General features: G+C 42.5%; 3 protein-coding genes across 8 annotated transcripts; 1 reads left to right on the top strand and 2 right to left on the bottom strand.

Moving 5' to 3' along the window:
• Window positions 1-19,459: 19,459 nt before the first annotated feature.
• Window positions 19,460-28,317, bottom strand: LOC109898745 (inward rectifier potassium channel 2-like). The gene is made up of 2 exons (XM_031814237.1): window positions 28,152-28,317; window positions 19,460-24,498 (listed from the first exon to the last, which is right to left on the bottom strand). Exon 2 carries the CDS (start codon window positions 24,209-24,211, stop codon window positions 22,832-22,834), a length of 1,380 nt encoding a protein of 459 aa, XP_031670097.1. The 5' UTR covers window positions 24,212-24,498; window positions 28,152-28,317; the 3' UTR covers window positions 19,460-22,831.
• Window positions 28,318-28,899: 582 nt separating this feature from the next.
• Window positions 28,900-38,041, bottom strand: LOC109898748 (inward rectifier potassium channel 16). 3 transcript variants are annotated; one of them, XM_031814484.1, is made up of 2 exons: window positions 37,912-38,041; window positions 28,900-30,498 (listed from the first exon to the last, which is right to left on the bottom strand). In XM_031814484.1, exon 2 carries the CDS (start codon window positions 30,453-30,455, stop codon window positions 29,304-29,306), a length of 1,152 nt encoding a protein of 383 aa, XP_031670344.1. In that variant the 5' UTR covers window positions 30,456-30,498; window positions 37,912-38,041; the 3' UTR covers window positions 28,900-29,303. The 3 variants fall into 3 exon arrangements, with proteins under 3 accessions (XP_031670344.1, XP_020349436.1, XP_020349437.1); XM_020493847.2 differs by lacking the exon at window positions 37,912-38,041 and adding an exon at window positions 32,796-32,925; XM_020493848.2 differs by lacking the exon at window positions 37,912-38,041 and adding an exon at window positions 32,672-32,783.
• A 22,160-nt stretch (window positions 38,042-60,201) lies between these two features.
• Window positions 60,202-71,518, top strand: LOC109898747 (5-hydroxytryptamine receptor 3A-like). 4 transcript variants are annotated; one of them, XM_031814478.1, is made up of 10 exons: window positions 60,202-60,271; window positions 60,414-60,468; window positions 60,786-61,027; window positions 61,129-61,173; window positions 61,475-61,581; window positions 61,799-61,968; window positions 63,175-63,296; window positions 65,346-65,556; window positions 67,926-68,075; window positions 69,247-71,518. In XM_031814478.1, exons 3-10 carry the CDS (start codon window positions 60,932-60,934, stop codon window positions 69,489-69,491), a joined length of 1,146 nt encoding a protein of 381 aa, XP_031670338.1. In that variant the 5' UTR covers window positions 60,202-60,271; window positions 60,414-60,468; window positions 60,786-60,931; the 3' UTR covers window positions 69,492-71,518. The 4 variants fall into 4 exon arrangements, with proteins under 4 accessions (XP_031670338.1, XP_031670336.1, XP_031670339.1 ...); XM_031814476.1 differs by having other exon boundaries at window positions 60,414-60,669; XM_031814479.1 differs by lacking the exon at window positions 60,202-60,271 and having other exon boundaries at window positions 60,285-60,468.
• The last annotated feature ends 571 nt before the right edge of the window (window positions 71,519-72,089 follow it).

Genomic DNA, 72,089 nt, shown 5'->3' with positions numbered 1-72,089 from the left:
TCAAGTCTACCGAATGCCTCTTTCAGGAGTGTTCAAGTCTACAGAATGCCTCTTTAAGGAGTGTTTCAGGTCTGTAGAATGCCTCTTTCAGGAGTGTTCAAGTCTACAGAATGCCTCTTTCAGGAGTGTTCAAGTCTACAGAATGCCTCTTCCAGGAGTGTTTCAGGTCTGTAGAATGCCTCTTTCAGGAGTGTTCAAGTCTACAGAATGCCTCTTTCAGGAGTGTTCAAGTCTACAGAATGCCTCTTTCAGGAGTGTTCAAGTCTACAGAATTCCTCTTTCAGGAGTGTTTCAGGTCTGTAGAATGCCTCTGAGGAGTGTTCAAGGTCTGTAGAATGCCTCTTTGAGGAGTGTTTCAGGTCTGTAGAATGCCTCTTTCAGGAGTGTTCAAGTCTACAGAATGCTTCTTTCAGGAGTGTTCAAGTCTACAGAATGCCTCTTTCAGGAGTGTTTCAGGTCTGTAGAATGCCTCTTTCAGGAGTGTTCAAGTCTACCGAATGCCTCTTTCAGGAGTGTTCAAGTCTACAGAATGCCTCTTTCAGGAGTGTTTCAGGTCTGTAGAATGCCTCTTTCAGGAGTGTTCAAGTCTACAGAATGCCTCTTTCAGGAGTGTTCAAGTCTACAGAATGCCTCTTCCAGGAGTGTTTCAGGTCTGTAGAATGCCTCTTTCAGGAGTGTTCAAGTCTACAGAATGCCTCTTTCAGGAGTGTTCAAGTCTACAGAATGCCTCTTTCAGGAGTGTTTCAGGTCTGTAGAATGCCTCTTTCAGGAGTGTTCAAGTCTACAGAATGCTTCTTTCAGGAGTGTTCAAGTCTACAGAATGCCTCTTTCAGGAGTGTTTCAGGTCTGTAGAATGCCTCTTTCAGGAGTGTTCAAGTCTACCGAATGCCTCTTTCAGGAGTGTTCAAGTCTACAGAATGCCTCTTTCAGGAGTGTTTCAGGTCTGTAGAATGCCTCTTTCAGGAGTGTTCAAGTCTACAGAATGCCTCTTTCAGGAGTGTTCAAGTCTACAGAATGCCTCTTCCAGGAGTGTTTCAGGTCTGTAGAATGCCTCTTTCAGGAGTGTTCAAGTCTACAGAATGCCTCTTTCAGGAGTGTTCAAGTCTACAGAATTCCTCTTTCAGGAGTGTTTCAGGTCTGTAGAATGCCTCTGAGGAGTGTTCAAGGTCTGTAGAATGCCTCTTTGAGGAGTGTTTCAGGTCTGTAGAATGCCTCTTTGAGGAGTGTTTCAGGTCTGTAGAATGCCTCTTTGAGAAGTCTGTCAGGTCTGTAGAATGCCTCTTTGAGGGGTGTTTCAGGTCTGTAGAATGCCTCTTTGAGGAGTGTTTCAGGTCTGTAGAATGCCTCTTTGAGAAGTCTGTCAGGTCTGTAGAATGCCTCTTTGAGGAGTGTTTCAGGTCTGTAGAATGCCTCTTTGAGGAGTATTTCAGGTCTGTAGAATGCCTCTTTGAGGAGTGCTTCAGGTCTACACAATGTCTCATTGAGGAGTGTTTCAGGTCTATAGAATGTCTCTTTGAGGAGTGTTTCAGGTCTACAGAATGTCTCTTTGAGGAGTGTTCAGGTCTTTAAAATGCCACTTTGAGGAGTGTTTCAGGTTAAAACAAATATGACTACGTGTCCTCACTATACACTTAATGCTATTTGCTGCTGGTGCTGCTCTAACCGGTATTTCAGCAGGCCCAGTGAATGGAAACAGCCTGATGTGTCCAACACACTGTAGCTGTCATTGGATTCTCTTTTTACTCCCCAGAGTCATGATACCCTCAGCAGGCAAAGACTGGGCCAATGTAAGTGTTGACAGGTGTGTGTGTGTGTGTGTGTGTGTGTGTGTGTGTGTGTGTGTGTGTGTGTGTGTGTGTGTGTGTGTGTGTGTGTGTGTGTGTGTGTGTGTGTGTGTGTGTGTGTGTGTGGGGTTGTGTTTCAGACTTGTCAGACCTCTTTCCTATATCCAATATCAAAATGTTCCAGTGTAAGTGAAAGCCTCTGTAAATAGCTTCCTCCCCCCTCTCTGTAGCTCTGGCACAAGCAAACAAACACACACACACACTCAGCTCCTATGCTGTGTGCTGGGTCATCCCATCAACTCAGTGATATTGACACATGCCAAGATGTCTGCCTTCCATTAGAGCCCTCTTTTAGCATCTTCTTTTAATCCTCCACTGAAACCACACTAGCCTCTATCCACACTAGCCTCTATCCACACTAGCCTCTATCCACACTAGCCTCTATCCACACTAGCCTCTATCCACACTAGCCTCTATCCACACTAGCCTCTATCCACACTAGCTTCTATCCACACTAGCTTCTATCCACACTAGCCTCTATCCACACTAGCCTCTATCCACACTAGCCTCTATCCACCCCTCTTCATCTCTCACCCTGGCATGGAGGAGCCCAGTGGGTCAAGTCCCAGAATGTTGTTTTTACAAGGCCTAACTACAGATATTTGTTGCTGCTGTGTTCCCCTAGGTACCTGAACCCCAGCGGACAAAACTGGCTGAAATTATGTAATTTGAACCAGATTCCAACCAGTTCTGGTTGGCAACTTGTTGTTATTGACTGGTTGTGTAATCTGATTATAATGAAGTCATCACAGCCAGCTCTGACCTCTGGGACCTGACCTCTGTGTTCTACTGTATAGCGACCAGAAAACAGTTGGTGAATCTGAGTTAGCTTGTATCTCTTTGCAACGCTACTTACTGCAGGGCGAATGCAACTGAAAGGTGAGCGGCAACTTGATCAGACTCGAAGATGACAGCTGAGGACACCATCAGCACACGGCGACGTTGAGCGGTTCCCAATCAGTCAAAATGTCAGTCCACAACTATCAGCAGCACATGGAAGGTGCTCACACACACACACGCACACACACACACACACACACACACACACACACACACACACACACACACACACACACACACACACACACACACACACACACACACACACACACACACACACACACACACACACACACACACACTCTGGAGGTCACCATGAAGAAGACACTACACATTGTAAAACAAAAGGAGGACCAAGGCACTCTTCATATAATTAATTAAAATGCCTTTATTTGTACGGCATGTTCAATGGAAACTAAGTTTAAACATTCTGACGTGTTTCAGCTGCATGGCCTTCATCAGGGAGTACTCTTTTGAACAGCTTTTTTTTTGGCTAGTGTGGATAGAAGCTAGTGTGGATAGAAGCTAGTGTGGATAGAAGCTAGTGTGGATAGAGGCTAGTGTGGAGGAGGGAGTGGTTACATAATTCATTGAACAACACCTAGTAAGTTATACTATAGACATTAAAAAGTGAAATATTGTAGATAAGTTATAAAAAATGCAAATCAAGGCTAGAAGCATCACAACCCCTAGAAAGGTAGTTCTAACCTTGAATAGGATTGGGCAAAGTGGTCAGAATAGGAGAGCTGTCTATTTTATAGTACACTAGAACACAGTAAACATGGACCACAACAGGCTAAACATAGCTGTGGGAAATAGAGCAATATGTCCATTACACAGAGTGTCTTGTATCATCAAATGTATTTATACAGCCCTTCGTACATCAGCTGATATCTCAAAGTGCTGTACAGAAACCCAGCCTAAAACCCCAAACAGCAAGCAATGCAGGTGTAGAAGCACGGTGGCTAGGAAAAACTCCCTAGAAAGGCCAAAACCTAGAGAGGAACCAGGCTATGTGGGGTGGCCAGTCCTCTTCTGGCTGTGCCGGGTGGAGATTATAACAGAACATGGCCAAGATGTTCAAATGTACATAAATGACCAGCATGGTCGTATAATAATAAGGCAGAACAGTTGAAACTGGAGCAGCATCACAGTCAGATGGACTGGGGACAGCAAGGAGTCATCATGTCAGGTAGTCCTGGGGCATGGTCCTAGGGCTCAGGTCCTCCGAGAGAGAGAAAAAAAGAGAGAATTAGAGAGAGCATATGTGGGGTGGCCAGTCCTCTTCTGGCTGTGCCGGGTGGAGATTATAACAGAACATGGCCAAGATGTTCAAATGTTCATAAATGACCAGCATGGTCGTATAATAATAAGGCAGAACAGTTGAAACTGGAGCAGCAGCACGGCCAGGTGGACTGGGGACAGCAAGGAGTCATCATGTCAGGTAATCCTGGGGCATGGTCCTAGGGCTCAGGTCCTCCGAGAGAGAGAAGGAGAGAATTAGAGAACGCACACTTAGATTCACACAGGACACCGAATAGGACAGGAGAAGTACTCCAGATATAACAAACTGACCCTAGCCCCCCGACACATAAACTACTGCAGCATAAATACTGGAGGCTGAGACAGGAGGGGTCAGGAGACACTGTGGACCCATCCGAGGACACCCCCGGACAGGGCCAAACAGGAAGGATATAACCCCACCCACTTTGCCAAAGCACAGCCCCCACACCACTAGAGGGATATCTTCAACCACCAACTTACCATCCTGAGACAGGGCCGAGTATAGCCCACAAAGATCTCCGCCATGGCACAACCCAAGGGGGGGCGCCAACCCAGACAGGATGACCACATCAGTGAATCAACCCACTCAGGTGACGCACCCCTTCCAGGGACGGCATGAGAGAGCCCCAGTAAGCCAGTGACTCAGCCCCTGTAATAGGGTTAGAGGCAGAGAATCCCAGTGGAAAGAGGGGAACCAGCCAGGCAGAGACAGCAAGGGCGGTTCGTTGCTCCAGAGCCTTTCCGTTCACCTTCCCACTCCTGGGCCAGACTACACTCAATCATATGACCCACTGAAGAGATGAGTCTTCAGTAAAGACTTAAAGGTTGAGACCGAGTTTGCGTCTCTGACATGGGTAGTCAGACCGTTCCATAAAAATGGAGCTCTATAGGAGAAAGCCCTGCCTCCAGCTGTTTGCTTAGAAATTCTAGGGACAATTAGGAGGCCTGCGTCTTGTGACCGTAGCGTACGTGTAGGTATGTACGGCAGGACCAAATCAGAGAGATAGGTAGGAGCAAGCCCATGTAATGCTTTGTAGGTTAGCAGTAAAACCTTGAAATCAGCCCTTGCTTTGACAGGAAGCCAGTGTAGAGAGGCTAGCACTGGAGTAATATGATCAAATTTTTTGGTTCTAGTCAGGATTCTAGCAGCCGTATTTAGCACCAACTGAAGTTTATTTAGTGCTTTATATGAGTATGAGTTGTGACCTGGTCATCAGCAGGGCCATCAAGTGGCTCCCTTACAGAAGTGTTGTCTTTCATCTGTCGGGAGAGGAAAGTCGAGAGAGGAAAGTCGAGAGAGGAAAGTCGAGAGAGGAAAGTCGAGAGAAGAAAGTCGAGAGAGGAAAGTCGAGAGAGGAAAGTCGGGAGAGGAAAGTCAAGAGAAGAAAGTCGAGAGAGGAAAGTCGAGAGAGGAAAGACGAGAGAGGAAAGACGAGAGAGGAAAGTCGAGAGAGGAAATTGCTGCCTGCAGGTCTGGTGATACGGAGGTAGGTTGGCCTTCTGTAAAATATCTGTTGGGATCACCATTTGTTCATCATTCCACGACTAAGATTCCATGTATCATTCTGAAAGGTTGAAAGTTCAATTCCCACAAGGATCACATACAAAACATGCATGAACTCCCTGTACGGTGTGTCGCGTCCAATAAGAGCGCCTGCTAAGTGGCATATATTCCCTTCTGGGAATTTGCTGAGAAAGCACAGCGCCTTCAGGAAGTATTCATACCCCTTGTTTACAGCCTGAATTCAAAATTGATAAAATGATTTTTTTCTCTCACCCATCTACACACAATACCCCATAATGACAAAGTGAAAACATGTTCTTAGGAATTGTTGCTAATTTATTGAAAATTAAAAACAGAAATATTTAATTTACAGAAGTACTCACACCCCTGAGTTAATACTTGGTAGAAGCACATTTGGCAGTGATTACAGCTGTGAGTCTTTCTGGGTAAGTTTCTAAGAGATTTCCACACCTGGATTGTGCAACATTTGCCCATTATTCTTTTCAGAATTCTTCAAGCTCTGTCAACTTGGTTGTTGATCATTGCTTGACAACCATTTTCAGGTCTTAGATTTTCAAGTACATTTATGTCAAAACTGTAACTTGGCCACTCAGGAACATTCACTGTCTTCTTAGTAAGCAACTCTAGTGTAGATTTGGCCTTATTTTTAGGTTATTGTCCTGCTGAAAGGTGAATTCATCTCCCAGTGTCTGGTGGAAAGCAAACTGAACCAGGTTTTCCTTTAGGATTTTGCCTGTGCTGATCTCCATTCCGTTTATTTTTATCCTGAAAAACTCCACAGTCCTTAAAGTTTACAAACATACACATAACATGATGCAGCCACCACTATGCTTGAAAATTTGTAGAGTGGTACTCTGTAATGTGCTGTATTGGATTTGCCCCAAACGTAACACTTTGTATTCAGGACAAAAAGTTTTTAAAAAAGAAGCTTTGCAGCAAGTGATTTGATGCAAACAGATGCATTTGATTCTGTTCAGGCTTCCTTCTTTTCACTCTGTCAATTAGGTTAGTATTGCAAAGTAATTACAATGTTGTTGATCCATCCTCAGTCTTCTCCAATCACAGCCATGTAAATGTTTTAAAGTCACCATTGGCCATATTGTTGAAATCCCTGAGCGGTTTCCTTCCTTTCCAGCAACTGAGTTAGGAAGGATGCCTGTATCTTTGTATTGACGGGGTGTATTGATACACCATCCAAAGTGTAATGAATAATTTCACCATGCACAAAGGGATATTAAATGTCTGCTTTTTCATTTCTAAAAACATAGGTCCACTTTGATATTATGGGGTGTTGTATGTAGGCCAGAGACGACAAAAGTATACATTTAACCCATTTTAAATTCAGCCTGTAACACAACAAAATGTTGAAAAAGTCCAATGGTGTGAATACTTCCTGAAGGCCCTGTCAGTAAGTGAAATTTTAGCCCAGATTTCAAATCTGTCACATGTTGTTATTTATATCCTCTGACCAAGTGTATTTGGTCTGATTTAAGATTTTAACTGGAACGCAAGATCAGACATTCTAATTTGGTGGTTGGGTGACATGGGTAAGATCTCTGAAGAAGGATCCTTATCACTGATGCTGTTGAATCATTTTTCCTTTTGCACTTCTCCCTGATGCCTCATCTGGGTCAGTATCAGTCAATATGAGAACAGAGTCCAGGTGCAGACAAAATCCAACATTCACATGGGAGGGAAACAGGCACAGCTCTCCTTTATCTGGAGTAGATAAAAAATCATTGACATCTGTCGTCATTGTCTGTCTCTTCACAGAGATCAACAGCTCTGCTGCTATCAGAATAGAAAAAGCTCAAGTCTGAAAGTTTAAGGGATGGATTCAATGCGGAACAAACAGGATCCACATTATAGCATGATTGAAGATTAAAGGTCATTTCTGATTGAGCCGATATATGCAGTGTTACCATAAATGCAGTCTCTGCGAATGAGGGAGCATTGCCTTTAAATTTCAATCATGCTGTAGCGCGGATCATCTGCAGTCCGGTTTGAATCTAGGCCTAAATCAACAGCAGCACGAGGCCACACATGAAGACAGAAACAAGGTACAACAGCACTGTTGGACTGATTCTTGCATTGCCCAGTTCCGTGTCTGTCAGTCCCTCGGGCCGTCTTCAATACACCTGCTGTAGAAAGGATGATCCGTCTGTAATCCATGGAGCGTTGCCCCTGTAGCACAGCTTTACTCCGGCCCAGCAAATCTGAATCAGACAGGCCCAGAGGTCATGACACCAATAAACCTGGTTCATAAGCAATGGTTTATTATGTAAAAAGCCAAATACTTCGCACTTTGCAGAGGGCAAAACTGTGAAAAACAGGATGAAATGACCTCACAACCCAGCATCTGCCCGCTGGGTTAGTACTGAAGATGTTCAACCATCTGCCCGCTGGGTTAGTACTGAAGATGTTCAACCATCTGCCCGCTGGGTTAGTACTGAAGATGATCAACCATCAACGTTTCATGTCCTTCATACTGACATATTTATTAGTGTCTGTATCAGCAGTATTAGTTTATCAGACACCTTTATTAGTGTCTGTATCAGCAGTATTCGTCTATCAGACACCTTTATTAGTGTCTGTATCAGCAGTATTAGTTTATCAGACACCTTTATTAGTGTCTGTATCAGCAGTATTAGTTTATCAGACACCTTTATACATGTCTGTATCAGCAGTATTAGTTTATCAGACACCCGAATTAGTACCTGTATCAGCAGAATCAGATCAGTGTATCAGACACCTGAATTAGTACCTGTATCAGCAGAATCAGTGTATCAGACACCTGAATTAGTACCTGTATCAGCAGAATCAGTGTATCAGACAACGGTATATTATACTGGGATATGTACAGTGTCTGTATCAGCAGTATTCGTTTATCAGACACCTTTATTAGTGTCTGTATCAGTAGAATCAGTGTATCAGACACCTTTATTAGTGTCTGTATCAGCAGTATTAGTTTATCAGACACCTTTATAAGTGTCTGTATCAGCAGTATTAGTTTATCAGACACCTTTATAAGTGTCTGTATCAGCAGTATTAGTTTATCAGACACCTTTATAAGTGTCTGTATCAGCAGTATTAGTTTATCAGACACCTTTATTAGTGTCTGTATCAGCAGTATTAGTTTATCAGACACCTTTATAAGTGTATGTATCAGCAGTATTAGTGTATCAGACACCTGAATTAGTACCTGTATATTATATTGGGATATGTACAGTGTCTGTATCAGCAGTATTAGTGTATCAGACACCTGAATTAGTACCTGTATATTATACTGGGATATGTACAGTGCATTTGGAAACTATTCAGACCCCTTCCCTTTTCCACATGTTGTTACATTACAGTCTTTTTCTAACCTTGATGTCATCCTTTGGTTATGTACCAATACAGTCCTGTGCTCAGAAACTATGACACAAATAAATACTTGTACATTTCATGGAGCAAACTGTATGTTTTGAAAGGGGCAACCCGAGCTTGGCGACCTGATATCTCAACTCCACACACACACATTGATTGATCTTCGTTAGAGCTGGTGTCTGGTGAGCAGGTCTAGAACAGGGAATTCTCTGACCTTAAAATTCCTGGTAAAGAGTTCAAGGTCCCCTCTTGAATGACACATTTAATTCAATCTAAATATGTCGAGACAAGAAATTGTCCAGATATCTGTCTCTTCCTGCGTAATAAATGTGTCTGTGATTTCAACACTGTGTATAAATATGTCAAAACGAAATGAGCCAGATGTATTCACAACTTTTACATAGAAGTAAAAGTGGAGCAGGAAAGAAACATGATTTATTGAGATGCTTCTATGGCATTTTGGGTCACAGCATTTTTTTTTTCAAGACGACCCTGGCGGGCCACGTCATATCGGTTCCAGAGGGGCCAAATCTGGCCCATAGGCCGCCAGTTAAAGAACCTTGTTCTATGGAAAATCAGGTGTCGCCTTTTCCTGATTGAAATTGAGTTTGTCTTTAGCTTACAAATTGCAAGTCAGATCAATGTAGTTACATTTCACTTGACAAAGACCATGACGCAACTGATTGATCAAGACATGAAAGATGAACAGTGTCTATATGAACTCAGCAATGGTTCATTAAACAAGCATGGGAAACAGTGTCTATATAAACTCAGCAAAAAAAGAAACGTCCCTTTTTCAGGACCCTGTCTTTCAAAGATAAAAATCCAAATAACAAACTCAATTTCAATCAGGAAAAGGCGACACCTGATTTGCTTAATGAACATGCACCTGTGGAACGGTCATTACGACACTAACAGCTTACAGATGGTAGGCAATTAAGGTCACAGTTATGAAAACTTAGGACACTAAAGAGGCCTTAAGAGGCCTTTCTAAACACCAAAAGAAAGATGCCCAGGGTCCCTGCTCATCTGCGTGAACATGCCTTAGGCATTTGTCTCACCAAGGGTGATGGTCAGATTCGCGTTTATCGTAGAAGGAATGAGCGTTACACCGAGGCCTGTACTCTGAAGCGGGGTTGATTTGGAGGTGGAGGGTCCGTCATGGTCTGGGGCGGTGTGTCACAGCATCATCGGACTGAGCTTGTTGTCATTGCAACGCTGTGCGTTACAGGGAAGACATCCTCCTCCCTCATGTGGAAGCCTTCCTGCAGGCTCATCCTGACATGACCCTCCAGCATGACAATGCCACCAGCCATACTGCTTGTTCTGTGCATGATTTCCTGCAAGACATGAATGTCAGTGTTCTGCCATGGCCAGCGACGAGCCCGGATCTCAATCCCATTGAGCACGTCTCGGACCTGTGTGATCAGAGGGTGAGGGCTAGGGCCAAACCCCCCAGAAATGTCCAGGAACTTGCAGGTGCCTTGGTGGAAGAGAGGGGTAACATCTCACTGAAAGAACTGGCAAATATGCAGTCCATGCAGTCCATGAAGAGGAGATGCACTGCAGTACTTAATGCAGCTGGTGGCCACACCAGATACTGGCTGTTACTTTTGTTCAGGGACAAATTATTTCATTTTTGTTAGTCACACGTCTGTGGAACTTGTTCAGTTTATGTTGTTGTTGAATCTTATGTTCATACAAATATTTACACGTTTGCTGATTTTGCTGAAAATAAACGCGGTTGCTCAGTTTAGATACAATGGGGCAAAAAAGTATTTAGTCAGCCACCAATTGTGCAAGTTCTCCCACTTAAAAAGATGAGAGAGGCCTGTAATTTTCATCATAGGTACACTTCAACTATGACAGACAAAATGAGAAAAAAAATCCTGAAAATCACATTGTAGGATTTTTTATTAATTTATTAGCAAATTATGGTGGAAAATAAGTATTTGGTCAATAACAAAAGTTTATCTCAATACTTTGTTATATTTATATACCCTTTGTTGGCAATGACAGAGGTCAAACGTTTTCTGTTTTTTTCATACTACATACTCTGTAGTATGTGTCCCGAAGGTTCGAATCTTAACCTTAGATTTGCACACATGTAAGCTCAAGTTGTCTAGTGACATTGATGCATGCATTCGGCCAGGGTTTCCCTAACTCGGTCCTGGGGCCGCCCCCTGGGTGCACATTTAGTTTTTTGTATTAAGCGATGAGATCAGCAACTTAAATGTGTGCATGTCAAGTTGGGATTCTTCCCGTCTTTCTGCCACATTTACTATGTGTATGATCTATGGGCAGGGATCATTAACAGAGCGACTGAAGGGGAAACAACTTCTCTGTTAGAAAACAGCCTATGTGGCATCAGTATGTGCCAGAAACATTTACTCTGTCAAAATTGAGTACAAAATGTAAATAGGATTATTTTGGTTATAAAGTCAGTATTGTCCAAAAATGGAGATTAGTGAGATGTAAGGAATCTAGTGTACGTCACAGTTGAGATGTAAGGAATCTAGTGTACGTAACAGTTGAGATGTAAGGAATCTAGTGTACGTCACAGTTGAGATGTAAGGAATCTAGTGTACGTAACAGTTGAGATGTAAGGAATCCAGTGTATGTAACAGTTGAGATGTAAGGAATCTAGTGTACGTAACAGTTGAGATGTAAGGAATCTAGTGTACGTCACAGTTGAGATGTAAGGAATCTAGTGTACGTCACAGTTGAGATGTAAGGAATCTAGTGTACGTCACAGTTGAGATGTAAGGAATCTAGTGTACGTCACAGTTGTCCTTGAGTTGGGTTTATTTTCATTTCCATCATGCCCACAGCTGGCAGCACTGAAGTCATCATCAATTCAGACCGCAGCCCCCCATGACCCGATCATAATGCCTTTGGGTACAGAACTCTTCCCACGTGTCGAACACACACACAAGAGCATGCAGGACCCAAATCTCGTTCTCAGGCACATTTCCTAATGTGGAGGTTTGAAACGGAGGCTAAATCAAGGCAGTTCAGCTCCTCTATAAAGTCTGTGGGCAATTGGCAGCCGTATTGATCCCACCCTCATCATGCTGTGTTGAGAGGTGAAGAGGTTAGTCATTGACACAGGAAGTCTGCCAGTCACACACACACAAGCACACACACACACACACACACACACACACACACACACACACACACACACACACACACACACACACACACACACACACACACACACACACACACACACACACACACACACACACACACACACACACACACACACACACACACACACACACACACACACACACTCAAATCGTCAAATCGTCTTTCAACGATGGGAAGTAGTAAGCTAAACTTGGCAATGATGTCACAAATTAATTTACAACATGTTTGTGTGGCTAGAGGCAGGGTAGCCTACACTGCTAAATAAGGTGATTTCTAGATCTAGAACCTATATTTATAGAACCGTTTCTTCTAATATATTTTCATATTACAGTAATATTCTGCCACAGACAGGCCATCTTTCCTTTTCGGACCAGTGACCAGGCTGAAAAGGTCCTTAAACACCTGTTCTGTAGGGATCAAGTCAGAGGGAGGTACAGTAGTGGTATGACCCAGGACACTCCCTGTTCTGTAGGGATCAAGTCAGAGGGAGGTACAGTAGTGGTATGACCCAGGACACTCCCTGTTCTGTAGGGATCAAGTCAGAGGGAGACACAGTAGTGGTATGACCCAGGACACTCCCTGTTCTGTAGGGATCAAGTTAGAGGGAGACACAGTAGTGGTATGACCCAGGACACTCCCTGATCTGTAGGGATCAAGTCAGAGGGAGACACAGTAGTGGTATGACCCAGGACACTCCCTGTTCTGTAGGGATCAAGTTAGAGGGAGACACAGTAGTGGTATGACCCAGGACACTCCCTGTTCTGTAGGGATCAAGTCAGAGGGAGACACAGTAGTGGTATGACCCAGGACACTCCCTGTTCTGTAGGGATCAAGTTAGAGGGAGACACAGTAGTGGTATGACCCAGGACACTCCCTGTTCTGTAGGGATCAAGTCAGAGGGAGACACAGTAGTGGTATGACCCAAGACACTCCCTGTTCTGTAGGGATCAAGTCAGAGGGAGGTACAGTAGTGGTATGACCCAGGACACTCCCTGTTCTGTAGGGATCAAGTCAGAGGGAGACACAGTAGTGGTATGACCCAGGACACTCCCTGTTCTGTAGGGATCAAGTCATAGAGAGGCACAGTAGTGGTATGACCCAGGACACTCCCTGTTCTGTAGGGATCAAGTCAGAGGGAGACACAGTAGTGGTATGACCCAGGACACTCCCTGTTCTGTAGGGATCAAGTCATAGAGAGGCACAGTAGTGGTATGACCCAGGACACTCCCTGTACTGTAGGGATCAAGTCATAGAGAGGCACAGTAGTGGTATGACCCAGGACACTCCCTGTTCTGTAGGGATCAAGTCAGAGGGAGACACAGTAGTGGTATGACCCAGGACACTCCCTGTTCTGTAGGGATCAAGTCATAGAGAGGCACAGTAGTGGTATGACCCAGGACACTCCCTGTTCTGTAGGGATCAAGTCAGAGGGAGGTACAGTAGTGGTATGACCCAGGACACTCCCTGTTCTGTAGGGATCAAGTCATAGAGAGGCACAGTAGTGGTATGACCCAGGACACTCCCTGTTCTGTAGGGATCAAGTCAGAGGGAGACACAGTAGTGGTATGACCCAGGACACTCCCTGTTCTGTAGGGATCAAGTCAGAGGGAGACACAGTAGTGGTATGATCCAGGACACTCCCTATTCTGTAGGGATCAAGTCATAGAGAGGCACAGTAGTGGTATGACCCAGGACACTCCCTGTTCTGTAGGGATCAAGTCATAGAGAGGCACAGTAGTGGTATGACCCAGGACACTCCCTGTTCTGTAGGGATCAAGTCAGAGGGAGACACAGTAGTGGTATGACCCAGGACACTCCCTGTTCTGTAGGGATCAAGTCATAGAGAGGCACAGTAGTGGTATGACCCAGGACACTCCCTGTTCTGTAGGGATCAAGTCATAGAGAGGCACAGTAGTGGTATGACCCAGGACACTCCCTGTACTGTAGGGATCAAGTCAGAGGGAGACACAGTAGTGGTATGACCCAGGACACTCCCTGTTCTGTAGGGATCAAGTCAGAGGGAGACACAGTAGTGGTATGATCCAGGACACTCCCTATTCTGTAGGGATCAAGTCAGAGGGAGACACAGTAGTGGTATGACCCAGGAGTAAGCAGACAACTATTTCTTAGGAGAGTTCTCTATGTCAGCTTTTCTCTTTCACAGTGAAAGAGAAGCAGAGCAGAAGGCTGTGTGTCAGGGTTGTCGCTTTCAGTTTATTGAGAAGTAATTTTTTCAATCATTGAATTTTCATTTCAGTTTACTTCCTGAATTGCCTGCCTTCCATTCGAATTGACCCCAACCCTGCTGTGTGTGCAATCCGGCCTCATTCTCCTGCTTAGACTTCCACCTGATTCATACATAGGGCTACAGCCTCTGTCAGCATGCACAGCACAGAGCCAGGGGCCTTGTTCAAAACTATGCCTGAGGGACAAACTGAAATACCACATAGTCAATGTTTTACGGTGACATCAAAGGTCATGAAGAGGCTGTGGGTTGTTTGTCTTCTAGGCAAACAGAGTGTTAGTGTTCCTACTCCTGAACGCAGAGGTTGAAACTGAATCCCTCTAACATGACAGTTAACACTCACTCACAACTAACAAAGTGCTCAGAGAGATGTAAGCACTGGAATTGACCCAGGGCCTTACTCACATACCCTGCTGTGGCACGATCACATGTCAATATCAATGAGTTGTTGTGGTGACCCAGCACACAGGACCTAGGACCTGGGACCTCCCCTCATCGTTGTGACAATCCTGACAATCCTGATCCTGGATATTTTGGGGAAACTAGTATAAGTCTAGTAACACATGGCAGGAAGTCTAGCAATGTGAGGTTATTGATCCATGTGAGGGCAATGTGAGGTTCTTGATCCATGTGAGGGCAATGTGAGGTTCTTGATCCATGTGAGGGCAATGTGAGGTTCTTGATCCATGTGAGGGCAATGTGAGGTTCTTGATCCATGTGAGGGCAATGTGAGATTCTTGATCCATGTGAGGGCAATGTGAGATTCTTGATCCATGTGAGGGCAATGTGAGATTCTTGATCCATGTGAGGGTGGTCTAACGGAGGATTTTTCTTAGAGGATCTGTAAAAGTAAAAAAGTAAAACAAAAGGTAATGTAACACGATTACCTTCATCATTCAGAGCGTGATCTCTGGTGATGTTTTATTAGATAATGTGGAAAAAGCCCCAGGGCTGTACCCACTCCATAAGTAGAACCAAATCAAATGGACTCACTGCCTCCCTGGCTGTCTGATCGATCTTCTGACTTCCCCTCATGCTGTCAGACTCCTGCCCACAGTTGGAAAGGCATTTGAATTTTGTTGACTAAATGTGTTTCCATGGAAGATAGGAACACTCTCATTTCCAGGTGTACTGATGATGAATCAATATATTTGGAATGTCTTCCTGAGTCGATGTAGGGGTTGTCTCTTTCTACTGTGACTCTAACAACCACTCAGTAGCCTTTCTATCCCCTCTGGAGTTGTGGACTCTGGGGAGGTGGTTACCTAATATGTGCTTGCCTGTAGTGCAGAGGATAAAACGGCATCAGAGCCCACAGCTGCTTTTATCAACACAATCTATGAATTAAGCAAATGACCTGTGAATTTAATATGAACCTTGAATGAAGAGTCCACATAAAAAAGGTTTGGGACTGTTCTCTTTCGGAGTCTCTCTGTCCCCTCTCTCTTTTAGATGTTGACTATATGTTAACAGGTTAAGGTTCATATCGACATGCTTGTGTACCAATCAATACAATTTACAAATGAGCGCAATATAACTCCAAAGAAAGCTTTGAGTACAACTGAATTCATTGTAAAAGCATGACATTGTCCCCTGTCAGTAGTCTGCAGTTCAGGACCACATTATAGCTGTCCTCTTTCCATAGTTTACCAAAGTGAAGCGTTCCTTCCATGCCTGCTGTTCAAAATGACATCCAACAGAGGAGGGGGATTAAAATAGCTCGGTGTCTCTGTGGGCTTCGCTAAACTTTTCAGTCAGTCAAGTTTGGTGAATAAATGGATGGTGTGAGCTCTGACAGCGAATGGCTTGGAATCTGGGCCATTGGTCTAAATTTGAGGGAGCCTCCAACACAACCAGCCCCCGTCCAGTTCATTCTATCAGGGCTCCTCTCTCTCTCTCTCTCTCTCTCTCTCTCTCTGTCTCTCTCTCTCTCTCTCTCTCTCTCTCTCTCTCTCTCTCTCTCTCTCTCTCTCTCTCTCTCTCATGTATTATGTAGGTCATAAACTGACATCTTTGGAAAAATCAACCCCCTTAGAAATCCGATATTTTCCACACCTTATGTAAACATAGATACCGTTCAACAAACACCAATCATTCAGAACGGATGTATTTGAGGATTTATGTTACTTTTTATTGAAAAAGACTCAACAAAATTGTCACAGACATAATAATAATATTATTATCAACAACTGCAATATTAATACGTATCTACAATATAATTCACAAAATAAAAAACATCTGTACAACTTCTGGTTTGTGCAGGACATTATAGGAAGACTCTGATAGAAAAATAGACTCAAAAGAAGAAGATGAAAGGAACAGAGAAGGGAAGAATGAAACGGGACGTTCCAGTGGCTGACCTGGCATCCCCGTATGACAACCCAATACACACTAACCTGGCATCCCCGTATGACAACCCAATACACACTAACCTGGCATCCCCGTATGACAACCCAATACACACTAACCTGGCATCCCCGTATGACAACCCAATACACACTAACCTGGCATCCCCGTATGACAACCCAATACACACTAACCTGGCATCCCCGTATGACAACCCAATACACACTAACCTGGCATCCCCGTATGACAACCCAATACACACTAACCTGGCATCCCCGTATGACAACCCAATACACACTAACCTGGCATCCCCGTATGACAACCCAATACACACTAACCTGGCATCCCCGTATGACAACCCAATACACACAAACTCTGGCATCCCCGTATGACAACCCAATACACACTAACTCAGTGTATCAGACCTCCATGGACATTCTCTTATATATCATCTGATACACATTTTCTTATGAAGAATTTGCTAACAATAAAAAATACAACATTTGTATTTGTCTATGTTAACAACATAGGCAATAAAAAGTGACACTTTTGAGTAAGTTGCAAACAATTTCAACAATAAACGTACATTCGGAGTAGAATTTGTGCATGTCTACGGTAACATATTGTGAAGATTCGTTAGGCCTACTGTATATAGCCAGAATAAAAAGCTCCATATTTTTGTACGACTATAGCTCTTTAGTGCGTGTGCATTAGTGTGTACGTTTGTGTGCCTGTATGTGTGTCTGTCTGTTCAGCTTTTGTGTGCCGCACTGTCTGTGTCTGAAAGATAAGAGAACTTGTCCTCCTCGTTCTCTATGCACCCTGCCTTAAAGCAATGTGACAACACAAAGTGCTGGTCCTTTCAGAAGTGACAAAACAACAGCTTTGCTCCCTCTTCACAAGACCCAGCACACACTATTCTTCCCAGACCTCGGGCAACAGCACTGAACATTGTGGGAGGTAAACCCGTCTGCCTAAGGAGACTAATTACACACAGCAAAGTAACAAGGTTTGTAATGTCCCCAGTCAGACAAGGCCAAAACCCTGATCTAAATACACAGTAGTAGTCGACATTATATGATAACAGATGGTTTCAAATCAACAACAAAAAAAGAACGGACGAAGGTTTTATGTACATTTGGCTTTATGCAAAAACTGAATAAATAAAAGGTTTCTCGTGTCAGTGTCATGGAATTGGAGGAGGGGGGGGGTTCTCTTGAAGAGGAAAGTGCACTGTAGCTTTGGATAACTGATAACACTGATAGAATCAGGTCTTTCTACATGGTTTTCAATGAAATAAAAACCTCCACGTTTTTACTGTTATTCATAATGGATACTTTTAATAGACAAACAATACATTTTGACTCCTACGTTTCATTCTAAACCGTATGTACACATGTAACTTAGCAGCACTTTATTACCTACATTCATCTGCACACTCCCTTCCAGCTTTCTAGCTCAGGGTGTCTGGATCCTGAGGGGTCTGGCCTGACACACAAGCCCAGGCTGACATACAGAAGGAGACAGAGATGATGTCAAAAAAGATGGGAACCAAGTGTTCTAATCCAATTCATTCGTCCATAGATGCGGTAAAGGAGTCAATGGAACCCAGATGTGTTGGTGAGAGTCTCCCCTTTCCACAGTGGGGTCATATTAGTTTGTAGCCCAAACGGTTCGGACACTTCCGATAGAAGTTGGCACATCAGCGTTACTGACTTCAGACAAGTCCCATGGGGATTATGGAGGTCGTAGAGCAAAACGGAGATCACCATTGTGTTTCCATAGAACAGTCATATTAGTTTGTAGGCCAAACCGTTCGGATGCTACAGCCGTTTTCATGAAAAGACCGGTTTTCGTGAAAAGACCGATTTTCAGTCTTACAAAAAATGTATCTCTAGTTTAAAGTGACAGATTTTGATGTGGTTTTGTTTATTATGTTACTTAGATAGACGCACAGGTGAAATACTTAGATTGACGCAAGGATTAAATCCGATTTGGATATATTTGGCTGTGACTTCTAAATGCTAACTCCCGTTCGTATAAGCTGATAAGCATAGCTAGCATACAGAAATCTGTGGTGGTCGTCAAATTAGTTTTTTAACTGTAATGCAGTTGATTGGTGACGATGACATCAACATGTGTTGGGGTTGACATCCATACAAACAATATACTCTGATTTGTACCTCAACACAGGGTGAAATACAAAGCCTTCAATAAGTATTCACACTTTTCCCACATTTTGCTGTGTTTAGCCTGAATTGTAAATTAATCAAATGTTGATTGTGTCTCTCTGATCTCTGATCTACATACAATACCCCATAATGTCAAAGTGGAATTTTTAACTAATTAATTAATTGTAATCGCTGCCAATGGTGATTCTGAAATGTATTGACTCAGGGGTGTGAATACTTGTAAATTAGATATTTATTTATTTAATTTTCAATAAATTAGCAGACATTTCTAAAAACAAGTTTCACTTTGTCATTTTGAGGTATGGTGTGTAAGGGAAAGGGGAAGGGGATACCTAGTAGATGTCATTTTGAGGTATGGTGTGTCAGGGAAAGGGGAAGGGGATACCTAGTAGATGTCATTTTGAGGTATGGTGTGTAAGGGAAAGGGGAAGGGGATACCTAGTAGATGTCATTTTGAGGTATAGTGTGTAAGGGAAAGGGGAAGGGGATACCTAGTAGATGCCATTTTGAGGTATAGTGTGTAAGGGAAAGGGGAAGGGGATAGTAGATGGGTGAGAAAAAAACATATGTTTAATCAATTTCGAATTCAGGCTGTAACACAACAAAATGTGAAATAAGTCAAGAGGTATGAATACTTTCTGAAGGCACTGTACACATAAAATATTGCCTTAATGTAGGCACATTTTGCTGGGGGGCAATGAGGAGACTCAGGAGCTTTCCCCCACGGCTCTTCCCCCACGCATTTCCATGGCAATTCCATTGTTTTGGTCCAGTTCAATTGACCTATTTAACACATCTATTCAGTGGGAGTTCCGTTGAATGAAATCACTGTCTTATCCTTCTTCATCTCATCCTAGGTCAGCGTTTACCTAAGTAGGGATTGCTACTTCATGTGTGGTTGCCTGATTTTAAAATGGGGTCATGAGAGAAACTGAAATTAAATTAACTAAATCGCGCTTGGTTCATAGAACCGGGGTTAGGTCAGTAACCTCCGTTTGGTGCTAGATGCGGCTGTAATAAGCAGAGCGGTTTGTGTTTTCTTCCTACAAATGAGGCTCTATCTTTTTAAAAGTTGAAGCTACAGAATATTATGACCCCGTCACTGAGAGATAAGACACTCAGGAGCACATCCTGTATGTGTCTTATGTTTCCTTCTGACCAAAATCAGCGCAGGACTCATGACGACAAGACCAGGCACTAAATCAGACTGGGTGAAAAGAACATCTTCAATGAAATGTTCTTTTCTACACAGAAGATCATACAGAATTATTGCCTGATGATCTTCTGAACTTCCCAATATCTTTATGATGCATTTCAGTCACTTCAAACTATACTGCCTTCAAAAGTCCTGTCAGACTGGTTTGTAATAGACTGTCATAGCCCAAATTTAAAAAGTAAACATTGGCCGCTGATTACATCACCTTTTTCACATGGTGGGGTTGTGGGCCAAAATATCTAAATGGGGTTGTGGGCCAAAATATCAAAATGGGGTCGTGGGCCAAAAAGGTTTGGGAACCCCTGTACTAGACATCCCTGGACCGTTGAGATGTATCTTCCTGCTGGTTTATATGACACCTCTTGCACTGTGAGCTGTTTTAAAGCCAAATCTCAAGTGATGGCTCATGTTACTGAGACTTGAGTTAAGGCTCACGTTGCAAAAGATGCTATAAATATGTAGTATCTTAATTTGACCACTCTGTTGCCACTGAAAATATTACTGCGCTGGAGTAACGCAGATGAGCTTGGCGATTTACATACATTCACTGAAAACCCACACTAACATATTATCAGTATTGCACTTTTCATGTAGCCTAACTTTGGCCAGCTAATAGCCTAACCACTGATCAAGCAACATTACATTGGTGAAAAAGACTAAATGCTCAAATCTGGTTGCTGCAGGATTATTTTGCTGAGACAATACCGGTCAAATTAAGATCCTACATCTGTACTAAGACAACAAGAAGATTGACTGAAGCATAATGTACAGTACCACACTAATATGAGCTATGCAGCGCTAGATACACACATGCACAGATGCACGCCACACACACACACACACACACACACACACACACACACACACACACACACACACACACACACACACACACACACACACACACACACACACACACACACCATAGATGGGGGTTGTTTTCATGGAGGAAGACTACCTGTTGGAAAACTGTGGCCAAATTAGTGGTATTACATGTAATCTTCAAAGATTATTTTCAAAGGGTGAAAAATTAAATATCCTTTTTGTACAGAGATTAAGCTGTGTATAATTTTAGATTGTCAAACTGTGCAACAGTAAAATGAAGAAAATAACTACATGCTGTAGCTACATCTCTTGAAATCTAACTGACACAATCTTTTACACAAAAAATGATCTCTTCCCTTTGTTCTGGATAACATACATTTCCTATATTTCCACAGCTATTTGGAAAGTTGAGAACACAATAGGAGAGGCTGGTTGTTTGGGAATACAACACTCCTTCCCTGCTACGAACACTATCCCTCTCCAGCCACCCTTAATTAGTCCAAGTAAACAACACTAAGCTAATTCACTAAGCTAATTCAAAATATCGGGGCAGCTCATATTTACAAAATATGCAAATAGAAACATCTCTTTGGTTGTTGCATTTACAGCGATTAAACTGTAGCAAACTGTAGTATACTGTAGAATACTGCACTCCACACTGTAGTATCCCTCGATCATGTAGTGCAAGGATCATAAACTAGATTCAGCTGCGGGCTGATTTTTTCTTGAGCAGGTAGTCGGGGGGCCAGGAACATAATTACAAATCATTTGCAAATTGGTTGCAAGAAGCACCAAAAATATATAATATTTGACTAAAACAGAACAATTTCAAACTTTGCTTATATTTGTATAAGATCACATATCTATTACGCGTGGGAATAGTTGGCAACAGATTTCCTGGTGTTTTCACAGTCTTTTATGTCCAACAATGAAAACGATAAATAATGAAAACTTGGGGGGCCAAATAAATTCGGCCTGAGGGCCACTAATTGGGGAACCCTGATTTAGTGCTTACTATATACTTTTTTGAATACTGTAGAATACTACAGTACACATTGTATTGGTATGCTAATATATGCATTTGCATATGTCCTGCACATTCCCTTCCCCCACGCCCCAATTTGTGCCACAGACAGATAACAAAAGAGAATAAAACCAAAATACTATAGTAAATACTATACTGTATACTACAGTAATGTCTGCAAAACGATACAGTAAAAATTACAGTATACTACAGTAATGTCTGCAAAAACACTATAGTAAATACTACAGGAATGTCTGCAAAAACACTATAGTAAATACTACAGTATAATACAGTAATGTCTAGAAAAACGCTATAGTAAATACTACATTATACTAGAGTAATGTCTGCAAAAACACTACAGAAAATACTACAGTATACTACAGACAGATCCACAAAAACACTACAGTAAATACTATAGTATATAAATATAGTAATACTTCTAAAGTATAGGTATATATATTTTTTTCGTGTGGAGTGTCTCAATGTGACAACTTTCCAATGTTCTCTTGCAACTTTCAAAGGCTTACGCACGCACGCACGCACACACACACACACACACACACACACACACACACACACACACACACACACACACACACACACACACACACACACACACACACACACACACACACACACACACACACACACACACTGTATAAAATGCTACCTAACCCGTCTCATTCCTATAGTGCCACGGGCCAGAAGAGCCATCAACTCCTCTCAGTCAATCTACCACCGCTTCCCACCAGATGAGGGACTTGTGTAAAGAGAATAAATAATATTGCATCATTTTCTCTGGTCTGTTAATTCTGTATTCGCTTGTGCCTGAGTGTCTTCCTCAGAAAATGACACTCACCTCACAGTCAAGCCATCCTGCAGTAGTACAGACAGCCGTTAGGAGCAAAGGTCAAACCTATCATAATAGTATTTCATGTAGTATTTCCCCCCTAACATCTCTGCAGTCATATTTCTGATTCTCGTCTTAGAGGCCTTGCTTCTGAAGGCATCGTCAGACTCCTGGTATCCTGATTGTGTTCAGAGTGTACAGAGACTGTGTCTGTGTTTGTCTCCTCCAGCGTTGCGTTCTCAATGCCATTCTCAATAGCACCCTGATCCTCCATTTTTACCTCCTCCTTCTCCTCCCCATCCTCCTCTTTCTCCTCGTCAAACGTCTCCTCCATCTCCACTTTTTCAAGGGCCACCTCGTTCTCGTAACAGAAGGAGTTGGAGCAAGAGACCAGAGACTTCTTCTCGGCCAGGTCCCTGGCACTACACTGGGGCGTGCTGCTCACCTCGTAGGTTTTCTCGAAGCGCGAGTAATCCACCTTGTAGTAGTTATTCTCCTCGAACAGGACTGGCTCGAAGCGGTGGCCCCAGAGAACCTCGCTGGCCACGTAGGAGCTGCGGCACTGGGTGGTCATGGCCGTGGCTTCCACCATACCTTCCAGGATCACCACCATCTCAAACTGGGACGTTTCCAGCTCCTGTTTGCTCATCTCATACAAGGGGCTGTCCTCGTCGATCTCATGGACAATGGTGATGGGCGACACCAGGAAGACGCGGTCGACGCCGCTGTCGAAGCCCACGTCGATGTCCATCTGGTCCAGGGGGATATACTCGCCTTCGGCCGTGGTTCGCGACCTGAGGAGGTGGGCGCGCACGTGGGCCTCCACCAGGTGGCTCTTGCGCAGGTTCCCCACGCGCCACATCAGGCACAGCTTGCTGTCCCGCATGGCCACCGTAGCGTAGTGGCTGAAGATCAGTGTCTCGTTCCTCTTCTTGGGCTTGGCCATCTTAGCCATGACGGCGCCAATGATGAAGGCGTCGATGATGCAGCCGAAGATGCTCTGGAAGACCACCATGAAGACGGCCACGGGACACTCCTCGGTGACGTAGCGGTACCCGTAGCCAATGGTGGTCTGCGTCTCCACGGAGAAGAGGAAGGCGGCGGTGAAGCTGTTGACGTTAGACACGCACATCTGCGTCTCGTTCTCCAGGTCACCGTAGGAGAGCGCTACCAGCCAGAAGACGAAGCCGAAGAAGAGCCAGGAGAGGAGGAAGGACAGGCAGAAGATGATCAACATCCAGCGCCAGCGGATGTCCACACAGGTGGTGAACAGGTCGGCAAGGTAACGCTGGCCCTTCTCGCTCATGTTGATGAACTGCACGTTGCAGTGGCCGTCCTTCTGGACGAAGCGGCTCACAGCCTGCTGCTGCGCCGCGTGAACCTTGGCCACCGTGCCGTTGGCGTAGCCGTTCGGCACGGCGGCGATGGCGGCCAGCTTCATGCCGTCTTCCTCGGAGGAGACAATGCTGTAGCGGTGGGTTCGCACGCTCCCCATGGCTTCCCCTTGGGAGGAGGAGCAGCTGGGCCCAACCGCTGCTTCTGCTCTGGAAAACAGTCTGAGTTTTTGGTAGAAGCGTTGGAGAAACAGTTTTGAATGCTCGCGGGGACCCACTAAGACAGGAAATGTGGAGTTTAGGACTTCTGGGTCCTAGGGAGTTGGATGGGGAAAAGCTGCCCCTGCTGCTGTTGCACCTGGGCTTCTCCAGAGGAGAGCCGTGCTGGCGAGGGGCCTGCTCAGTCCTCCTCTCTTATGGGTGTCTCGGACCTCATTCGTAAAGTGGGCTGTGGAAAGGACAAGCAAAAAGAAAAGTCTGTGTTAAGACTAATTGGTGGAACCACAAGGAAAGATCAGCGGCGTTCAACCTATTGTCTAAATGATGCATTCAACACTCAAATGTGCACCACAACTTGACCATTCACATGGAAGTAAATACATTCTACTGTACATTTGAGAATATTTAAGTAAATGTTGGGCTCAGGGATTGTAGACATGACAGACATTTTTTATTCCAGTTCTGTATCAGCTGACAAGATAACAGATCCTCTCAGCTCTGCTTAGTGCTGGTATTAATTAGGCTAGACCAGCCAATTGAAAGTCACATTACAGATCAGGTTCATGTTAATCAAACAAGTCATTGGAGCACAAAGGAACCACTATGTGTGTCCATCACAGGAGGTTGGTGGCACCTGAATTGGGGAGGACGGGCTCATGGCAATGACTGGGGCGGAATCTGTGGAATGTTATCAACTACATCAAACACATGGTTTCCATGGTTTCCAGATTTTTGATGCCATTCCATTTGCTCCGTTCCAGACATTATTATAAGCCGTTCTCCTGTGGTGTTCATGTATATGGGTTTCTGCAAAAAATATCAGTGATCATACCTTTTCCCAACATCTTTTTACTTGATATTTTTCCCTCAATTGTTTATTTACATAGTGCTAATGTCCAATGCTTGTCCCCCACTGTAACAGTTAAGTAGACATATTTTAGTCCATATTTTCTGTGGGATCTTTCAATGATCTACTAGGGGAATAGAATAACACCTGTTCAGTTTCTTCTTCTACTCTTAACTTAACAACTTCTACAACGTAGTCATGTAATCAGGTTTAAAGGGCCAGCCTGTAAACAAGCTCTATACAGGATGGTCTCTTTTAAAGCAACAATAACCTTGAAGTGCATGCAACAGAGCAACAAGGACAACTGAACTAGAAAACCCAGTAACTATCGACTGCATCTGTGTGGCCTGAGAGAGCCATTAGAATGCACCACAGGGTATGAATTATTGTCTGCCGGCTTACTTCCACCCTAATGCCAAAACAACTAACAGTGATTTGAACCACTGTTACAGAGAGAAGGTCAAGATGTCATTTGGATGAAGTCCCGTGTGAGAGGCAGTCGGTTGTACACTATGGTTATTTTGGTTGGCCCTTGCGGGTTGAAAAGACACATTTGTGTCTCGTTATGAAGTGTGATCTGTCTTGTCCAATGAAACATATTGGATAGTGAATACGTGTCCACACTCTCAAATTCCCTTGGCGTAAACGCTTGGTATTTAGAGTAGGCTATTACCAATTGATGTACACTAAGTAGGCCTTTTGATTGTAAAAGATAAAAGCTCTAAAGTAGAAGAAATCAGTGTGTATAATTTAATTCATTTAATTATCCCTTGAAAATATTGCACACTGAATGTGACTTTGAAAACGCACAGAGGTGCGTTCAAGACAACAGGGAACTCTGGGGAAAAAAACAAGCATCCAACTTCGAATTCCAAGTCGGGAAACTTAGGCATCTTTCTAGAACTCAGACTTTCCGACATGAAGATCACTGACATCATGATTTTTCCCAGAGTTCCCAGTTGTCTTGAAAGCTCCATCTCATCCAAGTCCCTCATCTCTGTTTTACTCATCCAGTGATGTCACTGTCAGGTTGACTAGGAATAGAGGAATTGGAGCTTAATTCCTGGGGAGCTATGCATAAATATTGTTCCCTCCGGAGACTGGGGTTTTTACTCCCCAACTCCACCTCCCAAACTCTCCCTCCCACCTTTCTGCATCCCCTTGTAATTCCATATACAATACTCTCCTTCAACAACAAAAAGTAATTCAACAAGTATTTGGTTTAAATGGACAAAGTCCTACTTAAAATGTAATGTATGATGATGAATCCATCATGTTTGTGGTGAACACACAAGACAGGTGAACTCTTGAGATCCGACTAGATCAGTGAAACACCTGGAATAAAACGACAAAATAAAAAGAACTTCTATTTTTACATCTGCATTTCATGAGGTTATCGGTGAATATTTCATGTAGCGACGTATGACCCATAGGCCAGGCCTACTATCCTGAGAGAGATAGAGGCTGGTTCACTGTGAATGAGCTTCCTATGGGACGTCCTAATCTTCTCCAGCAAACTAACTACACCACCACACACCACACATTACAATTAACAGGCCAGATCAGACCACAACCACCTCATAATCACTATGCTTCCTTGCTATCTAACAAGTCATTTGGCCCCACTGACCATCTACCAATACCTGCGTTGTACCACAACACCAACACCACTAAATACATTCAAGGCTAAAACAAGCGTAATGATGAAAGGATAAGCCAATGGAAAGATATCCTGTATACACACTGACATAATATGACAGACCAAGAACATGAACGTCAGACACCGGCAGAGACGCTGGCTACAGTATCAAACTGATACTGTCTACCGAGTCCAGAAAGTCAGGGACAACAAATAAGACTGGGCTGGAAATCAACAAACAGCACGCCTCAGTTACGCCCAATCTGTTTCCTCAAATGAAATCTGTCATTGTGAAGTCCATTCATTAGATTCCACATCAACCCTTATCTAACCAGGTCATCAGAGTGTGACTGTGTGCACTGGGCTTAGCTGCACCACACAGACTGCAACTGTTTATTTTGCCTGCGTGCAATTAGGACCAGCTGAGACAGATGGAAACTGGTTACATAAACCTGCTCCTTTAAAAAATATATATTATTGCAAAGAATAGATCAATAATTTATATCCAATATTCAGCAGCACTGCAGCACCATTCATTATGGAATGACCTGCTACTATGGGATGTCAGGGTTGACAGTTGGCTTTAATTCATTGTTTTGAATCAGGGTTGTCAGAATTAACATTATGTTTGAGAGAAATATTTTTCCTAGTCTAACTTTAAATTCGGATCATAATCAAATAAGTGTAGCTTAATATATTTAGGTAGGCTAGGCCGACTGTCATAATTCATGCATAGGTCTATAACGGCCAATTGAATAATCAAATACAGAAACACACTATAAGAAACAGCGATGAATAAACACTGTTAAATTAATTATATATATATATATATATATTTATTTATTTTCTGAAGCAATGGGTGTAGGCTACTGGGCATAATCATATCAACCTGGGCTGGCCTACAGGCTCCTTTTTTCTCTGCGTGACAGGTGGAAGGAAGAAAGTCACGGTTTATGTTCCGTTGTCAAGTCAAAACACTTTCCAACTGATAAGGGAGCATTACCTGGGCTATTCATTGGATATGAGTAGCTTAAATTAAACATACTTGAACCTCGCTGACGCATCGATACCCACACAACTAGTAGCCTATAACCCACAGAATACTTAACTCCCTAACTCTCTGAAGTATATCGAAAAAAAGTGCTTGTTGAACACTATACATATGAGACAGCCTCATCAAAGACAGTAAAACTGAAATAAATAACAATATTTTTGCTTGAACACTGTCAATGCCTCTTTGGTTATATTTTAGATGATCACTCTTTGTAGAAATAAAGTAGGGTATGTCCGGTTCAATTTGTAGGCTAACATTATACAGAAGACTCGTTATTCACGGTTGCACCGTTATTCCCACTTAGACTACACCGTTAGAACGAAGTAACGGGACATTGTTTACCTGTTGATTTTTCGAGAGCAAATCAGCGGTAATTTATTCTAATACATCCCATGCATCCAGGTAGGTTTTTGCGTTAATATCCATATTTGGGTTCCACCATTCATATGTGATATCCGGATAGACATCGTAATTACTGCCATCAACCTCTTCAGCTGAAGAAGATACTTTGCTTTGCACGGGCGGACTTTGAAAACACATGTGCCTATCCCCCGCCCTGTCGTTGTAGTCGACCAATAGAAAGCTACAGCGCTTGTTTGGACTCCGGCATCAAATAGTTCATCATGTTCAAAGCCCATGCGCGCACACGATAATAATAATAGACCGATAAAAGGGCTATTACAAATAATACTACAATTTTGTTATAATAATATACATTATTTAAAAAATATATACATTATTTTAATCAACCTTACACTAAGTAATCCGTTTATTAGGTCATCTCCTATACTTTTTTTGAGTATAGTTGTCTACAGTACAGCACGCACACACACACTCACACACACTGAACACAAGGTGGTGATATAGAGGTACTGGCGCAGTCGTCAGTGATAACGAACAGCTCTGTGACTTAACCCCAGTGTAGAATGTGATGCAGGTTGAATTAAACACATGGTTTAGAATGGAACTGTAAATATATTGCATATGACTTCACTACAATGCACAATAATCAATCTTCATCTTTTTGACTTTTCACTAAAGAAACATGGGAGGTATTTTTGTATTTGAATAAAACTTTACGACCATCACATCAGAAAAAAAGTATATTTATTTTAAATGTGGTGCAGTCTGTCCATCACAACAAAGACGTTCAAATGAGGACAGACCTTTTGGACGTCAGATGTGACTTCAACAACGTACGCTTTGTTTATTTATTTAATAACAGTTAAATTATTACATTCATAAAGGATATAACAAAGGAGTATAAAATATGATATAAAATAGTTATTTACAATGAAACTACCCTATTCCACTTACTCAAGTCCTTTCCTGAAGTCCTGTGTGATAATGTACTATATAACGATAATGTAACAATGTAGTCTCTGCTGTTTTGGGATTATCACAGCGTCATCAGAGCCACGCCTCCTGAACCACCTCCTCACTGACATCAGTGTAGTTATCTGTCTCTGCTGTTTTGGGATTATCACAGCGTCATCAGAGCCACGCCTCCTGAACCACCTCCTCACTGACATCAGCCAAGGACCTCCGGAATTTCCTGCTCGATCTCACAAACGGCTGCTGCGATTGGACGATAGACTCCGTGGGCGGCGGTCTCCCCCTGTCACCCTCCTGGGCGCTGACCATGGGTGTCTGCACCCAGGTGGTCTGATGAAACAGGGCATAGTCTACCTTGTAGTGCCTCCTCCCCACCTGCACCATGTCCTGGAAGCGCTGGCCCCAGCGGATGTCTGCCGGGGTGTAAGACGTGCGTGTCTGGTGCAGGATGCCTGTGGAGTCACCGGTGTAGGTGAAGGACACTACCAGGTCAAAGTCCTCCTCCGCCAGGCTGTCCGGTCCCAGGCTGTAGAGGGGGCTCCCAGGCTCCAGCTTGTGAACGATGCTGGCCGGGGTGGCCAGGATGAGGTGTCTACTCTGGATGTCTAGGTCCTGGTAGGTCACGGAGATCATCCCAGAGGGGTGCTTCGTGGGGCGGACCAGCTGCGCCCGGGCGGTGCCTTCCAGGATGTGGTTCCTGCGGAAGTCGGCGATACGCCACACAAGGCACAGGGCGCCGTTGCGCGCGTTGACCACGGCGGAGCTGCTGAAGCCCACTGTCTGCGCCCTCTTGCTCGCGCACGCCATTTTGGCCACGGTGATGCCGATGACGACTGTGTCGATGAAGCAACTCATCAGGGCCTGGATAGTCACCACCACGATGGCCACCATGCAGTTCTCCGTCATCACCCGGAAGCCGTAGCCGATAGTCGCCTGGGTCGACATGGAGTACAGGAAGGCGGAAGTGAAACTGCGGACGTTCGCCACACACGGAGCCGTGTCCTGGTCCTCCAGGTCTTTGTGGACGTAGGCAATCAGGAAGTAGAGGACGCTGAAGAAGAGCCAGGAGAGGATGTAGGAGAGGCAGAAGATGAGGAGCATGACCCTCCAGCGGAGCTCCACCAGTGTGGTGAAGATGTCGGCCAGGAAGAAGCTCCACTGGCCCGGGGACTGGTGGAACACCACGGGGCAGCTACCGTCCTTCAGCATGTAGCGCAGCTTCTTCTCCCCTTCCCCCCGGCCAAGATCTCCTCTGCCCATGGTGTGTGTCGTGATGTGTTGGGTATCAATGATACACTGCTGCTGGTCCATGCCTGGATTAATTTTAACAAGGGCTCTTGTGCCGTCCCTCCCCCTGAAAAATATATATATTTGTGAGGTTAGTGTGATTAGTAAAACAGAAAATAATATATACTGTACACAGTCCTATAGGTAGAAGTACACGTAAAGTAAAGCGTTTTTATTAGGTCTAGTTTAGTCTCTTTTTACAAGGGCTGAGGTTAGGAAAGGATGATATTGGTGAGAGACCATCTCCATTACAAGCCAGCTTAATGTCATCAGGTTGCTCTGTGTTTGTTGAAGAGAACCCTCCATGTTTGAGGAAACAGGCTAGGTCACACCTTGCCTGAGGCTATCAGCACCTGAATGACCGTGACAATGTCATGCCCATGCTGTGAAAACACATTATCTTGTTGGCTGATTATTTACGAGAACTGTGATTTGCTAGGGGGAACACAGTAAAAAGCTGTGCGATACAATTTAATGATAGTCCAAATTATATCCACATTCATTCATTTCAATAAATATTTTCTATAATTTGACAGAATTAAAGACAGGATGAGTCAAAATGAAAGGCAAAATCAGATGTCAAATGAACATGCCTTTGTGAAACTTCCTGTGCAATATGATTACTGTAACCAAGACAGCCAAAAGGAGAGAGACTTCTGGGTTTCCCCTTCCTTGGTGTTCGCTTCACTAGTCGTCCAGAACGTTCCATTCATTTGTCCTAACATGCTATACAACCATAACACATGCATTGCCGATTCCCATTGGCAACAAAAGTTTAACATGTTTAACATCAAAGTTGTACTTTCCTTCATTGCAGGTTTCTCTAGACGGCCTACTTTGAAAAACTGGAGCCTTCTTCATTGTGCCCTCAAACTTGATCTAGTGACTCTCAAATGTAAACATTGAAGAGTTTTCTGGTAAAAAAAACAAGCCTTATACAACCTTTCCTTGTTTAGTTTCACCATTCCATCTTACTGACCTAGTACAGATTCTGTTATACCTCACAGATCAACAGTAACCAAGGAAATAGACCTTAAATCCCTCACCTAGTCCAAGTATTGATCCTTTCACCCTTTGATCTATATCTGGGCATTATCAGAACACATCTATAAAGATTCAACTAGGATTTAGGCTGGGTGGGGAAAGAGATCATAATTTTTTCTTACCGGGAAAGGACCTCATTTTAATCAGACAGACTTGGCCTGTCTGATTAAAATGTTTTACCCTGCTCTGCCCCAGAACAATGGAAAACAGAGGACAATGTGCATGTCTATTTAAAACACTGCTACAATTTAAGATTACTTGAGGTGGATGACACACTGAACTGAGAATTTCACTAAAACCTGTGTTTCTGTGTCAAGCAACATTATAATATTTACTTTGTAGATTTTGTTTTTACTTACTACATTTTTTTTAACTTACAACTTACAACTTTTTTTACTTACAACTTCAAAACAGCTAACTACGCTTTTCGTTAATTACTCAGCACTTATTCCTTTCTTCACACCTACAGTGTGTTCATCATACCTTAAATGATTGAGCTAACCTGGTGACTATATTAATGATTAGTCAGCTAACCGGTGCCATTATATCGCAATCAAGGTGTCAATTCATAAAGCAACTGAATATTTAAACACTGTCAGTCTAGAGTCCGTTCCAACTTCTCTTTCCCTGCATTGAGAATTGTATTGGGTCATTAACTGTAACCCTGAGCTCTGTGTAGTTATTAAGCTCTTTTGACTTTGAGGATAAATTATTATCCTGCATTTACCACGAATAGCATTCTCCTCTAAATGTTTCCATAAAAGTCCATCTTTACAGGGATACAACAAGATTCTGGCAAGTAGGTTGTTTTTCTACGTACCCAGGGTCAGATGAACTCGTGGATACCATATTAATGTCTCTGCGTGCACTATGACGTCTCTAGCGTACGCTACCATCCCTGCAGACTTCTGGTCATTGTGCTAACGCTAGCTAGCATTGGCTCGCCAAACTACCTCTAACTTTCTTAATACTGCACGCACAGACATAAAAATGGTATCCACCAGTTCATCTGACACTGGGTACGTAGAAATGCGGCTTACACTAAGGCCTTACGTTCTCCAATAACAGTATACCCTTTTATTGCAGCATTTGTTTTTCTTGACAGCACAAACAATCTCACCAAACAAACTCCCACTAATGCATACAATGACATGTTAAAAGGGATATTTACCCAAATTACATACTTGTATCCTTACCCAGTAAAAAATGCTAATATCAAGACAATTGACTTGCATTGGATTTGTGTCACAAAAGCTAAGAAGTTAGCATTTGTAAATAGTGGTCAGGTAAACAAAAGCAACGGATTGATTGCTGTCATACCTTGTCCATAGACTGTTTACAGCAAGTGTCAAGCTCAATCCACGATTGTCTGTGGGTTTTCCCTTGTACTTGATTGATGAATTAAGGTCACTGATGAGTAAGGATCTCCCCTCACCTGGTTGTTTAGGTTTAAATTGAAAGGAAAAAACAAAAACTAGCAGACACTAGGCCCTCCATGGAATGAGTTTGACACCCCTGGTTTACAGGGTAAGGAAACCAATATGTATTTTTTTTTTAATTTGGCTGAACTATCTCTTTTTAATTGTTTAATTTTTTTATTTCACCTTTATTTAACCAGGTAGGCTAGTTGAGAACAAGTTCTCATTTACAACTGCGACCTGGCCAAGATAAAGCAAAGCAGTGCGACACAAACAACAACACAGAGTTACACATGGAATAAATAAACATACAATCAATAACACAATAGAGAAAAAAAAGTCTATATACAGCATGTGCAAATGAGGTAAGATGAGGGAGGTAAAGGCAATACATAGGCCATAGTGGTGAAATAATTACAATTTAGCAATTTAACACTGGAGTGATAGATGTGCAGAAAATGAATGTGCAAGTAGAGATACTGGGGTGCAAAGGAGCAAATAAATAAATAACAGTATGGGGATGAGGTAGTTGGATGGGCTATTTACAGATGGGCTATTTACAGATGGGCTATGTACAGGTGCAGTGATCTGTGAGCTGCTCTGACAGCTTAAAGCTAGTGAGGGAGATATGGGTCTCCAGCTTCAGTGATTTTTGCAATTCGTTCCAGTCATTAGCAGCAGAGAAATGGAAGGAAAGGCAGCCAAAGGAGGAATTGGCTTTGGGGGCGACCAGTGAAATATACCTGCTGGAGCGCTTGCTACGGGTGGATGCTGCTATGGTGACCAGTGAGCAGAGATAAGACATTTAGTTCTGATTATTGCATATGAACAGCACTCAAAAGTATGACTTCTAAATATTTAAGATAATTGTTGATATTCTAATTGTAGATGTATGACCATGCTTCCATGTCCTTTAATTGCATTATAGTTACAATGCTGTCCTTTATAGGTAGACTCATCGATATGATGGTGATGCAGAAAGTAAACAATTTATTGGGTACATTACCACGACAACTAACAGGGTGACGCGTGAGGCTCAACTTCTCTGCTGTTTTGGTCCCGTGGCTACCACCCAGTGAACAGCATGAGGAGAACCCCTGCACATTCTGCACATGCTGATACTGTGTTTGACTGTGTGAGAGCAAAGTCTACCTTTAAACATATGTAATAAAATATATTTTAAAAAGTGTTTCATCTAGTGGATTTATGACTTTATTGAGTCTGAACACTTATGCTTATCTCTGGTTTATAATCATTAATGGTAGTGATGTAAAGTACTTACAGTGCCTTCGGAAATTATTCAGACCTCTTGAATTTTTCCACATTTTGTCACTTTACATAAAATTGTTTCCCCCCCTCATCTACACACATAAACACCCCATAATAACAAAGCAAAAACAGGTTTTTAGTTTTTTTTTGTGCACATTTTTTACAAATAAAAAAACGAGAAATTTCTCATTTACATAACTATTCAGAACCTTTACTCAGTACTTTCTGAAGCACCTTTGGCAGCAAATATAGCCTTGAGTCATCTCAATTTGGGGAGTTTCTCCCATTCTTCTCTGCAGATTCTCTCAATCTCTGTCAGGTTGGATGGGGAGTGTCGCTGCACAGCTATTTTCAGGTCTCTACGGAGATGTTAGATCGGGTTCAAGTCAAGGCTCTGGCTGGGTCACTAAAGGACATTCAGAGACTTGTCCCGACGCCACTCCTGCGTTGTCTTGACTGTGTAATTAGGGTCATTGTCCTGTTGGAAGGTGAACCTTCGCCCCAGTCTGAGGTCCAGAGCGCTCTGGAGCAGGTTTTCATCAAGGATCTCTCTGTACTTTGCTCCGTTCATCTTTCCGTCAATCCTAAAAAACATCCCCACAGCATGATGCTGCCACCACCATGCTTCACTGTAGGGATGGTGCCAGGTTTCCTCCAGACGTGACGCTTGGCATTTAGGCCAAAGAGGTCAATCTTGGTTTCATCAAACCAGAGAATTTGGTTTCTCATGGTCTGAGAGTCCTTTACGTTCCTTTTGGCAAACTCCAAGTGGCCTATCATGTGCCTTTTACTGAGTGGCTTCTGTCTGGCCACTACCATAAAAGCCTGATTGGTGGAGTGCTGCAGAGATGGTTATCATTCTGGAAGGTTCTCCCGTCTCCACAGAGGAACTCTGGAGCTCTGTCAGTGACCATCAGGATCTTGGTCACCTCCCTGATCAAAGCCCTTCTCCCCCTATTGTTCAGTTTGGCCAGGCGTCCAGCTCTAGGAAGAGTCTTGGTGGTTCCAAACTTCTTCCATTTAAGAATGATGGAGGCCACTGTGTTCTTGGGTACCCTTTCCCATATCTGTGCCTCGACACAATCCTGTTTCAGAGCTCTACGAACAATTCCTTCAACCTCATGTCTTGGTTTTTGCTATGACATGCACTGTCAACTGTGGGACCTTATATAGACAGATGTGTGCCTTTCCAAATCATGTCCAGTCAGTTGAATTTACTACAGGTGGACTCCAATCAAGTTGTAGAAACATCTCAAGGATGATCAATGGAAACAGGATGCATCTGAGCTCAATTTCGAGTCTCATAACAAAGGGTCTGAATACTTACTGTATGTAAATAAGGTATTACAGTTTTTATTTTTATTTCTAAAAACCTGTTTTTGCTTTGTAATTATGGGGTATTGTGTGTAGATTGATGAGAAAAAAAACGATTTAATCAATGTTAGAATAAGGCTGTAACGTAACAAAATGTGGAAAAAGTCAAGGGGTCTGAATACTTTCCGAATGCACTGTAAGTAAAAATAGTTTAAGGTACTACTCTGTACTCTACTACTTATATTTTTGACAACTTTTAATTTGACTTCTTTACATTCCTACAAAATATCATGCATTTTTTACTCCATACATTTTCCCTGACACCCAAAAGTACTTGTTACATTTTAATGCTTCATGAAAATGGTCCAATTCACCCACTTATCAAAAGAACATCCCTGATCATCCCTACTGCCTCTGATCTGGTGGACTCACTAAATACACATGCTTCATTTGTAAATTATGTCTGAGTATTGGAGTGTGACCCTGGCTCTCCATAAATACAAATAAATACAAACGGTGCCGTCTAGATTGCTTAAAGGAAAACTCCACCCAAAAATGATGTTTTGGTATTTCAAAATGTTTTGCCTGTCAGCAGTAAAGTTTTCAAGATATGTATCTTTCAAAATACAGAAATCATCCCGTATGATGCATTATACATTTACTTTTGATACTTAAATATATTTAAAATCAAATACTTTTACTCAAGTAATATTTTACTGGGTGACTCTCACTTTTACATGAGTCATTTTCTATTAAGGTATCTTTCCTTTTACTCAAGTGTGTCAATAGGATACTTTTCCACCACTGATTAATGGCATCACACAAAAACAATTTTACAGCTCCTGTTTTGCAACTGTGTATTAATTTCCAAGAAATATCACCTTTGGAAAGATCTTCAGGTTCCAATAGCCTACAGTCGTGGCCAAAAGTTTTGAGAATGACACAAATATTAATTTTCACAAAGTCTGCTGCCTCAGTTTGTATGATGGCAATTTGCATATACTCCAGAATGTTATGAAGAGTAATCAGATTAATTGCAATTAATTGCAAAGTCACTCTTTGCCATGCAAATATACTGAATCTCCAAAAATCATTTCCACTGCCTTTCAGCCCTGTCACACCTTGCCATAATGCAAAAGTGATAACTAAGTGGCTCGGGGAACAAAACATCGATATTTTGGGTCCATGGCCAGGAAACTCCCCAGACCTTAATCCCATTGAAAACTTGTGGTCAATCCTCAAGAGGCGGGTGGACAAACAAAACCCCACAAATTCTGACAAACTCCAAGCATTGATTATGCAAGAATGGGCTGCCATCAGTCAGGATGTGGCCCAGAAGTTAATTGACAGCATGCCAGGGCGGATTGCAGAGGTCTTGAAAAAGAAAGGTCAACACTGCAAATATTGACTCTTTGCATCAACTTCATGTAATTGTCAATAAAAGCCTTTGACACTTATGAAATGCCTGTAATTATACTTCAGTATTCCATAGTAACATCTGACAAAAATATATAAAGACACTGAGGCAGCAGACTTTATGAAAATGAATATTTGTGTCATTCTGAAAACTTTTGGCCACGACTGAATTTCCAAACAAAACTTACTGTCCCACTTTATTTGGAAAGATGCTCGACAGATGGTCATACTATCAACAAACTCTGTTGATTGGCAATTGCTTGTTAAGGTTACGGTTAGAATAAGCGTTAGGATAAGGGTTAAGTTTAGGGTTAGGATAAGGGTTAGGGTAAGGGTTAAGTTTAGGGTTAGGATAAGGGTTAAGTTTAGGGTTAGGATAAGGGTTAAGTTTAGGGTTAGGGTAAGGGTTAAGTTTAGGGTTAGGATAAGGGTTAAGTTTAGGGTTAGGATAAGGGTAAGGGTTAAGTTTAGGGTAAGGGATACGTTTAGGGTTAGGATAAGGGTTCAGGTAAGGGTTAGAGCTAGAGCTAGGGTTATGGTTGTAGATAGATGAAATATTACTGATAGTCTACAGAGCATCTACAGATGGAGTATCCAAATAAAGTGGAACCACATTTATTTGCTCAGTTTGGGTCCCACTATCAAAAGTACTGATTCAGAAATGTTTACTTAAATTGAAACATTAGACTTTTGTTGTATAATAAGAGTATAAAGAAAATATGAATGTTTAATTGAACTAGTGTATGAATAATGTTTCTGGTATGTTTAGATTAACCTGTAACAAACACTCCACTGACACATTTTTACACACATTGAATGTGTGGGTGAAAGACAAGAAGATATCCTGTTTACACAAACACAGCTGTGCCTGCTACACACACAGCATTGCAAAATGTGTCCACATAAAAGCTCTCCACAATAAGCCCAGAAAGAAACCAAAAATCACTTGGATACAACACTGCCTATATAAAAAAGTCAAACCTTATCTAATTTCTGTTACTTAATGATAAGACACTTACTTCAGTTGTAGGTGTGTGTTTGAGACGTGAGGTTGTTGTCACTGAAACACAACACAGACAAACAGGTAAATCCGGGCTGCTAAGAGTTGTTACGGTCAGTCTCTCACTTATAACCTATTTACAGGTGAGTGTGACCCTCTGAGGGCAGGACTGGCCCAGAGGCAAAGTCCCATGTCATTGAGTCTGATGATATGGGACCAATCACACCACCCCTGAGAAAAACCCTATTGTGTCGATCCATAAGATTTTATGACCGGTGTAATATATTTACAGACAAATTAAAGTTTCCTGGCTAGATGTCAATGTTATTTCGATTTTCAATATGGAAGAAGGCTTTGTTGAAACACGTTTTATTGCAGTTGGCATAGGGCCAGGAGGTTTTCCTCACCATAAGAGACCTGAGCAGGAAAAGGTCAATTTGGTGAATGAAAACTCCTGCGTGGGGACATCCCATGCTCCTGTTCTTACTTCTTGGGATGTTTTAGATCATTTATCCTGTTATGATGTGGGGGTTAGTTTAGTGTTAGCACACCGTTAGGCAACACACTACCAGGATACACTTCTACACCCCATCCCCATGGCAGCACCAACCTGGTCAAAGGCTCTGCCAGGAAGCCTTGATAAGCACAACAGGTGGTAGCGATCAGGATTGCTTGGCAACATGTGAACAGATGTCTCTCGTGCAAAGGTCCAGAACGGCAGGCAGTCTCAGGGTAGGGGCAAGCAGGGGTCACACAGAGGTCACACAGAGGTCATACAGAGGTGTGGCAAGTTATAGAACGGCAGGCAGTCTCAGGGTAGAGGCAAGCAGGGGTCACACAGAGGTCACACAGAGGTCACACAGAGGTGTGGCAAGTTATAGAACGGCAGGCAGGCTCAGGGTCAGGGCAGAACGGTCAAAACCGGGAAGGACTAGAAAACAGGAGCAAGAATAGACAGAAGCAGGGGAACAAACGCTGGTAGGTTTCACGAAACAAAACTAACTGGCAACAAACAAACAGAGAACGCAGGTATAAATACACCGGGATAGGGAATAATGGGGAAGATGGGTGGAGACAAGCACACAGACAGGTGAAACAACAGATCAGGGTGTGACACACATGTTTACTTCTCACATTTACGCAAACATCCAATAACGTTATAGATCATGTAGCTAGGCCTAAGACCCCTAGACATAATGAGTCAGGTTACAGACCATGTAGCTGGACCTAAGACCCCTAGACATAATGAGTCAGGTTACAGACCATGTAGCTAGGGCCCCTAGACATAATGAGTCAGGTTACAGACCATGTAAATAGGACCCCTAGACATTATGAGTCAGGTTACAGACCATGTAGCTAGGATCCCTAGACATAATGAGTCAGGTTACAGACCATGTAGCTGGGCCTAGGACCCCTAGACATAATGAGTCAGGTTACAGACCATGTAGCTAGGACCCCTAGACATAATGAGTCAGGTTACAGACCATGTAGCTAGGGCCCCTAGACATAATGAGTCAGGTTACAGACCATGTAGCTGGGCCTAGGACCCCTAGACATAATGAGTCAGGTTACAGACCATGTAGCTGGGCCTAGGACCCCTAGACATAATGAGTCCGGTTACAGACCATGTAGCTAGGACCCCTAGACATAATGAGTCAGGTTACAGACCATGTAGCTGGGCCTAAGACCCCTAGACATAATGAGTCCGGTTACAGACCATGTAGCTAGGACCCCTAGACATAATGAGTCAGGTTACAGACCATGTAGCTGGGCCTAGGACCCCTAGACATAATGAGTCCGGTTACAGACCATGTAGCTAGGACCCCTAGACATAATGAGTCAGGTTACAGACCATGTAGCTGGGCCTAAGACCCCTAGACATAATGAGTCAGGTTACAGACCATGTAAATAGGACCCCTAGACATAATGAGTCAGGTTACAGACCATGTAGCTGGGCCTAAGACCCCTAGACATAATGAGTCAGGTTACAGACCATGTAGCTGGGCCTAGGACCCCTAGACATAATGAGTCAGGTTACAGACCATGTAGCTAGGACCCCTAGACATAATGAGTCAGGTTACAGACCATGTAGCTAGGGCCCCTAGACATAATGAGTCAGGTTACAGACCATGTAGCTGGGCCTAGGACCCCTAGACATAATGAGTCAGGTTACAGACCATGTAGCTGGGCCTAGGACCCCTAGACATAATGAGTCAGGTTACAGACCATGTAGCTGGGCCTAGGACCCCTAGACATAATGAGTCAGGTTACAGACCATGTAGCTAGGACCCCTAGACATAATGAGTCAGGTTACAGACCACGTAGCTAGGACCCCTAGACATAATGAGTCAGGTTACAGACCATGTAGCTGGGCCTAAGACCCCTAGACGTAATGAGTCAGGTTACAGACCATGTAGCTAGGACCCCTAGACATAATGAGTCAGGTTACAGACCATGTAGCTATGACCCCTAGACATAATGAGTCAGGTTACAGACCATGTAGCTGGGCCTAGGACCCCTAGACATAATGAGTCAGGTTACAGACCATGTAGCTAGGACCCCTAGACATAATGAGTCAGCATACAGAACAAGTAGCTAGGACCCCTAGACATAATGAGTCAGCATACAGAACATGTAGCTTGGACCCCTAGACATAATGAGTCAGGTTACAGACCATGTAGCTAGGACCCCTAGACATAATGAGTCAGGTTACAGACCATGTAGCTGGGCCTAGGACCCCTAGACATAATGAGTCAGGTTACAGACCATGTAGCTGGGCCTAGGACCCCTAGACATAATGAGTCAGGTTACAGACCATGTAGCTAGGACCCCTAGACATAATGAGTCAGGTTACAGACCATGTAGCTAGGACCCCTAGACATAATGAGTCAGCTTACAGACCATGTAGCTAGGACCCCTAGACATAATGAGTCAGGTTACAGACCATGTAGCTAGGACCCCTAGACATAATGAGTCGGGTTACAGACCATGTAGCTAGGACCCCTAGACATAATGAGTCAGGTTACAGACCATGTAGCTGGGCCTAGGACCCCTAGACATAATGAGTCAGGTTACAGACCATGTAGCTGGGCCTAGGACCCCTAGACATAATGAGTCAGGTTACAGACCATGTAGCTAGGACCCCTAGACATAATGAGTCAGGTTACAGACCATGTAGCTAGGACACCTAGACATAATGAGTCAGCTTACAGACCATGTAGCTAGGACCCCTAGACATAATGAGTCAGGTTACAGACCATGTAGCTAGGACCCCTAGACATAATGAGTCAGGTTACAGACCATGTAGCTAGGACCCCTAGACATAATGAGTCAGGTTACAGACCATGCAGCTAGGACCCCTAGACATAATGAGTACAGCAAACCCAGTAGGCTAGTTATTGGTTTCGTAATACCTCCGCTTTATATTCTCATTATTCATTAGTCAGCTAGTTAACCTTTGCCCTATGCAACTGAGAGACTGTGCTCTTGGTAATTAGTTTAACGTTTTATTAGTTTTATGTAGACATGGTATTCACCACCCAACAATGCAACAATGCAACAATAAGAAATAATAAAAGATAAGAATACGGACATAAAGTACATTTTGCTTAAGTATAATACAGGAAGGCATCATTTATATTACAATATTTACAGATGTTTTGGGGAAGGGGGGATTGGGGGGCGAGTGTTTAAATGATTCAGTACTTAGTAATAATTATAAGAGTCTGATAGCAGCAGTTGTGATGTGTGTGTAGTGTGTGTGTGAGTGAGTGCATATGTGCTAAGGTGCGGACAGTCAGTGCAGGTGCTCAGTGTTCAGCAGTCTGATGGCTTGTAGAAGGAAACTCGTGGCTGGGGTCCTTGATGGTGCTACGGGCCTTCCACAGACACCGTGTGGAGTAGATGTCCTGGATGGTGCTGCCTTCCACAGACACCGTGTGGAGTAGATGTCCTGGATGGTGCTGCCTTTCACAGACACCGTGTGGAGTAGATGTCCTGGATGGTGCTACGGGCCTTCCACAGACACCGTGTGGAGTAGATGTCCTGGCTGGGTGGGAACACGGTTCCATTGATGGCACCATTAGCGCAACAATAAGGGATTCCTTTGTCTCCCATGTCCCCAATTAGGGCCTAATAAATACTTGTTAAGATAAGGAAGAAAGAACACAACAGAGCCACACAGCAGCATAAACACTTCACATGCTTTCAAAGGGTCCATAACAAAACACTAAGCAATTACTACAGAGACCATAATAACAGCAGCACTAACAGACCCCGGTCATCCAAAGAAGTGTTTCCTAAAATAGATAGCTGGCACCATTATTCTGCTTCCTTGTTAAGTCGACACCTTGCACAGCATTTTGGTTTTCCTAGCTGAGTGAAGAAAGATAACAGTTATGGATATTCTTACTGATAGTTCTGCAGGTGAGTGAAGAAAGATAACAGTTATGGATATTCTTAATGATAGTTCTGCAGGTGAGTGAAGAAAGATAACAGTAATGGATATTCTTATTGATAGTTCTGCAGGTGAGTGAAGAAAGATAACAGTAATGGATATTCTTATTGATAGTTCTGCAGGTGAGTGAAGAAAGATAACAGTTATGGATATTCTTATTGATAGTCCGTAGTAACAACCCATGACAGCAGGTCATCACTGACCGGTCTTAACAGCAGGTCATCACTGACTGGTGTTAGTTAACAGGTCATCACTGACTGGTGTTAGTTAACAGGTCATCAACAACTGGTCTTAACAGCAGGTCATCACCAACCGGTCTTAACAGCAGGTCATCACTGACTGGTGTTAGTTAACAGGTCATCAACAACTGGTCTTAACAACTGGTCTTAACAACAGGTCATCACCAACCGGTCTTAACAGCAGGTCATCACTGACTGGTGTTAGTTAACAGGTCATCAACAACCGGTCTTAACAGCAGGTCATCACCAACCGGTCTTAACAGCAGGTCATCACTGACTGGTGTTAGTTAACAGGTCATCAACAACTGGTCTTAACAGCAGGTCATCACCAACCGGTCTTAACAGCAGGTCATCACTGACTGGTGTTAGTTAACAGGTCATCAACAACTGGTCTTAACAGCAGGTCATCACCAACCGGTCTTAACAGCAGGTCATCACTGACTGCTGTTAGTTAACAGGCCATCACTGACTGGTGTTAACAGCAGGTCATCACTGACTGGTCTTAACAGCAGGTCATCACTGACTGGTGTTAGTTAACAGGCCATCACTGACTGGTGTTAGTTAACAGGCCATCACTGACTGGTGTTAGTTAACAGGTTATCACTGACTGGTGTTAGTTAACAGGTCATCACCAACTGGTCTTAACAGGCATCAACAGCAGTATGACAGAGCGAAAACAAGGTTGTATAAAGTAGGACAGACAGGAAATATTTTATTACAGTACATACTGAACCTATAAACTGAACTCTCCTCTCAATAATGTTTTACAGGAAGTTCAAGAACAGCGGAAGCCATATGAAAGACAGTATGTCTTGTTCCATGAATATTTAACTGATGAGTTGACTGTAAGGAAGCCAAATAATTGCTTTAGGGTAAAGTTCTATCTAATCTATGTGTTATTAATAGATATAAGAGTCTGTTACCGGGACACAACATGACTGGAGATGGCATCTATGTGTTCCTTTAGTGTTGTTATTAGAGTCTGTTACCGGGACACAACATGACTGGAGATGGCATCTATGTGTTCCTTTAGTGTTATTAATGGATATTAGAGTCTGTTACCGGGACACAACATGACTGGAGATGGCATCTATGTGTTCCTTAGTGTTGTTATTAGAGTCTGTTACCGGGACACAACATGACTGGAGATGGCATCTATGTGTTCCTTTAGTGTTGTTATTAATGGATATTAGAGTCTGTTACCGGGACACAACATGACTGGAGATGGCATCTATGTGTTCCTTTAGTGTTGTTATTAGAGTCTGTTACCGGGACACAACATGACTGGAGATGGCATCTATGTGTTCCTTAGTGTTGTTATTAGAGTCTGTTACCGGGACACAACATGACTGGAGATGGCATCTATGTGTTCCTTTACTGTTGTTATTAGAGTCTGTTACCGGGACACAACATGACTGGAGATGGCATCTATGTGTTCCTTAGTGTTGTTATTAGAGTCTGTTACCGGGACACAACATGACTGGAGATGGCATCTATGTGTTCCTTTACTGTTGTTATTAGAGTCTGTTACCGGGACACAACATGACTGGAGATGGCATCTATGTGTTCCTTTAGTGTTGTTATTAGAGTCTGTTACCGGGACACAACATGACTGGAGATGGCATCTATGTGTTCCTTAGTGTTGTTATTAGAGTCTGTTACCGGGACACAACATGACTGGAGATGGCATCTATGTGTTCCTTTACTGTTGTTATTAGAGTCTGTTACCGGGACACAACATGACTGGAGATGGCATTTTTATTTATTTATTTTATTTTACCTTTATTTAACCAGGTAGGCAAGTTGAGAACAAGTTCTCATTTACAATTGCGACCTGGCCAAGATAAAGCAAAGCAGTTCGACAGATAAAACGACACAGAGTTACACATGGAGTAAAAACAAACATACAGTCAATAATGCAGTATAAACAAGTCTATATACAATGTGAGCAAATGAGGTGAGAAGGGAGGTAAAGGCAAAAAAGGCCATGATGGCAAAGTAAGTACAATATAGCAAGTAAAATACTGGAATGGTAGTTTTGCAATGGAAGAATGTGCAAAGTAGAAATAAAAAATAATGGGGTGCAAAGCAGCAAAATAAATAAATAAATAAAAATTAAATACAGTTGGGAAAGAGGTAGTTGTTTGGGCTAAATTATAGGTGGGCTATGTACAGGTGCAGTAATCTGTGAGCTGCTCTGACAGTTGGTGCTTAAAGCTAGTGAGGGAGATAAGTGTTTCCAGTTTCAGAGATTTTTGTAGTTCGTTCCAGTCATTGGCAGCAGAGAACTGGAAGGAGAGGCGGCCAAAGAAAGAATTGGTTTTGGGGGTGACTAGAGAGATATACCTGCTGGAGCGTGTGCTACAGGTGGGAGATGCTATGGTGACCAGCGAGCTGAGATAAGGGGGGACTTTACCTAGCAGGGTCTTGTAGATGACATGGAGCCAGTGGGTTTGGCGACGAGTATGAAGCGAGGGCCAGCCAACGAGAGCGTACAGGTCGCAATGGTGGGTAGTATATGGGGCTTTGGTGATAAAACGGATTGCACTGTGATAGACTGCATCCAATTTGTTGAGTAGGGTATTGGAGGCTATTTTGTAAATGACATCGCCAAAGTCGAGGATTGGTAGGATGGTCAGTTTTACAAGGGTATGTTTGGCAGCATGAGTGAAGGATGCTTTGTTGCGAAATAGGAAGCCAATTCTAGATTTAACTTTGGATTGGAGATGTTTGATATGGGTCTGGAAGGAGAGTTTACAGTCTAACCAGACACCTAAGTATTTGTAGTTGTCCACGTATTCTAAGTCAGAGCCGTCCAGAGTAGTGATGTTGGACAGGCGGGTAGGTGCAGGTAGCGATCGGTTGAAGAGCATGCATTTAGTTTTACTTGTATTTAAGAGCAATTGGAGGCCACGGAAGGAGAGTTGTATGGCATTGAAGCTTGCCTGGAGGGTTGTTAACACAGTGTCCAAAGAAGGGCCGGAAGTATACAGAATGGTGTCGTCTGCGTAGAGGTGGATCAGGGACTCACCAGCAGCAAGAGCGACCTCATTGATGTATACAGAGAAGAGAGTCGGTCCAAGAATTGAACCCTGTGGCACCCCCATAGAGACTGCCAGAGGTCCGGACAGCAGACCCTCCGATTTGACACACTGAACTCTATCAGAGAAGTAGTTGGTGAACCAGGCGAGGCAATCATTTGAGAAACCAAGGCTGTCGAGTCTGCCGATGAGGATATGGTGATTGACAGAGTCGAAAGCCTTGGCCAGATCAATGAATACGGCTGCACAGTAATGTTTCTTATCGATGGCGGTTAAGATATCGTTTAGGACCTTGAGCGTGGCTGAGGTGCACCCATGACCAGCTCTGAAACCGGATTGCATAGCAGAGAAGGTATGGTGAGATTCGAAATGGTCGGTAATCTGTTTGTTGACTTGGCTTTCGAAGTCCTTAGAAAGGCACGGTAGGATAGATATAGGTCTGTAGCAGTTTGGGTCAAGAGTGTCCCCCCCTTTGAAGAGGGGGATGACCGCAGCTGCTTTCCAATCTTTGGGAATCTCAGACGACACGAAAGAGAGGTTGAACAGGCTAGTAATAGGGGTGGCAACAATTTCGGCAGATAATTTTAGAAAGAAAGGGTCCAGATTGTCTAGCCCGGCTGATTTGTAGGGGTCCAGATTTTGCAGCTCTTTCAGAACATCAGCTGAATGGATTTGGGAGAAGGAGAAATGGGGAAGGCTTGGGCGAGTTGCTGTTGGGGGTGCAGTGCTGTTGTCCGGGGTAGGAGTAGCCAGGTGGAAAGCATGGCCAGCCGTAGAAAAATGCTTATTGAAATTCTCAATTATGGTGGATTTATCAGTGGTGACAGTGTTTCCTATCTTCAGTGCAGTGGGCAGCTGGGAGGAGGTGTTCTTATTCTCCATGGACTTTACAGTGTCCCAGAACTTTTTTGAGTTAGTGTTGCAGGAAGCAAATTTCTGCTTGAAAAAGCTAGCCTTGGCTTTTCTAACTGCCTGTGTATAATGATTTCTAGCTTCCCTGAACAGCTGCATATCACGGGGGCTGTTCGATGCTAATGCAGAACGCCATAGGATGTTTTTGTGTTGGTTAAGGGCAGTCAGGTCTGGGGAGAACCAAGGGCTATATCTGTTCCTGGTTCTAAATTTCTTAAATGGGGCATGTTTATTTAAGATGGTTAGGAAGGCATTTAAAAAAAATATCCAGGCATCCTCTACTGACGGGATGAGATCAATATCCTTCCAGGATACCCCGGCCAGGTCGATTAGAAAGGCCTGCTCGCAGAAGTGTTTCAGGGAGCGTTTTACAGTGATGAGTGGAGGTCGTTTGACCGCTGACCCATTACGGATGCAGGCAATGAGGCAGTGATCGCTGAGATCTTGGTTGAAGACAGCAGAGGTGTATTTAGAGGGGAAGTTGGTTAGGATGATATCTATGAGGGTGCCCGTGTTTAAGGTTTTGGGGAGGTACCTGGTAGGTTCATTGATTATTTGTGTGAGATTGAGGGCATCAAGTTTAGATTGTAGGATGGCTGGGGTGTTAAGCATGTTCCAGTTTAGGTCGCCTAGCATCTATGTGTTCCTTTAGTGTTGTTATTAGAGTCTGTTACCGGGACACAACATGACTGGAGATGGCATCTATGTGTTCCTTTAGTGTTATTAATGGATATTAGAGTCTGTTACCGGGACACAACATGACTGGAGATGGCATCTATGTGTTCCTTTAGTGTTGTTATTAGAGTCTGTTACCGGGACACAACATGACTGGAGATGGCATCTATGTGTTCCTTTAGTGTTGTTATTAATGGATATTAGAGTCTGTTACCGGGACACAACATGACTGGAGATGGCATCTATGTGTTCCTTTAGTGTTGTTATTAGAGTCTGTTACCGGGACACAACATGACTGGAGATGGCATCTATGTGTTCCTTAGTGTTGTTATTAGAGTCTGTTACCGGGACACAACATGACTGGAGATGGCATCTATGTGTTCCTTTACTGTTGTTATTAGAGTCTGTTACCGGGACACAACATGACTGGAGATGGCATCTATGTGTTCCTTAGTGTTGTTATTAGAGTCTGTTACCGGGACACAACATGACTGGAGATGGCATCTATGTGTTCCTTTACTGTTGTTATTAGAGTCTGTTACCGGGACACAACATGACTGGAGATGGCATCTATGTGTTCCTTTAGTGTTGTTATTAGAGTCTGTTACCGGGACACAACATGACTGGAGATGGCATCTATGTGTTCCTTAGTGTTGTTATTAGAGTCTGTTACCGGGACACAACATGACTGGAGATGGCATCTATGTGTTCCTTTACTGTTGTTATTAGAGTCTGTTACCGGGACACAACATGACTGGAGATGGCATTTTTATTTTTTTATTTTTATTTTACCTTTATTTAACCAGGTAGGCAAGTTGAGAACAAGTTCTCATTTACAATTGCGACCTGGCCAAGATAAAGCAAAGCAGTTCGACAGATAAAACGACACAGAGTTACACATGGAGTAAAAACAAACATACAGTCAATAATGCAGTATAAACAAGTCTATATACAATGTGAGCAAATGAGGTGAGAAGGGAGGTAAAGGCAAAAAAGGCCATGATGGCAAAGTAAGTACAATATAGCAAGTAAAATACTGGAATGGTAGTTTTGCAATGGAAGAATGTGCAAAGTAGAAATAAAAAATAATGGGGTGCAAAGCAGCAAAATAAATAAATAAATAAAAATTAAATACAGTTGGGAAAGAGGTAGTTGTTTGGGCTAAATTATAGGTGGGCTATGTACAGGTGCAGTAATCTGTGAGCTGCTCTGACAGTTGGTGCTTAAAGCTAGTGAGGGAGATAAGTGTTTCCAGTTTCAGAGATTTTTGTAGTTCGTTCCAGTCATTGGCAGCAGAGAACTGGAAGGAGAGGCGGCCAAAGAAAGAATTGGTTTTGGGGGTGACTAGAGAGATATACCTGCTGGAGCGTGTGCTACAGGTGGGAGATGCTATGGTGACCAGCGAGCTGAGATAAGGGGGGACTTTACCTAGCAGGGTCTTGTAGATGACATGGAGCCAGTGGGTTTGGCGACGAGTATGAAGCGAGGGCCAGCCAACGAGAGCGTACAGGTCGCAATGGTGGGTAGTATATGGGGCTTTGGTGATAAAACGGATTGCACTGTGATAGACTGCATCCAATTTGTTGAGTAGGGTATTGGAGGCTATTTTGTAAATGACATCGCCAAAGTCGAGGATTGGTAGGATGGTCAGTTTTACAAGGGTATGTTTGGCAGCATGAGTGAAGGATGCTTTGTTGCGAAATAGGAAGCCAATTCTAGATTTAACTTTGGATTGGAGATGTTTGATATGGGTCTGGAAGGAGAGTTTACAGTCTAACCAGACACCTAAGTATTTGTAGTTGTCCACGTATTCTAAGTCAGAGCCGTCCAGAGTAGTGATGTTGGACAGGCGGGTAGGTGCAGGTAGCGATCGGTTGAAGAGCATGCATTTAGTTTTACTTGTATTTAAGAGCAATTGGAGGCCACGGAAGGAGAGTTGTATGGCATTGAAGCTTGCCTGGAGGGTTGTTAACACAGTGTCCAAAGAAGGGCCGGAAGTATACAGAATGGTGTCGTCTGCGTAGAGGTGGATCAGGGACTCACCAGCAGCAAGAGCGACCTCATTGATGTATACAGAGAAGAGAGTCGGTCCAAGAATTGAACCCTGTGGCACCCCCATAGAGACTGCCAGAGGTCCGGACAGCAGACCCTCCGATTTGACACACTGAACTCTATCAGAGAAGTAGTTGGTGAACCAGGCGAGGCAATCATTTGAGAAACCAAGGCTGTCGAGTCTGCCGATGAGGATATGGTGATTGACAGAGTCGAAAGCCTTGGCCAGATCAATGAATACGGCTGCACAGTAATGTTTCTTATCGATGGCGGTTAAGATATCGTTTAGGACCTTGAGCGTGGCTGAGGTGCACCCATGACCAGCTCTGAAACCGGATTGCATAGCAGAGAAGGTATGGTGAGATTCGAAATGGTCGGTAATCTGTTTGTTGACTTGGCTTTCGAAGTCCTTAGAAAGGCACGGTAGGATAGATATAGGTCTGTAGCAGTTTGGGTCAAGAGTGTCCCCCCCTTTGAAGAGGGGGATGACCGCAGCTGCTTTCCAATCTTTGGGAATCTCAGACGACACGAAAGAGAGGTTGAACAGGCTAGTAATAGGGGTGGCAACAATTTCGGCAGATAATTTTAGAAAGAAAGGGTCCAGATTGTCTAGCCCGGCTGATTTGTAGGGGTCCAGATTTTGCAGCTCTTTCAGAACATCAGCTGAATGGATTTGGGAGAAGGAGAAATGGGGAAGGCTTGGGCGAGTTGCTGTTGGGGGTGCAGTGCTGTTGTCCGGGGTAGGAGTAGCCAGGTGGAAAGCATGGCCAGCCGTAGAAAAATGCTTATTGAAATTCTCAATTATGGTGGATTTATCAGTGGTGACAGTGTTTCCTATCTTCAGTGCAGTGGGCAGCTGGGAGGAGGTGTTCTTATTCTCCATGGACTTTACAGTGTCCCAGAACTTTTTTGAGTTAGTGTTGCAGGAAGCAAATTTCTGCTTGAAAAAGCTAGCCTTGGCTTTTCTAACTGCCTGTGTATAATGATTTCTAGCTTCCCTGAACAGCTGCATATCACGGGGGCTGTTCGATGCTAATGCAGAACGCCATAGGATGTTTTTGTGTTGGTTAAGGGCAGTCAGGTCTGGGGAGAACCAAGGGCTATATCTGTTCCTGGTTCTAAATTTCTTAAATGGGGCATGTTTATTTAAGATGGTTAGGAAGGCATTTAAAAAAAATATCCAGGCATCCTCTACTGACGGGATGAGATCAATATCCTTCCAGGATACCCCGGCCAGGTCGATTAGAAAGGCCTGCTCGCAGAAGTGTTTCAGGGAGCGTTTTACAGTGATGAGTGGAGGTCGTTTGACCGCTGACCCATTACGGATGCAGGCAATGAGGCAGTGATCGCTGAGATCTTGGTTGAAGACAGCAGAGGTGTATTTAGAGGGGAAGTTGGTTAGGATGATATCTATGAGGGTGCCCGTGTTTAAGGTTTTGGGGAGGTACCTGGTAGGTTCATTGATTATTTGTGTGAGATTGAGGGCATCAAGTTTAGATTGTAGGATGGCTGGGGTGTTAAGCATGTTCCAGTTTAGGTCGCCTAGCATCTATGTGTTCCTTTAGTGTTGTTATTAGAGTCTGTTACCGGGACACAACATGACTGGAGATGGCATCTATGTGTTCCTTTAGTGTTGTTATTAATGGATATTAGAGTCTGTTACCGGGACACAACATGACTGGAGATGGCATCTATGTGTTCCTTTAGTGTTGTTATTAGAGTCTGTTACCGGGACACAACATGACTGGAGATGGCATCTATGTGTTCCTTAGTGTTGTTATTAGAGTCTGTTACCGGGACACAACATGACTGGAGATGGCATCTATGTGTTCCTTTACTGTTGTTATTAGAGTCTGTTACCGGGACACAACATGACTGGAGATGGCATCTATGTGTTCCTTAGTGTTGTTATTAGAGTCTGTTACCGGGACACAACATGACTGGAGATGGCATCTATGTGTTCCTTTACTGTTGTTATTAGAGTCTGTTACCGGGACACAACATGACTGGAGATGGCATCTATGTGTTCCTTTAGTGTTGTTATTAGAGTCTGTTACCGGGACACAACATGACTGGAGATGGCATCTATGTGTTCCTTAGTGTTGTTATTAGAGTCTGTTACCGGGACACAACATGACTGGAGATGGCATCTATGTGTTCCTTAGTGTTGTTATTAGAGTCTGTTACCGGGACACAACATGACTGGAGATGGCATTTTTATTTATTTATTTTTATTTTACCTTTATTTAACCAGGTAGGCAAGTTGAGAACAAGTTCTCATTTACAATTGCGACCTGGCCAAGATAAAGCAAAGCAGTTCGACAGATAAAACGACACAGAGTTACACATGGAGTAAAAACAAACATACAGTCAATAATGCAGTATAAACAAGTCTATATACAATGTGAGCAAATGAGGTGAGAAGGGAGGTAAAGGCAAAAAAGGCCATGATGGCAAAGTAAGTACAATATAGCAAGTAAAATACTGGAATGGTAGTTTTGCAATGGAAGAATGTGCAAAGTAGAAATAAAAAATAATGGGGTGCAAAGCAGCAAAATAAATAAATAAATAAAAATTAAATACAGTTGGGAAAGAGGTAGTTGTTTGGGCTAAATTATAGGTGGGCTATGTACAGGTGCAGTAATCTGTGAGCTGCTCTGACAGTTGGTGCTTAAAGCTAGTGAGGGAGATAAGTGTTTCCAGTTTCAGAGATTTTTGTAGTTCGTTCCAGTCATTGGCAGCAGAGAACTGGAAGGAGAGGCGGCCAAAGAAAGAATTGGTTTTGGGGGTGACTAGAGAGATATACCTGCTGGAGCGTGTGCTACAGGTGGGAGATGCTATGGTGACCAGCGAGCTGAGATAAGGGGGGACTTTACCTAGCAGGGTCTTGTAGATGACATGGAGCCAGTGGGTTTGGCGACGAGTATGAAGCGAGGGCCAGCCAACGAGAGCGTACAGGTCGCAATGGTGGGTAGTATATGGGGCTTTGGTGATAAAACGGATTGCACTGTGATAGACTGCATCCAATTTGTTGAGTAGGGTATTGGAGGCTATTTTGTAAATGACATCGCCAAAGTCGAGGATTGGTAGGATGGTCAGTTTTACAAGGGTATGTTTGGCAGCATGAGTGAAGGATGCTTTGTTGCGAAATAGGAAGCCAATTCTAGATTTAACTTTGGATTGGAGATGTTTGATATGGGTCTGGAAGGAGAGTTTACAGTCTAACCAGACACCTAAGTATTTGTAGTTGTCCACGTATTCTAAGTCAGAGCCGTCCAGAGTAGTGATGTTGGACAGGCGGGTAGGTGCAGGTAGCGATCGGTTGAAGAGCATGCATTTAGTTTTACTTGTATTTAAGAGCAATTGGAGGCCACGGAAGGAGAGTTGTATGGCATTGAAGCTTGCCTGGAGGGTTGTTAACACAGTGTCCAAAGAAGGGCCGGAAGTATACAGAATGGTGTCGTCTGCGTAGAGGTGGATCAGGGACTCACCAGCAGCAAGAGCGACCTCATTGATGTATACAGAGAAGAGAGTCGGTCCAAGAATTGAACCCTGTGGCACCCCCATAGAGACTGCCAGAGGTCCGGACAGCAGACCCTCCGATTTGACACACTGAACTCTATCAGAGAAGTAGTTGGTGAACCAGGCGAGGCAATCATTTGAGAAACCAAGGCTGTCGAGTCTGCCGATGAGGATATGGTGATTGACAGAGTCGAAAGCCTTGGCCAGATCAATGAATACGGCTGCACAGTAATGTTTCTTATCGATGGCGGTTAAGATATCGTTTAGGACCTTGAGCGTGGCTGAGGTGCACCCATGACCAGCTCTGAAACCGGATTGCATAGCAGAGAAGGTATGGTGAGATTCGAAATGGTCGGTAATCTGTTTGTTGACTTGGCTTTCGAAGTCCTTAGAAAGGCACGGTAGGATAGATATAGGTCTGTAGCAGTTTGGGTCAAGAGTGTCCCCCCCTTTGAAGAGGGGGATGACCGCAGCTGCTTTCCAATCTTTGGGAATCTCAGACGACACGAAAGAGAGGTTGAACAGGCTAGTAATAGGGGTGGCAACAATTTCGGCAGATAATTTTAGAAAGAAAGGGTCCAGATTGTCTAGCCCGGCTGATTTGTAGGGGTCCAGATTTTGCAGCTCTTTCAGAACATCAGCTGAATGGATTTGGGAGAAGGAGAAATGGGGAAGGCTTGGGCGAGTTGCTGTTGGGGGTGCAGTGCTGTTGTCCGGGGTAGGAGTAGCCAGGTGGAAAGCATGGCCAGCCGTAGAAAAATGCTTATTGAAATTCTCAATTATGGTGGATTTATCAGTGGTGACAGTGTTTCCTATCTTCAGTGCAGTGGGCAGCTGGGAGGAGGTGTTCTTATTCTCCATGGACTTTACAGTGTCCCAGAACTTTTTTGAGTTAGTGTTGCAGGAAGCAAATTTCTGCTTGAAAAAGCTAGCCTTGGCTTTTCTAACTGCCTGTGTATAATGATTTCTAGCTTCCCTGAACAGCTGCATATCACGGGGGCTGTTCGATGCTAATGCAGAACGCCATAGGATGTTTTTGTGTTGGTTAAGGGCAGTCAGGTCTGGGGAGAACCAAGGGCTATATCTGTTCCTGGTTCTAAATTTCTTAAATGGGGCATGTTTATTTAAGATGGTTAGGAAGGCATTTAAAAAAAATATCCAGGCATCCTCTACTGACGGGATGAGATCAATATCCTTCCAGGATACCCCGGCCAGGTCGATTAGAAAGGCCTGCTCGCAGAAGTGTTTCAGGGAGCGTTTTACAGTGATGAGTGGAGGTCGTTTGACCGCTGACCCATTACGGATGCAGGCAATGAGGCAGTGATCGCTGAGATCTTGGTTGAAGACAGCAGAGGTGTATTTAGAGGGGAAGTTGGTTAGGATGATATCTATGAGGGTGCCCGTGTTTAAGGTTTTGGGGAGGTACCTGGTAGGTTCATTGATTATTTGTGTGAGATTGAGGGCATCAAGTTTAGATTGTAGGATGGCTGGGGTGTTAAGCATGTTCCAGTTTAGGTCGCCTAGCATCTATGTGTTCCTTTAGTGTTGTTATTAGAGTCTGTTACCGGGACACAACATGACTGGAGATGGCATCTATGTGTTCCTTTAGTGTTATTAATGGATATTAGAGTCTGTTACCGGGACACAACATGACTGGAGATGGCATCTATGTGTTCCTTTAGTGTTGTTATTAGAGTCTGTTACCGGGACACAACATGACTGGAGATGGCATCTATGTGTTCCTTTAGTGTTATTAATGGATATTAGAGTCTGTTACCGGGACACAACATGACTGGAGATGGCATCTATGTGTTCCTTTAGTGTTGTTATTAGAGTCTGTTACCGGGACACAACATGACTGGAGATGGCATCTATGTGTTCCTTTAGTGTTATTAATGGATATTAGAGTCTGTTACCGGGACACAACATGACTGGAGATGGCATCTATGTGTTGGACCAACATCATGTGAATATTGCTCACCATGTTATTTCCCTTCCTTTAAATGGACCAACATCATGTGAATATTACTCACCATGTTATTTCCCTTCCTTTAAATGGACCAACATCATGTGAATATTACTCACCATGTTATTTCCTTTAAATGGACCAACATCATGTGAATATTACTCACCATGTTATTTCCTTTAAATGGACCAACATCATGTGAATATTGCTCACCATGTTATTTCCTGTAAATGGACCAACATCATGTGAATATTGCTCACCATGTTATTTCCTTTAAATGGACCAACATCATGTGAATATTGCTCACCATGTTATTTCCTTTAAATGGACCAACATCATGTGAATATTACTCACCATGTTATTTCCTTTAAATGGACCAACATCATGTGAATATTACTCACCATGTTATTTCCTTTAAATGGACCAACATCATGTGAATATTGCTCACCATGTTATTTCCTTTAAATGGACCAACATCATGTGAATATTACTCACCATGTTATTTCCTTTAAATGGACCAACATCATGTGAATATTACTCACCATGTTATTTCCTTTAAATGGACCAACATCATGTGAATATTACTCACCATGTTATTTCCCTTCCTTTAAATGGACCAACATCATGTGAATATTACTCACCATGTTATTTCCTTTAAATGGACCAACATCATGTGAATATTACTCACCATGTTATTTCCCTTCCTTTAAATGGACCAACATCATGTGAATATTACTCACCATGTTATTTCCTTTAAATGGACCAACATCATGTGAAACTTAGTGTTAAGACCCACCACATTTATGACATATTAAAATGGTGAACTAATAATGATATGTAATATAGACCCCTCCCCTTATAACAGTCTGCCACTGGTGAGAATGAACAAGGTCCTTGTACACTGCATCTTTGGAATCAGTGATTTTCAAGGCAGCAGCACCAATGACATAAAACTGAGGGATACACATTATACTAGTAAAAATAATGTTTTTTTAATAGCCTTCTTTCATTTGTATTGATCTATACAATATATTAAATACTTTAGTTCACTGTCCAGCATAACAAATAAGAGATATCTCTAAATCCCCAGAACATCACTACAACTCTACACATCAATACTGGAACAAGGATATTTGCACACCCTGAGCTTCTAAAACAATGCATGCACACACATACAGTTGTGCTGTATAAAGGACTTGCATTAGGTACTTCATAAACAGTTCAATACAAACTAAACAGTTATGATATGTAACTATTTGTCATTTTAAAGTGTTTTTCATGGAAGGGACCCAAATGCCACTGTAATTCAAGAATGACCCAAGTGTAAATAAGACGCTGGGTTTGATCTTGAATAATCAAACCGATTAGGTTTCCTCACCCTTTAGTGTACACATGGAAAGCTGATTGTCATTCCTGTAAAGCACTGCTCAGCACAAGGCCCTGATTAATCAATCCATTTACAATATTTGTTTTATATTTGTTTATAAAATTGGTCAGAGAGGATATACCAAGTGAGTTGAGTTTATCTCTGCCCAAACCCTGACACATCTACTACTGTAAGTGTAACAGTGGTATTTCAGGAGCAATAGCTTCAGAGGAACTGGGCTGGAGAGGGTATGGTTCAGGCCCAACCAATTTTTACAGTATTTGGCAGTGTGCTGGACACCTCTGACTGATTCAGGTCAGGTCAGGGTTACAACTCATTTGTGGCACAAAAATGAGAAGTTAGTTTTGAAGTGGGACCGGTTTGTCAGGTTGAAGCGAACATATTGCAGTAAGGGAACCGTGCTCACATCTACTGTATGCGTTGCTCATTTCAACCCGGAGGACTTCGATGGCTTAATATACCCAGTGGAATGCAGCACACAGAATGATACTGTCACATCTGCTCCTGCTACACCCCCTAGTGGACATTCGGTGTCTCCTTGACCTGCAGCCATTCCCCCAGTTCTCTCCCTCTCCCTCTTCTTCTCTCTCTGTGTGTGATTGTGTGGTTGGAGACAGGTGTGCTGGACTCAGAGCAGTTCCCCACCAGCTGCAACCCGTTCCATAATATATATTTGTTGTGATTTAAGATCATGTATCCTGCTGTGCCTATTTCCTTGCCTGACACTGTTTCTCTTCTCACTGCAGTTTTGCCGCTCTAACTCTGGTTCCTGTCTCATGTTCCACATCTCGCTACCCTGTTCTGGATTCAACTCATCACTTCCTTGGATTCCCCTCCAGACCTGTTTACCCTGTCCCAACCCAGCTCACTCCAACCTCAGCCTCCATAACTGGTTTCCTACAACTCATCCAAGCTTCGCTGGATCTGCACTTCATCTCTAAGCATTAAGAAGGAAAGAAATTCAACAGATGAACCTTTAACAAGGCACACTTGTTAATTGAAATTCCAGGTGACTACCTCATGAAGCTGGTTGAGAGAATGCCAAGAGCGTGCAAAGCTGTCATCAACGCAAAGGGTGGCTACTTTGAAGAATTGCAAATATAAAATATATTTTGATTTATTTAAATAGTTTGTTTACTACATGATTCCATATGTTGTATTTCATAGTTTTGGTGTATTCAGTATTATTCTACAAATCAAAGTTTATTTGTCACGTGCGCCGATTACAACAGGTGAAATGCTTACTTATGTGCTCTAACCAATAGTGTGAAAAAAAGGTGTGTGTGTGTGTGTGTGTGTGTGTGTGTGTGTGTGTGTGTGTGTGTGTGGAAATAAAACAGTAAAAAGACATTTGAAAATAACAGTAGCAAGGCTCTATACAGGCACCGGTTGGTCAGGCTTATTGAGGTAGTATGTACCTGTATGGTTGAAGTGACTATGCATATATGATGAACAGAGAGTAGCAGTAGCGTAAAAAGAGGGGTGGGTTGGTTGGTGGGTGGTGGGACACAATGCAGATTGCCCAGTTAGCCAATGTGTGGGAGCACTGGTTGGTCAGGCCAATTGAGGTAGTAGGTACATGAATGTATAGTTAAAGTGACTTTGCATATATGATCAACAGAGAGTAGCAGTAGCGTAAAAAGAGGGGTGGGTTGGTTGGTGGTTAGTGGGACACAATGCAGATAGCCCAGTTAGCCAATGTGTGGGAGCACTGGTTGGTCAGGCCAATTGAGGTAGTAGGTACATGAATGTATAGTTAAAGTGACTTTGCATATATGATCAACAGAGAGTAGCAGCAGTGTAAAAGAGGGGTTGGGAGGGGGGGGCACACAATGCAAATAGTCTGGGTAACCATTTGGTTACCTGTTCAGGAGTCTTATGGCTTGGGGGTAAAAACTGTTGAGAAGCCTTTTTGTCCTAGACTTGGCACTCCGGTACCACTTGCCATGCGGTAGTAGAGAGAACAGTCTATGACTATGACCATTTTTAGGGCCTTCCTCTGACAATGTGGACAATAGTCAAAATTTAAAAAAAAACTGGAATGAGTCCAAACGTTTAACTGGTATTGTACATACACATCCACAAGTCCTAATTGTTTCAGACCACGGGGTCTTGGTCAAAAAATATTTTGTGAAACACTCACCCTTAAGTCATTTGTTGATTCTGAATGGATCCTGCAGTAAATGTTCACACTAAACGGTTAAGTTACAGGTTACTAGTCCACAACCAGCTGTCAAAACAAGTTGCTTCATGAACCACTAGTGAGAAGATAGCAACCTTTCTCCATTACCCAGAGAGGAGACAGCACCACTGAAACCACAATGCTGTCTGGTGCCCATGCATGATGACATTTCAAATAAACCAACTCAATCCCTTTTGTATTATTGTCTGTATGAAGTCTGTATGCTCAACAATATGATAACAGCCTACGGTCCTATTGAGGTCCAGTGAAACATATAGCCAACTATAGGGTTTAGAGGCAGGTGGAGGTGCAGTATATCCACTTCTGCCTAGTCACAGTAATTAGTAAATACCTGTCTGTTGTGGGTTGTTTACACAAGATGGTGAAATGAATCCTGGGAGGTTCATTTAAAAAGTCATTATTTGGGGATTATGGTCAAGCACATCCTGTACAATATCGAGGATAATATTCTAATGTAGACAGTTTGTGGGGGTGTGTGTGGCTGTGGAAGACTGGGGCAACAACATGTTAAAGAACAGCCTTTATAAGGGTTATTCCTGGTGAGGCTTTGGCTAGAGAGGAAAGGAGAAGGCAAGTGGTGATCACTAAGCATCTAAAGGTTGGTTTTCAGTCCTTCCAACAGTTTCATTAGAGGAAACTTGTCTTAATTTATACTAAGACTGTGTGTGCTGACTCTACAGTATGTGCTTTGTGACAGGAGGACGTGTAGGGATGAGACCCATGGACCACAGTGGGCTGAAATGTCTCTTCTCCCTATTCTTGCTAACAGGTAAGATATTGGGCTCCATTTTACTCTTCTTAAAACAGGCGTGAATTATGCTAGAACAATGTCCTCTTTGTTCCTATTAGCAGATATGAAGTAAAGAGTGTAAAACTTTTTTATTATATGCGATTGCAAACTGCATTTTTATTTCTTGTCACAAACAGATGATATTTTTAAAGTCATGAAAAAGAAACATGTCAAATGAAAATTAAAATAAATAACCCAGCTAGCACATTTGGTTCTTTGGAAGTTGCGGGAACGTATGTTTTTGGTTTTACATTGGTTGTGGGAACACAGTAAAACTGAACGTTTTTTAAACATTCTGAAAGCAGAAGTGAAAATGTTATCTGTTCTGAGAACATTTATTTTTAGGTTGCAGGAAGGTTCTGATAACGTTTTACTCTGGTTCCTTGAACATTTTCCTGGGAGTTATTTTTTATTATAATATCGAATGTATTTGATTAAATATGCAGACAGACAGATTAAAAGTAAGTTTACATTTTAATGCCTCTGACAGCCAACTTTCTAGCTCCGTTCATAACTTATGGACTTCATAGCATTCCCAGAAAGCATGGATTATTGAGTCATTATTAGTTTTACACTTAAGACATGACTGAATTTTTGTAATTTTTTGACTCATATAGATTTCCTCAGGGTTGCTCTGATGTCCAAAAGATTTCAAATCAAAATTTCGTGATATGTAACTTTTAAGTTGCAGGTATCTACATTGGTCAGTCCAAAATTGCGTTTTAATTCTGTCATGGAAATAAATGTGTTTCCTGTTACCAAGTCATTTTATCAAATCAAATAATTTTATGGTTTCCATTCTTTTAGATTTTCATACGGACCAATTTATCGGAGAATTCTGAAAAGCTATTCAATGATTGGTCCATAGGGTTGTATTTTTAGGGAGTAATATTGCTTCTTGTAAAATACGTTTAATTTAATTTAATATTGTTATATTGTTCTGAACTATGAAGTTGTTAATGTTCTTAGCTTTATCCATTGAAAATAGACAAAAACAAAAATAAATTATTTATGGGATGAGGATGCACATCTTTTTTACTCATGTAACACCCCATTTCAAAGGTAACAAGCACTCATTAAGATCAGGTGTGGCCAATTAGTGGGCGCGACCAACCCACCTGAACACACATTACAAGGTAGAGGATAGAGTTTTGTTGATGCTGAGAACAAAATCTATGTTTTTACATAACAGTCTTCAAACATTCTCCATTACAACAATTCTTGTGTTTTTTTATAGAAAGTTTCCTTGTATTTTTTAAAATTGTATTACTTTCTCAGAACGTTCCAAATCCAAACAACTATCCTGCACCATTCCCAGAAAAGTTGTGGGAAGGTTGTATGCAAAATAACCACAGGACAATCAAGCACTTACCAAGCTCTTAAAACATATGTTTCTCAGAACGTAACTGATAATGGACTAGTGATAAGAGTATCAGGTTTAGATACAGTGCAATATAGAGAGCATGATCACTTTTCACAGTGAGTCACTACTTTGAAGACATGCAACAACCTTATCCCATTTCATTTTGACTGTGTAAGTCATTTATTGTACTGTGTTGAACTATTGAAAAGCCTCGTTGGTTCCTAGAAAAGCGCTATATAAATCCAATATTATATTCTGAAATTAAATACCCGTCTCTGGTTCCACAGTATCTGCATCAGGCACTCTATCCAACGCAGCAATTACTACTATCCAACCACTATCTAATACAGCCAGTGCATCCCAACCAGCCAACACAGCCACTTCATCCAGTGCAACCACACCATCCTGTACGACCCGTCGATGTCTGGCCAGCATGCTGATTGCGAAAGAAGCTCGGAGTCCGCCACAGTCTCCACGGTGCATCTCAATTATCAGTGTGCCGTCAATCGTGTACGAAACTCTGTCTGTCGTAAGTCCCTTTTAATTGAGTTTTCTGCAATGTGATGAGTTTCAGAGATAACATATTGACATTTCTATCATTATGTGATGAATTATCCTCTTCCTAATAAGGATACAAAAAACCTCCGCTTCGAGAGTCGTCTGGAAGTCCCGCTGGTAAGTACCCTCTTAGGAAAAAAAAAAAAAAAGGTGCTATAACCTAAAATGGATCTCTGGCTGTCTTCATAGGAGAACCTTTTGAAGAACCCTATTTGATTCTAGGTAGAACCCTTTTGGGTTCAATGTAGAATCATTTCAACAGAGGGTTTGACCTGGAACCAAAAATAGTTTTCCTATGAGGACAGCTGAAGAACCCTTTTGGAACCCCTTATTCTAAGAGTGTAGGCACAAAACATCCAGAGACATTCAAGTAAATGGGACATTTTGTAATACCACTCATTATGATTATACACTACAGTCTTGGGAAGACCCTGATTTATCATGGAACACATCAGTCTATCATCATGATATGGTGGTCCTGCCTGTCAGCAAAATCTGGACTCCTGAACTCCATGTGACTAATGGGTGAGTCCACTAACAACAGAATACAATAACCTATGTTAGGTTTAATTATAATTTTTCATTTAGATTTTATAACAGTCAATTTATGTGTAATCTTCTAAATAGCGAGTGCAACATGGACAGAATTAAAGACAGAACTAATATGTTTTAAGTGGCCAAATGTTTAGGTGTGACAGTTTTAGTAGATCCTCAGTCTGTCCTCAACCTCTCATGTCTAAAGAGTGCAAACAACGATAAAGCACAGCAACAAGGATTTGCTGGTGCACAGCAACGGGACTATAGAGCACATGGTCATCATGAACACTGTGGTGGGCTGTGAAGTCAATCTGTACAACTACCCCTTCGCTTCAGATTTCTGTGCCATCGCCCTGAATGTGTGGGCAATTAGTGGTAAGTGCATCATTTCAAACCTAATTTTGTCTGCTAAATGGCTCTTGCACACCATTATTTACCAAAGCTCTTACTAACCAAAAACAACAAACCAAAAAAATAGTTGTCTGTATAGCCTAATGCAATTTAGTATAGAATGCATTTCAGTTTATTTGTCATCTTTGGAATTTTCTATGCATCCTGACTGCCTAGCATTTCTTTTGGTGCTTGTTAGTGGGCTGGACACAGTGTGGGGCCATACTTAAGAACGTTAAGAACATTAGATAACGTTTTTTTTAATGTTAAAGTTTAAGCATCAGACAATTAAAATTGTTGATGTAGTTGCATGTGATCAAAGGCTGTATGTTAACTGTTCCCATGACATAACCTGGCAGAGGGGCGGCAGGGTAGCCTAGTGGTTAGAGCGTTGGACTAGTAACCGGAAGGTTGCCATTCTGCCCCTGAACAGGCAGTTAACCCACTGTTCCTAGGCTGTCATTGAAAATAAGAATTTGTTCTTAACTGACTTGCCTGGTTAAATAAAGGTAAAATAAATAAAAGATTTATCCATATGCTAACCTCATCAGATGGCAATGATTATTTCCTGTAAAAGACCTTAAACTTTTTTGTTGTCCCCTTCTAAAGATTCCATCTTTAACTAAAGTTATCTCCCAAATTAAATAATGTTAATTCATAAGTTAAGAACAAATCATAATTATATTAACAACATAACAAATGCAAGCTCTGATTCGTTGTATAGCCTAGTTCAAGGCGGTAGCGTGAAATAGACACATGCGTGGGTAAATGGTAAGCTTTCGCCTAGCCTCAAAGCGGAAGTTCAGGATTTTACAACTTGATGTTCGATGGTTCCTCACCCTAAAAGTAGTATGGGCAAGGAGAAACTGTAATCCATGGTTCGGTTTTCTCTGAACAGGCACTACAAACTTTAGCCACCGTTAACAAAAAACATCTATGCGAGTGAAAGGGGAAATCATGCAATTGTCAATTTTACAAAATCATTTTTTTAAATTTGTGGTAGTTTTTCCATCCCCTCCTGAGAACCAAGCTAAAACCGAACAAAGAGCCTAAAATCAAGGAATGAACGAAAGCAAATATGTTGTGGACCGTCACACCCCTAATGCCTATTGATATAAAATATTGTTTTTGTTATAAACTATGGTATGATCTTTGAGTGAGAGAACTGGTATCAAATATCTGCTTTTCCAGGATGTGGCATGTTCCTGGACTTTGGGAATGTGAGCACAACTAGCGCAAACCGTGGGGACTGGCTAACCGAGGAGGTGGAACTCAATGCTAAAGGAGGCAGAGATGATCGCAACTATCTATGGGTTAGTGAGAGTTCCTGGTGATTTCAGTAGTTTACTTTACTCTACATGTCACATATCTCTATCTATGGGTTAGTGAGTGTTCCTGGTGATTTCAGTAGTTTATGTGATATGTAGAGTATCTCTATCTATGGGTTAGTGAGTGTTCCTGGTGATTTCAGTAGTTTATGTGACATGTAGAGTATCTTTATCTATGGGTTAGTGAGTGTTCCTGGTGATTTCAGTAGTTTATGTGACATGTAGAGTAAAGTATCTCTATCTATGGGTTAGTGAGTTCCTGGTGATTTCAGTAGTTTATGTGACATGTAGAGTAAAGTATCTTTATCTATGGGTTAGTGAGTTCCTGGTGATTTCAGTAGTTTATGTGACATGTAGAGTAAAGTATCTCTATCTATGGGTTAGTGAGTTCCTGGTGATTTCAGTAGTTTATGTGACATGTAGAGTAAAGTATCTCTATCTATGGGTTAGTGAGCTCCTGGTGATTTCAGTAGTTTATGTGACATGTAGAGTAAAGTATCTCTTTCTATGGGTTAGTGAGTGTTCCTGGTGATTTCAGTTGTATTTTATTTATGTGGGACATGTAAAGGTACCTTCTTATTTTTATGGGCAAAGCTTAAACATTTACACTCAAAAGACAACCCTTATTCAAAACAAATTATTTCTGCCTGGCTTTTTATTTTATTTATTTAAAGTTTAACTAGGCAAGTCAACAACAAATTCTTATTTACAATGACGGCCTTCCAAAAGGCAAAAGGCCTCCTGCGTGGACGGGGGCTGGGATAAACACAACACGACATATAGAGAGACCTAAGACAAAAACATAGCAAGCCAGCAACACATGACAACACAACATGGTAGCAACACAACATGACAACATGGTAGCAACACAACATCATGGTAGCAACACAACATGGTAGCAGCACAAAACATGGTACAAACATTATTGGGCACAGACAACAGCACAAAGGGCAAGAAGGTACAGACAACAATACATCATGCAAAGCAGCCACAACTGTCAGTAAGAGTGTCCATGATTGAGTCTTTGAATGAAGAGATTGAGATAAAACTGTCCAGTTTGAGTGATTGTTGCAGCTCGTTCCAGTCACTACCTGCAGGGAACTGAAAAGACGAGCGACCCAGGGATGTGTGTGCTTTGGGGACCTTTAACAGAATGTGACTGGCAGAACAGGTGTTGTATGTGGAGGATGAGGGCTGCAGTAGATATCTCAGATAGGGGGGTGTGAGACCTAAGAGGGTTTTATAAATAAGCATCAACCAGTGGGTCTTGCGACAGGTATACAGAGATGCCCAGTTTACAGAGGAGTATAGAGTGCAGTGATGTGTCCTATAAGGAGCATTAATGGAAAATCTGATGGCCGACTGATAAAGAACATCTAGCCACTCGAGAGAATCCTTACCTACCTATAAATTATGTCTCCGTAATCTAGCATGAGTTGGATGGTCATCTGAATCATGGTTAGTTTGGCAGCTGGGGTGAAAGAGGAGTGATTACGATAGAAGAAACCAAGTCTAGATTTAACTTTAGCCTGCAGATTTGATATGTGCTGAGAGAAGGACAGTGTACCGTCTAGCCATACTCCCAAGTGCTTGTATGAGGTCAAGCTCTAACCCCTCAGAGGTAGTAAACACACCTGTGGGGAGAGGGGCATTCTTCTTACAGAACATGACCTTTGTTTTGGAGGTGTTCAGAACAAGGTTAAGGGTAGAGAAAGCTTGCTGGACACTAAGAAAGCTTTGTTGTAGAGCATTTAACAAAAACTCCTGGGAGGGGCCAGCTGACTATAAGACTATCATCTACATATAAATGGATGAGAAAGCTTCCTACTGCCTGAGCTATGTTGTTGATGCAAATTGAGAAGAGCGTGGGGCCTAGGATTGAGACTTGGGGTACTCCCTTGGTGACAGGCAGTAGCTGAGACAGCAGATTTTCTGTCTTTAAACACTGCACTCTTGAGGTAGTAAGCAAACCAGGCCACAGACCCCCCAGAGACACCAATACTCCTTAGCCGGCTTATCTGTCTGTCTTCACAGGTATTGCTGAAAATGCGGTCCGAAAACCCGTTTCTGTCCCTGGTCCTGCCCAGTATACTAATCATCTTGGCTGATGTGGGCAGCTTCGCCCTGCCGCTGGGAGAGAGCAAGCGCATCCCCTTCAAGGTTAAACTGGTTCTCAGCTTCATCATGTTCCTCAACATCCTCAAGGACCTTCTGCCTGGAGGAGGCCAGTGCAGCCCCATCATCCGTGAGTATCCTGTGTGTAATGCACCAGAATGAAACAGCATTTTGTTATAAACGGTGTGTATGTATCGGAGTTAGAGCGACTGCGCCAAAAAAGCTAAACATTCCTTTTGTAAACGGCCAATCAGAAACATTTATTCTATTGTAAAAATGGACTACAAAGTGTAAAAAGGGACATTTTTGTCATAAAATCAGCCTCTTCCAAAACTGAATTTGGTACCTAATTGTGTCACAGCGTAAATTAAGGTTGGGTTTGGATTCCAATCATGTCATCAATTCATGTCCCCTTTTGCCCAGGTTGTTTGTGGAAGAGTGGGCAAGTTTGTTTTGCATGAAATCAGTCAATTGAAATAAATTCATTAGGCCCTAATCTATGGAATTTACATGACTGGGAATACAGATATGCATCTGTTGGTCACAGATACTTGGATCAGAAAACCAGTCAGTATCTGGTGTGACCACTATTTGCCTCATGCAGTGCGACACTCCTTCACATAGAGTTGACCAGGCTGTTGCTTGTGGCCTGTGGAATTTTGTCCCACTCCTCTTCAATGGTTGTGCAAAGTTGCTGGATATTGGCAGGAACTGGAACATGCTGTTGGAACACACGTTGATCCAGAGCATCCCAAACATGCTCAATGGGTGCCATGTCTGGTGAGTTTGCAGGCCATGGAAGAACTGGGAAATGTTCAGCTTCCAGGAATTGTGTACAGATTCTTGCGACATGGGGCAGTACATTATCATTCTGAAGCATGGTGATGTCGGCGGATGAATGGCACGACAATGGGCCTCAGGATCTCGTCACGGTAACTCTGATTTCAAATTACCATCGATAAAATGCAATTGTGTTTGTTGTCCGTAGCTTATGACTGCCCATACCATAACCCCACCTCCACCATGGGGCACTCTGTTCACAACGTTGCAAACCGCTCACCCACACAATGCCACACATGCTGTCTGCCATCTGCCCGGTACAGCTGAAACCAGGATTAATCCATGAAGAGCACACTTCTCCAGTGTGCCAGTGGCCATTGAAGGTATAGGATTTTCCCTATGAAGTCTGTTACGACGCCCGTCAGGTTAAGACCCTGGTAAAGACAACGAACAGGCAGATGCTCTTCCCTGAGACTGGTTCTGACAGCTTGTGCAGAAAGTCTTCGGTTGTGCAAACCCACAGGTTCATCAGCTGTCCGGGTGGCTCGTATCAGACCATTATGGGATCAGCCGTCTTGCTTCAGGGGGACATGTGGCGATATGCTGATATCTACAGTATCTGATGACGTTATGTCAAGTTCATAAACACACTGCCAGGCATGCACAGTACAACCTGTGATGTTCTATACTGAACAAAAATATAAAACGCAACATGTAAAGTGTTGGTCCTATGTTTCATGAGCTGAAATAAAAGATCCCAGAAACATTCCATATGCACAAAAAGCTTATTTCTCTCAAATTTTATGCACACATTTGTTTGCATTTCTCCTTTGCCAAGATAATCCATCCACCTGACAGGTGTGGCATATAAAGAAGCTGTTTAAACAACATAATTCCACAGGTGCACCTTGTGCTGGGGACAATAAAAGGCCACTCTAAAATGTGCAGTTTTGTCACAAAACACAATGTGTTGTAGGACCGCTGGGCTGACTGAAGACCGCAGGCTTTCAACTCGCAGTAGTTGATATCGTTTCCACAGTAACATGTATTTACATCACATGATTAAACTATGTTGCAAGGTACATTCGCAGCAAGGTTATGTAGAACGAGTATCACATGAAACATTCCAGACACTGGTTCTTGCCATCTTGGCATACTTTTGTTTTGACAGAGCACTATGTGCTAGCCTAAGGTTAGACAGGCTAGCCAGCTCCCCCCAGTTTGGCAAAACATATGGTCAATAATAATTTCTATTCGCCTCTTCTTTTCTACTTTAGCCTACACACAGAACTGAATTAGATGACCATCTTGAGATGGCGAGTCACTCAGGTGGGGTGAAACCACAACTCAAAGACAACTTTTGTGTGGCTTCAATCACGACCGCTAGCATTTCATAATGAGACAAATCTAAAACGAGGCCAAATCAGGAAGTTCAGCCGCCCTTTAAGAATGAACAGAAAGCTCACTCCACAGCTAGCTTGAAATGTTGCCAAGGGAGCTATCAAATTGGATATTTTTCTATAGCTCAATTGTTTGGTACGGTGTCAAGGTGGACGGCTGATGTGTGTTTGCGAGCAGAGTTTCACTATTTCCAGCCTGGTATGTTACAGGGACAGTAAAGAAATATATACTGGTAGCAGCACACTGATGTCGTTTTCATGTATACAGGACCTCTGCCACCATATAACACTCACATCTCTCTCTCGTTGTTCTCCATAGGAAAGCACTTCTGTTTCTGTTTGGTCATCCTGGTGTTGAGCACGTTGCAGTCTATGGTGCTCACACGCCTGGCTAAGTGTGGCACTCTCTGGCCCTGCAGCCTCTCCAAGTCCAAAGACTCACTGCTTAAAGACACAGACAATGAAGAGGGTAAACTTTTTCATTATTCTGTCATCAGTTATCCACAGAGCAAGATATATATTTTTCTGGTTGCCAAAGAAGACGTTACCAAACCCCCTTATTAGGGCTGCCAGAGTTAATCAGTTAACGTTATCATTTTAGTGCACAATATTGTATTTATTTACTATTAATCGCATTGTGTTAGTGTTGAATACACTGAAAACATCAAATACATCATCTATACCGCAAAAATGTACAATACCATGTCAAAATAAGTGGACATTGAGATGAAATAATGTCCTTTCTTTGACCTAATTTGACTAACTGTTACATTAGACAGAATCAAGACGTCAATATTCTTAATGTTTCTTTGTATTTAAAAATCCTAAAACTACAGCTCACTTTGGAATGTATTCCCCCCCCAGTTAATTGTTGACAGCCCTAGTCGTTATGTCTTTACCCTAGTCGTTATGTCTTTACCCTAGTCGTTATGTCTTTACCCTAGTCGTTATGTCTTTACCCTAGTCGTTATGTCTTTACCCTAGTCGTTATGTCTTTACCCTAGTCGTTATGTCTTTACCCTAGTCGTTATGTCTTTACCCTAGTCGTTATGTCTTTACCCTAGTCTTTATCCTAGTCTTTACCCTAGTCTTTATCCTAGTCTTTACCCTAGTCTTTATCCTAGTCTTTACCCTAGTCTTTATCCTAGTCTTTACCCTAGTCTTTATGTCTTTACCCTAGTCTTTATGTCTTTACCCTAGTCTTTATGTCTTTACCCTAGTCTTTATGTCTTTACCCTAGTCTTTATGCAACCATTTATAACCTGACCATGATGTCATAATGACTTTATTGCAACCAGTCTACATTAAGGGGTACCCCATTTAAATATATGCTTATAGGGGGAATTTAAACCATTTACTGACAGTGTTACTGTTTGAGAGTTTTTTTTTGCCATTTCCAAATTTGTGGTCAAATATGACACCTGTTGGCACTTTCAGGGGGCAAAATAAATTGGCCACATTTAGGGTTAAAAAAATAAAATCATCACCATAAACAAGTCGAGGTATTTTGTTAATGCACAACCATTCTTACTCTCTAGCTGCAGTTGAAGTCTTACCCAGCATATTTCTCGCATGTCCACAAAAATATTAATGTTATGTTAAATATGTAATCCCTTTTTCCTCTCATTTACTTTGTCTAGAATCCAAGTCTGATATTAAAGCCTCAGAGGAAGAGAAGAATACAGCCCTCCAGAAGGTGGTGAAGTTTCTCAACAAAATGGCTGCACAAGACCAGAAAAATGCTATACACCATCGCTTTGCCAACAAAGTGGACTTGATCTGTTTCTGTATCTATCTCACCGTCCTCATTGTTTACTCATTCATCATTTTATTTTTCTCCTTTGGTTCTCAATGTGAGATCAACCATTTAGAATTCTGGCATTAAATTATTTATTTGCGTTTAACAATGATATTTAAATAAATATCAAGTATGTGTGTATTCTTCAGTAGAGATTTAACAATATTTATTTCAATATGTTTGAGCTAAGAATTAAATTGATTAGGACTATGCATCCTACCTTTGAAACACCTCTGCATATCTATCCATTTTCCATTCTTCCTGTGCCATCCAAATTCCTGCATAGCCTACTGGTCAACGTACTGTAGTCAAAAATAATGCGAACGATGATGGTCAGTGATGAAGATGCGTCTAGCAACTTGCTGGTGCCGAGGCCCAGCATGATGACTCAATCACGATTTATGGTATTGTCTGAATGACAGACAATCTGGGGGCTATTACAGGGGTCAAACACCTTATCTGTGGCAATCTCGATGAAAACACGTTCCCATGGATGTCCTGGGGGTCACTGACGCCAGGATAAGATGTAAACTTGAATCGACTAAATTAATGTTACTGTGTGAATGAAATTGTCATGTTTGGATTGTTTCAAGAGTTCATAAAGGGCTATGAATTTTGGTATGTTTTATAATACTATGCTATGTATTTTTCTACGCTGTTAAGAGTTAGGATATTTTGTATTCTCTTTATCGTGAAGATTACTGGTATGTACCATTTGCTAATTGTATTCTTATTGCATAACTGTAATACATCGGATTACTTTCAAATAGATACAAACCGTAGTCCTCACATTTGAGTAATATTCCTTGAATTATCATTTGGTGGAATGTCTAATGGTAAATGGTATTCACAATATACATAGCATATATGCTCTCTCTCTAACTGTGCATCTCTGAGCTAAGGTTAACTCAATAATGTAATGCTAGGACATCGATTGCAAGATATTAGCTCCTTGTTCCTTAGCCTCTTGATTGCCTAATGGTAAACCTACACACATCTTACAGTATTCCGAGTGGTGACGCAAGGCTTGCAACCTTGGCAATACCCACTGGATCCGATAATGGGCCCATACTGTTCACATGATAATGGAGTCAGATGGTATATCATAGTAGGGTCATAGAACCCTACACTAATTCTGTCATCCTCAGACGAAGTGAATTTTCACTATTCTACATTACCAGGTTGTTAGCTAGCTAGGTAACATGACTAAACAACCCACTGGGCAAAAACTGGTTGAATCAATGTTGTTTCCATGCATCATACCGTGTTTTAAGAAGTCTGTTACAGATGTGGTGAAGGCTTCAGGCATGATACCTTTGGTTGATGCTCCAGTTGGAGATGCTGATACTGAATCATGCTTTCAGGGGAGGATGGGACTGACTGAGGATGACTGTATGCTGTGGGTGAGGTAGTAGAATAAATATTACACCACCACAGTTCCTTGTTTTACATTTTTGTTTTATGATAAGTTTTGTTTCCAGTATGTTTGTTCTCCCTGTTGTGAAGGTTTGGAGTCCCTGGGTGGCATGAAGCCCAACTGGTACAGGATAGGAGTACCTGAGAGGACCAGATGGTTTATAATAATGCTTTGCTCTGCTTTACTCTGTTTTCCATGACCAAAGTTGTATCCTATATCTTACATGTCAATAAACAAAGTTTTATCCTGTTTTTGCTAAGTGACACCCTTATGGGTGTCAAAAGGGGGAGACAAAAGTATATATCACTTGTCGATTTCTTTTTCAATTTTTCTTGGTTGATTTTTCTTTTCTGTTTTTCTGTAATAAAAAATAAATAACAAATAAATGTTTTATTAATAATAAACGTTTTGTTATTTTCATGAAATGCTATTAACATATTACTATGTTGGGACCGCTGAAATAAAGGATAATGAGTGACACCCTAGCGGGTGTCAAAAGGGGGACTTAAATTTAACACCATTTTCTTTTATTCTGTTTTTAAATGAGCTGTTCTCTTTTGACATGAGGGTTTTAAGTTCCTAGGTGGCTGGTAGCCAATCTAGTACATAGTGGGATCGAATGGAGGACATGAAGGTATTTTCAACTTTGTAACTGTTATATGATTCATTGCTGAATTTTTGTTCACACCCTTGGGGGTGTGAAAAGGGGGGATTGTTGGATCCTGTTTTACATTATAGCCATTTACCATATATATGATTGAATACTATCTGCTGTTGGCTTGTGTGGATGTATGTATGTGTTATGCAACATAGCTGACTTGAAACATTGTTAAAAGCTTCAGGGCCATGGGCCTTTCTAATGATGGAAAAAAGACAGGAACTGTGCAATGAGTTGGGGGGGGGGCACATTCAGAGCGTGGGGTTGCAGAACAAGCAGTCTTTTGTTAGATAACAGGAGCCAGGTGCGAGATAACGGTATGGAGCATGAGCGCATGGATGTTCTTCACAGCAACAGTTACATCTATCAACAGAAGCGCCAAGAGGCGCCTGCAATAGGCTGAGCAAGTTTAAACCACGCCCAGTCTCTACTGTGATAGGCCAACAGACGGGTTGGAACTGTCTATCACAGTACAAAGAATACTGTTTACATACATCTGGTCACTTCTCTGTTCTGCCCTGCGTGGTATTACAGTGAGCCCGTATATACGAAAGTTGCATTTGCCATTTATTACTTAGCTAATAAAAAATACATAGTATAAAATCGGTGA

The sequence above is a fragment of the Oncorhynchus kisutch genome, unplaced genomic scaffold, assembly GCF_002021735.2.
Source record: "Oncorhynchus kisutch isolate 150728-3 unplaced genomic scaffold, Okis_V2 Okis06b-Okis10b_hom, whole genome shotgun sequence".
In the NCBI taxonomy this organism is placed as follows: domain Eukaryota; kingdom Metazoa; phylum Chordata; class Actinopteri; order Salmoniformes; family Salmonidae; genus Oncorhynchus; species Oncorhynchus kisutch.
This window is presented reverse-complemented; position numbering and strand designations above follow the sequence as displayed.

Coding starts and splice junctions, on each gene's coding strand:
- LOC109898745 (XM_031814237.1), bottom strand. CDS start 24,211: ATGGGGAGCGTGCGAACCCACCGCTACAGCATTGTCTCCTCCGAGGAA.
- LOC109898748 (XM_031814484.1), bottom strand. CDS start 30,455: ATGGACCAGCAGCAGTGTATCATTGATACCCAACACATCACGACACAC.
- LOC109898747 (XM_031814478.1), top strand. CDS start 60,932: ATGCTGATTGCGAAAGAAGCTCGGAGTCCGCCACAGTCTCCACGGTGC. Junction 61,969..63,174: donor GAATGTGTGGGCAATTAGTG/GTAAGTGCATCA, acceptor CTGCTTTTCCAG/GATGTGGCATGTTCCTGGAC. Junction 68,076..69,246: donor AGACACAGACAATGAAGAGG/GTAAACTTTTTC, acceptor TACTTTGTCTAG/AATCCAAGTCTGATATTAAA.